General features: G+C 39.5%; 2 protein-coding genes across 2 annotated transcripts; both read left to right on the forward strand.

Annotated features, from left to right (window-relative positions):
* Positions 1–4,894: 4,894 nt before the first annotated feature.
* On the forward strand, positions 4,895–38,092 carry LOC127415816 (acetylcholine receptor subunit beta-like). Its single transcript, XM_051654789.1, has 11 exons — positions 4,895–5,087; positions 17,472–17,605; positions 17,972–18,016; positions 20,500–20,609; positions 29,300–29,408; positions 30,563–30,710; positions 31,034–31,219; positions 32,440–32,663; positions 32,782–32,960; positions 36,868–37,009; positions 37,952–38,092. Exons 1-11 carry the CDS (start codon positions 4,895–4,897, stop codon positions 38,090–38,092), a joined length of 1,611 nt encoding a protein of 536 aa, XP_051510749.1.
* A 5,792-nt stretch (positions 38,093–43,884) lies between these two features.
* LOC127455419 (claudin-7-A-like) lies at positions 43,885–58,666 on the forward strand. Its single transcript, XM_051723298.1, has 4 exons — positions 43,885–44,451; positions 49,486–49,650; positions 56,306–56,390; positions 56,754–58,666. The coding sequence occupies exons 1-4, from the start codon at positions 44,229–44,231 to the stop codon at positions 56,914–56,916; spliced, it is 636 nt and encodes a 211-aa protein (XP_051579258.1). The 5' UTR covers positions 43,885–44,228; the 3' UTR covers positions 56,917–58,666.
* The last annotated feature ends 13,423 nt before the right edge of the window (positions 58,667–72,089 follow it).

The raw sequence follows: 72,089 nt of genomic DNA on the forward strand, positions 1-72,089 counted from the left end.
CTTCACCACACCACTTTACAGTTTACCTTTAAGCACTAAACTAAACACTAACACACACTGCTTTCACAAATAAACTTTCACTACTAAAAAATCCTTGCTCTGGCTCTGCCGTGTCCAGTCTCTCTCCCCAACTAAGTGCTGTGTCGCTCTATTTATGCCACTCTCCCCGTGCTCACTGAAATTAGAGACAGGTGTTAGACATAATTTAGCTCAGGTGTAAGCGCCCTTACCGCTTTCTCTCTCTCCGGAGAGATGCTTGACCACGCCCCCACTGCCACAAGCATGTTTATGGGGTCAGGGGTCTAAATCAGTAAGCAGCTGTTACTTTGATTGTTATTATTATGATTACACTACTTTTACTCATGGTGCACATGTGCATGTTATCGAGGAATTTCAGCTTTTTAGACTGCAAAATATGCAAGGCACAATAAGAAATTTGATCATTGTCAACGGTGCAAATTTCTGTACTAGAATGTTAGATGCTTGGTGTGTGTGTGTGTGTGTTTGAGATCTTGTGTAGACTATCTGATGCAGAGCACTGTTGCCACTAGGCAGCCGCAGTAAATGCCTTTACCACAAGACAGACAAAACAAATTGACCAGAGACAGAGAGATGGGTATGTAAAGAGGATAAAAAAAATGTCATGCCTTCATGTTTTGCACTCTGTTCTACTCTGTGTGTGTGTTTGCGTGCATGCATGTGCATGTGTGTATGTTAGGTTTTGCTATCCTTAAAGGAATAGTCCACCCAAAAATGAAAATTGATCATCGTTTATTCACCCTCATGTTGTTCTAAACCCGTATGACTGTAATTCTTCAATGGAACACAAAAGGAGATCAAGGAAAATGTTATTAGTCACCATTTACTTTCATTGCATTTTTTTTTTCTCCATACAATGAAAGTAAATGGTGACTGAAGCTAACATTCAGCTTAATTTCCTTTTGTGGTCCATGGAAAAATACAAAGTTATATGGATATGGAACAACAGGTAAATAAATGATTACAGAATTTTTGTCAGGGTGTTTTAAAGCAGAGTAAGACTCAAATGCAGAGAGAATGAAAGTTCAGTATTTATTGAAGGAACACAGATAATACAGAAGCAATATAGCAGTAAATTATGGAACCGGCACAGGCTGCAGAATGGAATCTCTGGCATGGAACTGTGAAGAGTGATGGCAACTTGAAAACACCTGGGTGGAAGAGAATGATGAGAGGAACTGCAGATGGTGAGTGAGAAGCTGCAATCCACAGAAGTGAGCTATAGTCCATAAACAGGAATGTTCAATGGGTAATAATCCAAGAAAAATTAGGTGAGAGCACAGACAGAGACTAACAGAGTGGCGAGACTGCATCGACAGAAAAAACACTGAACCATCTGGCGACAAACGTGACACATGAAGGAGGAAACCACGTCCGCCGGGAGGTCATGAACATGGAAGAAGTGATCTACAACAACTGCAGCTGTCTTCCTCGCTGAAGGTAATATGTGGAGGGGAATAAAGTGAGCCGCCCTCGAAAACGGGTCCACTACAGTCAAGATGACTGTATTGCCATTGGATGGGGGTAAAACAGTGACAAAGTCCATGGCAATATGGGACCAGGGCCTCGAAGGGACTGACAGCAGCTGGAGAAGCCCTGCTGGGGGTCAATTGGAATTCTTAATGCTAGTGCAAACCGGACAGGCCGAAACAAACTGATGAGTGTCCTGCGCTATTGACGGCCACCAGAACCATTTCTTAATTAACGCATGGGTACGAGTAGCTCCTGGGTGGCAGGCTAGGTTGGAAGAATGCCCCCACTGCTGGATTTGCATTCGGACTGATTCAGGAACAAACAGCAGACCCCTAGGGCACTTCGTGATGTCACGCAAAGCCGAGCAGACTCTGGACTTGATCTCCCAAGAAACAACCGTCACCCCCCCTGTCAGATGGAATAATGGTATCTGGGGAGGTCGAGCTTCTCTCGGTTTCAAATGAGCAAGATAAAGTGTCTGACTTAACGTCCTTGGAACCGGGGCGATACGAGATAGTAAAATCAAATCTGCCAAAGAAGAGTGCACAGCGAGCCTGCCTGGAATTTGGACGTTTCATAGTGCGGATGTATTCAAGGTTCTTCTGATCAGTCCAAACAACAAAAGGTACCCCGAACCCTCCAACCAATGGCCCATTCCACCTTTGCCAATCTGAACACCAGTAATTCCCTGTTCCCAATGTTGTAATTCCATTCCGCAGGGTAAGGCAATGAGAGAAAAAGGTGCAGGGGTGCATCCTCCCATCAGACAGAGATCTTTGGGACAAAATAGCTCCAACTCCCACCTCCGACGCATCAACCACCACCACGAACTGACGAGATTGATCTGGGTTTATGAGAATGGGGTCTAAAACTAAGCAGCTTTTGAGTTTTTCTAACGCAGACTGTGCTTGCGAAGACCAAAAGAAACATCCGGCCGGGATTTCTAAATTTGCGAAAATGTCCGGGATTCGGCTTTAGTTGCATTATGATGTGCATCTGGTCTAATACTTCATTGTGTATGCACGCATATTTGTATTGCTTTAACCCCTCTTTGTAAGTCCCGCCTTCTCGCACACCAATTGGTCAATTATAAGAGGCTTGCAGCAACTATTGGCCAAATTCCTGCCTATCAATCTCTCCGCGAACGCGCGAAGCATTGTTATGTTCGGCATTAAACAGTTGCTTGACAGTAGCAGCAAATGACAGCTGAGTGGAAACAATGCCCAAACGAAAGTGCAAATTTACAGAAGATTTGCACAAAAATTCCCATGCTTTCGTCCAGGTCGAGATCTGTGGGAAGCAGAATGTATGACATGTAAAGCTGGCACTTATGTGTCAGTTGCTAATAAAGGTGCAAGTGATTTAGAAGCACACATTAGCTCTGCGAAGCATAAAGGGTCAGCAAAAGGTGAAAGTTCATCAGATAAATTAACGAACTACTTTTTGCGACCAGGTAAAATTGTTATCACATTGCTTCATTTTCCATGGCCATTCAAAATAATACTAATAGTAAATGAAGGTACACTCATGGCATCAAATATTTTATTTTAGTACATGGACATTCAAAAGAATGTTGGAAATTTTTATTTATTTATATATATATATATTTATGTTATGCTAATAGAGTGTCTTTTTCACTGTATTAAAGTTTGCATTCATAGTAACACTGTTTTTTGTTGCAGAATAATGCCCTGCAGTGCACATTTTGTTTCTTGTACATTTGTTTGTGTTTAAGAAAAGATGATTTCATAAAATATTGAAATATTAATGAGACAAGTTTTGTATATTTATTTTGGGTTAATTAATTGTTATATTAATCAAGTAATAATTATAAAACATCTTTAGAATAATCGGCAAATTAGTCGTTAGATTAATCGACTAATCGGAAAAATAATCGTTAGATTAATCGATAAAATAATAATCATTAGGTGCAGCCCTAGCTGTGGTGTTAACATGCTTTAAATCGATAGTAGGCTTTATAAAATGTTAATGAAGGCGCTGACCGGTGCTGCGAACGTCACTCAGTTTGGCACAAGTTCTATGATACAAACTAATTTTAACAGCATGGACCTATAATGAAGTGAAAATAATAATCTAATCGTTAAAAAGCACATTTCCATATAAGCACATAAATTCCATTAGGAAAGACTAGAAAGATTAAATGCGTTCTTACCGGATTCAGTGCATCTTGAATTTATATTTTTTGTCTGATCTGACAGCATTGAGTAGGGCCTTCTCATTCATTACGTGTCTGTAGAACTCCTGGCAGGTGTAGCTGTAGTTCACTTTCACCAGGAGTTCACTTTTTATGAGGTCCACAGTTGCTCGGTTCCTTGTCTCTGTCCACGCAGCGGCCATCAGAGAAAACACCTTCTCCACAAATGCATTGGTGACAGGAATGCTCAAAGCCAAAGATTCCAGAGCTGTCATGTTAGGGGCACTGACGTGCTTCAGCAGAGCTGTCCACTTTGATGCAACAGGATTTGTTGTTGTTGCGATTTCCTTTACGCGTGGCAACATAATTCATCATACAGCTGGTTCATGTCCAGTTAGGGTCACCTGTAACTGGTTTTTACCATGTATATTTTTTCTCCCATTCTTTTTTTTTTTTTTTTGGATTTTTCCCCTTTTTCACCCAATTTGGAATGCCCAATTCCAAGTGCGCCTCAATCCGGGTGGTGGAGGATGAATCCCAGTTGCCTCCGCATCTGAGACCATCAACCCGCACATCTTGTGGACATAACGCATGTGGAGGCTTCACGCCACCCACCGCGGCATCCGTGCCCAACTCATCACGCACCCCACCGAGAACAAACCACATTATAGGGACCACGAGGAGGTTACCCTATGTGACTCTACCCTCCCTAGCAACTGGGCCAATTTGGTTGCTTAGGAGACCTGGCTGGAGTCACTCAGCATGCCCTGGGATTCGAACTAGCAAACTAGCGAACTCCAGGGGTGGCATTTTCTCCCATTCTTTATTATACGAACAAAGATGCTTTTTCTTCTCGGGAGCTCCAGATAGATCCATTTTTCTGTTGCAGTCTTTTTTTGTGTGTGTGTGTTTTCCCGCTCTGGCCAGAACCAAAAACAGCTGCGCTGCGCATGTTCACTGTTTTCTTATTAACTTTTTTTTTTATTGTGGAATTGTAATTTAAAGGATGATGAAATAAATGATGCAGAAATAATAATAATAATAAAAAATAATACAGTCAAAATTGAAATGCAGGACACTGCTTATGACATGTGCAGGACAAAGCTTCCAATTTCGGGACTGTCCCAGAAAATGTAGGACAGGTGGTAACCCTACTATACAGGGATGCAAAGAACCATCTTTATTCCCCACGAAGAAGAATCCCGACCCTGCCGGTGAGGAAGAGGGATGGATAATACCGGCTTTCAGAGAATCAGCAATATACGTCTCCAAGGGATAACGATTCTTGACCGTGATGTCATTCAACCCCCAATGGTCAATACAGGGATGCAAAGAACCGTCTTTCTTCCCCACGAAGAAGAATCCCGACTCTGCCGGAAAGGAAGAGGGATGGATAATACCGGCTGCCAGAGAACCACCAGTATACAGTATTCTCCATGGAAATGCCAATCACACTGGCCACGTGGCAAGGAAAACACATGTGGGAAACTAAAACACACAGGCACACAGGAAAAACCAAACATTCCCACCGGGACCATGACAATTTTAATTTTTGTGTGGACTATCCCTGTAGGGGGAGATGGTTACTGACAATGTCCCCAGAAAAATAAAAACCTGATAAAACTGTCCTGAGAATATCCCAGCCAAAATTACTAACTTTAATTTATATTTAAATATTCAACAAATTTAGGGTAAGGGTTAGTCTATAGTAATAATAATTAGGTTATATTAAGAACAAGTGTGAATAGGAAGTCCCCACAGCAGCATGTAATGTGCACACACGTGTGTGTTTGTGTGTGTGTGTGTGTGTGTGTGTGTGTGTGTATGTGTGTGTGTGTGTGTGTTTGCTTATATGTGAGTATGTTCACTCCTGTCCTCTCTCAGCCCCTGGGAAGGAACAGTCATGCCCACCTCTTCCCTTTGTTCTCCCCCAAAATATCCCCACTGCCTGATATCCTCTCTCTGTCTTTATGCACACACACACACACACCATCAGCAGGTGCCTGCCAGGGCTGCCACAAAGTCTAAAAACATTCCTTTATCACTCCCATAATTATCTGGCCTCCCTACCAATCACAGACCTGCATTCTACAAATCAGAACACCCTCCAAATCAGGGAGGAGAAAAATGATGTGCTGACCATGTCAGAGTTTGGTGGGCAGATTGAGACTGCACCAAACACAAGGCTCTGTTACCGGTACTGGAATTTACTGTGCTGTGTGTATGTGTTAGAGAGAGGATAGAGACCTAGTGCTGAAAAATGTGAGTTAGTGTACATGTATGTGAAAGTTTGTAAAGGTGTGTTTTTGTACATGGTTCCTGTGGTGAAAGCTTGTGTTAGGTGAAGGGGCCAAAGTGTGGAAGTAGGGAAGAAGATTGTGGTCAAAATGAAGATTCTGCTTTGGTTTCTATGGAGCTGCCAGCTTCTAATTCACACAGGTAATCCAGATATGTGTGTAATGTGCTAATTGTGTGCCCGAATACTTTTGTTATCACAATATCTGTGGAAAGAGAGTATTTGTGCCGGCATTAATAGAAATAGTAAAAATGATAATAATACATTTTATTTGCAAACATCTTTCAAATTATAGGGTCAGAATTTAAAAACATTTAAAAACAAGGAGAATGATAATTCTTCTCAAGAAAATTCACTGAAGAAACACTTTTGGCTCACATGTCATGCTCTTCAGGACTCATATCTCAGTCCTTTGCATCACAAGTGCAATGCTCTATCAGGTGAGAATTGCACTCTATCAATTTGATAATGCTTGAGCAAGCTTGTAAATGTAGTATGTACAGTACTGCAAATGTTAAAACGTATCGCCTGACAAGTCATTTGCAATAGTAAAAGTGTTTTGATGTTATAAGATAACATTGTGTTAGGAACAGGGTGAAAAGTATTTATGAACTAACAATCTTTTGCCCTTTTACCCAAGATTTGTGTGAAAGTAAATAAAATGCATTGTTGTCGTAACGGCTGTAGAGTTTATTTCACCAGGAAACTGCAGTGATATGTAAAAACGTAAAAATAATTTTGCCAAAATGTAAGTATAGTAACGTGATTCTATGAGACCAGGTTCTGAATTTAACACAATGAAAAAAGAGACTTAAATATATCTGTGTATAAGCAAACTTAAAAAGAAACACTTTCAGATGCTGTTTAAAAATATGAATTGATTATATTTTCATAAAGAAACTGATGTGGTTTGCATTTCATTGAACACTCAGGTTTATCTGAATACATGTGGTCACAGAAAATAACAGGTGTGTGACACAATCACTTGTCAGTTATGTGTTTTCGTGAACTGTGAGGCACTGCAGCTCTTGATGATAAAATGCATACAATGTTCACAACGGCACAGCATAACTGACCTTGTAAAAAGGAGACAAAGAAAGGAGCCTTAAGGCTAATGACTTCGCCACATGATGGTTGAACCTTAATGGTTGACCCATTCTTAAAAAAAACTCAAAGCTTTTATGACTGCAAGTGACAAGAGAGAGAGAGGGGCATATCTCTGATGGAGTTATTTTATTAAGAGAGAAAAGGAGTTAATGACCTGTTAAAAAAAAAAAAAAAAAAAATGTAAATAAAAGCAGTTTGGGGACAAATTTGGTAAGTCTTGGCATCCGCTCATGTTATTGCTTCCTGCATTGCATGCCACTTGTTTACTATAGCTTCTTCCATCAGCAGTGAGGGATTTACATGTGATAAATGTAAGGAATTAGTCAGACATGCATCCGAACACTAGTGGAGGTCAGTGAGAAAGAGAAGCCAGTAGATACTGTTTTGGATGTGGGTAGAACAGCAAGCAACACACACACTTTGGTTCCAGCTGTAGAGCACCCCCCAGCAGGGCATTTTGATGATATCTCAGTGGCATACTCGCTCAGCAAAGCAACACCACTCTCCTGTTCCAGTTAGGGTTTCCAATCGATTCTCCCCACTTAGCGATGCATCCACTGAGAATCATGTTGAAATTGCCCTTGTTATAGGAGATTCTATTGTAAGGAATGTGGAAATAGAAACTCCAGCCACTATTGTTAAATTCATTTCGGGGGCTCGGGCATCTGACATCAGATCAAATGCTGGCTAATCCTAAACAGAGATTTTCTAAAAATTGTATTCATGTTGGCACTAATAAAGTCTGGATTCGCCAGTCGGAGATCACTAGAGATAATGTTAAAGATGTGTGTGAACAATGTCAGACACTGTAATATGCTCTGGCCCCTCCCGGCTCATCATGGTGATGAGGTTTATAGTAGATTAGTGTCACTGAATGGCTGGATGTCTGAGTGGTATCTGGAAAACAGCATAAGATTTACAGAAAAGTGGAAGCATTTTTGGGGTACACCAAATCTGCTAAAGAGAGATGGACTCCATCCCTCCAGGGAAGGTGCTGCTCTCCTCTCTAGTAATTTGGCTCATAGTCTTAACAGTGATAGTATTTGACTAACGGGGCCCAGGTCAGGAAGCAGAAAAATTGGATGATCCAAATGTCTGCTAGCTGCCTTGAGACGTCACACAGGTCACATAAACTACAACACATAGAGACTGTATGACCTAGATATCACATTAAGACTGTGTCTGTTCCCCGAACTACCAAACACAAACCCCTCACTAAATCATTTAGAAACATTTTTTATTAAGGTAAAACTTTAAAAAAAACAAAAAAATAGAAGATAAACATCATATAAAGTTAGGGCTACTAAACATTAGATCCCTTTCAACCAAAGCACTAATTGTAAATGAAATTATTACAGATCTTAGTTTGGATGTGCTCTGTTTGACTAAAACCTGGCTTAAACCAGATGAATATATTAGTTTAAATGAATCTAATCCCCCAGGCTATTGTTATAAACATGACCCTCGTCTGAAGGGTCAAGGAGGAGGTGTTGCTGCAACTTACAGTGAAGTTTTTGGTGTTATTCACAGGACAGGATATAAGTTAATGTCTTCTGAACTAATAATGCTTAATGTGACACCGTCAGATACAAATAAAAAAATCTCTGCTGTCTTTTGCCCTTGCTACAGTATATAGATCACCCAGGCCGTATTCTGATTTCCATGGTGAATTTGCAAATTTTCTATCAGATCTAGTAGTTACTGTGGATAGAGCTTTTATTGTTGGTGACTTCAACATTCACATAGATAATTAAAATTACACATTGGGATTAGCATTTATCGATATTCTAAACTCTCTTGGAGTCAGACAAAACATGACAGGACAACCTCATCGCCATAACATATGCTAGATTTAATTCTGTCATATGGAGTTAATGTTGATACCATAGAAATTCTGCTGCAGAGCGATAATTACCTCATCTCTTGTATGCTGCAATTGGCTAATGTTACGCAATCTACACCACATTATCATACAGGTAAAACTATTCTTTCGACCACTAAGGATAGCTTCACTAATAATCTTTCAAATTTATCTCATACATTTATGATGAGGAGGAAGGTGTGGCCGGGCCGTGAGGATGCATGCCTGGTGCTAAATCGTTCTAATCAGTCAAGAGGGGGATAGGGATGAGCCAGAGATGCCAGTGAGGGAGAGAGAGAGAGAGGGAGAGAGAGACGCACGTGTCTGTGTGTGCGTCTGTTTCGTTGTTCTTTTTATATTATGTTTGAGTTCAGATTATTATTAAAGTTTTACGTTGACTGTTCAGCTGGTTCCCGACTCCTCCTTGCCCAATATAAGAACCTCATTACACTGGTGCCGAAATCCAGGAAGGAGGAGGGATGCACTGTCGTGGAGTCCACACCGCTGCCATCTGCCAGGAGACGGAGGAGTCACTGCCATCTGCCGGGAGCCGGAGGAACCGCTGCCATCCACCAGGAAGTGAAGGAGCTGTTGCTGTCCGCCAGGGGAGGAGCAGCTGTTGTCCGCCAGGGGGCGGAGGAGTGGCTGAGGACCAGGAGACAGCGTGTCCAGGGACCGGCGAGCCACTTTTTCTCTCTCTCTGCTTCTCCTTTCTCTCTCTCTCTCTCTCTCTCTCACTCTCTCTCTCTCTCTCTCTCTCTCTGTCTCTCCCCCTCACTCTTTCCCTCTCCCCTTTCCCTCCCCTCATCTCTCCCATGGTCCAAAAAGGCAGGGAAGACCTGCTGGCAGAAGGGGAGTATGTCAAGCCGGAGGTTTCCCCAGCCTGAATCAGGTGGTGGAGGAGTGTGATGAGAAGGAGGGTGTGGCCGGGCCGTGAGGACGTACGCTCGGCACTGAATCGTCCTAATCAGCCGGGAGGGAGATAGGAATGAGCCAGAGATGCCAGTGAGAGAGAGAGAGAGATGCACGTGTCTGTGTGTGTGCGTCTATGTTTTGTTGTACTGTTTATTTTATGTTTGAGTTCAGTTTGTTATTAAAGTTTTATGTTGACTGTTCAGATGGTTCCCGCCTCCTCCTTGCCCATCTTAAGGACCTCACTACAATAATCAGTAAGCCAAAAATTCATAAATATAAATACAGTCTTCTCTAGCACTCTTGATATTGTTGCCCCCCTTCGATTAAAGAAAATTAAAGAAAAAAGCCCCACACCATGGTACAATGATCACACTCATGCTCTCAAGAGAGCAGCTTGGAAAATGGAGTATAAGTGGAAGAATACAAAATTAGAGGTATTTTGCTGTGCATGGAAGGATAGTGTCTGTAGCTACAGACAGGCACTAAAAGCTGCCAGGTCAGCATATTTTAGCAGAAAATAACCACAACAATCGTACGTGTATTCAGTACTGTGGCTAAATTGGTTAGGAATAAAGCCGCGACTGAAACTTCTGTCGCAGCACAACAGTAATGACTTCATGAATTTCTTTACTGATAAATTTGAAATAATCAGTAATAAAATTGGAATTATGAAGTCGCTTGTCACAATACCTCAGAAAACAGTGTCTCATAATTTTCAATCCTTCACTGTCATAGTTCATGAAGAGCTAACAAAACTTATCAAAACATCAAATGCCACAACATGTATGTTAGATCCAATACCAACTAAGCTCTTAAAAGAGGTATTCTCTGTAATCTCAGAACCTTGTTCTTAATATTATTAACTCCTCTCTATCCTTAGGACATGTCCCAAGAAACTTTAAAATGGCAGTTATCAAACTGCTTATTAAGAAGCCACAGCTTGATCCTGGAGAACTGACTAATTATAGACCGATTTCAAATTTCCTGTTTATGTCGAAAATACTAGAAAAGGTAGTGTCCTCCCAACTGTTCATTTCTACAGAGAAATAGTATATATGAACAATTTCAGTCAGGATTTAGGCCGCATCACAGTACAGAGACTGCACTTATTAGAGTTACATATTACATGCTCTTATCATCTCATCACAGCTGCATTTCTCTTCTAGTGCTTTTAGATCTTAGTGCTGCCTTTGACACCATAGATCATGACATTCTCTTGAATAGGCTTGAGAATTATGTTGGCATTTGTGGACATGCATTAGCACAATTTAGGTCTTATTTAGCAGACTGCTACCACTTTGTCTGTGTAAACTAAGAATTGTCAAATCAAACAAAAGTTATGTATGGAGTGCTTTCAAATCCAGGGTGTGCTGAGTGACTCCAGTCCGGCTTCCTAAGCAACCAGTTGGCCCGGTTGCTAGGGTGGGTAGAGTCACATTGGGTTAAGCTCCTCGTGGTCACTTTAATGTGGTTCTCGCTCTTGGTGGGGCGTGTGGTGAGTTGTGCGAGAATATCATGAGCCTCCACACACGCTAGGTCTCCGCGGTAATGCACTCAACATGCCACGTGATAAGATGTGTGGATTGACTGTCTCAGACGTGGTGGCAACTGAGATTCGTCCTCCACCACCCGGATTGAGGTGAGTCATTACATCAACACGAGGACATAGAGCGCATTGGGAATTGGGCATACCAAATTTGGGAGAAAAGGGGAGAAAATCCAAAAAAGGGATCAGATTTATGGCCTCTGCTTTTCTTCTTATATATGCTTCCCCTGGGAGATATTATCAGGAATCGTGGAATAAGTTTCCACTGTTATGCCGACAATACCCAACATTATATTTCTTTGAAACCCGACAAAATTTCACAATTCTTCAAATTAGCAGAGTGTATCAATGAAATGAAAGATTGGATGGCCAGAAATTTCCTTCTACTCAATTCCAACAAAACAGAGATATTAATTATTGGACCAAAAACCTCTAAAAATAAGCTGCTAAAATAAAATAAAAAGACTCTTGATGGATGTATTGTTACATCGTCTTCTGCAGTGAAGAACGTCCTGGTTACTTTCGTAACCTCCATTCCCTGATGGAGGGAACGAGATGTTATGTTGATGTAGTGACACTAGGGGTCACTCTTGGGAGCCCCAAACACCTCTGCTTTTTGAAAAAAGGCCAATGGGACTTGGCGAGTGGAATTTGTATGCCACTCCCCCGGACATACGGGTATAAAAGGAGCTGGTATGCAACCACTCATTCAGGTTTTGTGCTGAGGAGCTGAGACAAGGTCCCGGCCATTTCAGCGGGTAGTTCAGTGTTGTGGCAACAGGGACACAACGTCTCGTTCCCTCCATCAGGGAACGGAGGTTACGAAAGTAACCAGGACGTTCCCTATCTGTCACTCACTCGACGTTGTGTCGATGTAGTGACACTAGGGGTCCCTATACAAAATGCTACAACTAGCTGAACTGTGTTACGTGGACTGGCGGTGCGAGACGGGCAGACCGCTGCGTGCCTCACAGCCAGCACACCAGGCCGTCATGTAACCTCCCCCAACACTCTTATGAGCATCGAACGGTCCTTCGGGAACAAGTTGACTGCCCAACAAATAAGGACAGGCTAGACCAGTCGTTGCCTCTTTTCCTCTTTTTTCTCCCCAAAAAGAGTGGAATTTGTTAACCGACTGGGGGCCATAAATGTCTACGTCTGGGGGGGCTGTCACTCCTAAGGGGAAGACACCGTGGAGACCACACCCTGCCCAGAGAAGGGGGGGGGGTATTTTTAGTGGAAATACGTCACATGGTCTTACCAAGACTTGTCGGAAGTATGTCATGTGGAGAAGTCACATGGTAGGTCCTACCCGAGGGGGGAGGAGTTTCTACAAACATGGCGACCGGGGGCAGATTGGCCTCTGCCCAAGGAAGACACAGTTTACCGACAGGGAAACGATTTAGCGGAAGATATCACATGGGGTCACCTACGGGGAACCAGCATATGTGGAGCACCTACCCCAGTACAGGGCCTAATTAGCACACGTACTGGGCCAGCAGCGAGTTTCTCCGCAAACTCGTCTGCCACAGGACTAAGGAGGAAAGTCATCCAGGGATCACAGCTTGTGAACATGACTGGGAGTCAAAAGCACATGTCTTCACCTCAAGGGAGGGGAAAGGTGCTATGCGCAAGCGGTACACCCGGCCAGCTGTCCCGGAACTTACCTGCTCGTACCTGACAATACACGGGACGAAACCGGCTCAACCAGGAGATTGTAGAACCTCGCTAAGGTATTGGGTGTTGCCCAGATTGCTGCTCTGAAGATGTCTGCCAAAGAGGCACCACTGGTCAGGGCCCAGTAGGCCGCTACACTCCTAGTAGAGTGGGCTCGTAGCCCCACGTGGGGCAGCACGTCCTGAGCGTGATATGCCATCACGATGGCGTCAACGACCCAGTGGGTGATTCTCTGTTTGGAGACATCGCTTCATTTCCGCTGTCCACCAAAGCAGACAAAGAGCTGCTTGGAGCTTCTAAACTCTGCGTGCGATCCAAATAGATGCGTAAAGCATGCACCGGACACAGAAACAACAAGGCTGGGTCTGCCTCCTCCTGGGGCAGCACTTGCAGGTTCACTACCTGATCCCTAAAAGGGCTCGTGGGAACCTTGGGCACATAACCCGGTTGGGGTCTCAGGATCATGTGAGAGTAACCCGGACCAAACTCCAGGCACGATTTGCTGACAGAGAACACCTGTAGGTCCCCTACCCTCTTGATGGAAGTGAGCGCAGTCAGGAGGGCAGTCTTCAAAGAGAGTGCCTTAAGCTCAACTGACTCCAGGGGCTCAAAGGGAGCTCCCAGTAGACCCCGAAGGACTATGGAGAGGTCCCACGAGGGGATGAGGCACGGTCTGGAGGGATTCAACCTCCTAGTGCCTCTCAGGAACCCGATGATCAAGTTGTGCTTCCCCAAATACTTACCACCCACTGCATCGTAATGTGCCGAAATGGCGGCTACATACACCTTCAAGGTGGAGGGGGACAGCCGCTCCTCCAGCCTTTCCTGCAGGAAGGAAAGCACCAATCTGACTGCGCATCTCTGGAGGTCTTCGCGTCGGGAAGAACACCACTTAGCGAACAGATGCCACTTCAAGGCATACAGGCACCTCGTAGAGGGAGCCCTAAACTGAGTGATCGTGTCTACCACTGTGGGTGGTAGACTGCTTAGGTCTTCCGCGTCCCATCCAAGGGTCAGATGTGGAGATTCCAGAGGTCTGGTCGCAGGTGCCAGATGGTGCTCCGTCCCTGAGAAAGAAGGTCCTTCCTCAGGGGAATTCGCCGGGGGGGGGCTGTTGCAAGGAGCGTGAGGTCCGAGACCACGTCTGGGTGGGCCAGTAGGGTGCTGCTAGGACGACCTGCTCCTCGTCCTCCCTGACCTTGCACAGGGTCTGTGCAAGTAGGCTCACTGGGGGAAACGCGTATTTGCGTAATCCCGGGGGCCAGCTGTGTGCCAGCGCGTCTATACCGAGGGGTGCCTCAGTCAGGGCGTACCAAAGCGGGCAGTGGGAGGATTCCTGGGAAGCAAACAGGTCTACCTGTGCTCGATCGAATCGACTCCAAATCAGCTGGACCACCTGGGGGTGGAGTCTCCACTCTCCCCTGAGCGTAAACTGTTGTGACAGCGCGCCTGCTGCGGTGTTGAGGTCGCCCGGGATGTGAGTGGCTCGTAGCGACTTGAGGTGCTGGTGACTCCAGAGGAGGAGACGGCGGGCGAGTTGTGATGTGCAACGGGAGTGTAGAGAAGCCGCTGTAATGCTCCATAAATCCAACAGCTTTTCGAGGTGAATGGATCGGCAGAGTTATTCAGCTCGCTGAACACAACCGCTCAGCTCCGAAGAGAAAATCTGAATGAGTGGTTGCATACCAGCTCCTTTTATAACCATATGTCCGGGGGATTGGCATGCAAATTCCACTCGCCAATTCCCATTGGCCTTTTTTCAAAAAGCAGAGGTGTTTGGGGCTCCCAAGAGTGACCCCTAGCGTCACTACATCGACACAACGTCGAGTGAGTGACAGATAGGGAACTTGGTGTTATATTTTATACCAAAATGTAACACCTTTGAAAATCTAATTTCCAATATTTGTAGAATGGCATTCTTCCACCTCAGAAATATTCTTAAGTCATGACACATGCTCTCTGTTGCTGATTCTGAAAAACGAATTCATGCATTCATGACCTCAAGACTAGATTATTGTAATGCATTACTGTGAGGATGTCCAGCAAGTTCAATAAATATACTGCAAATGGTTCAAAATACAGCAGACAGAGTGCTGACTAGAACCAAGAAATATGATATATATCATAATAGCCAGATTTTATCATCGTTACATTGGCTACCTGTTAAATTTCGTATTCATTTTAACATTTTGTTAACTACGTACAAAGCTTTGAATGGTCTAGCTCCGCAGTACTTAAGTGACCTTCTTCTATGCTATATTCCATCACGTTTATTATGATTGCAAAATTCTGGCCTGTTAATAGTGTAACAATGTTGTCAACAGGCAGACGAAGATGATGACGATGAAGTAAAGATGAACCCAAGTGCAGTTTATTTACAAACGTGGAATCCCAAAAAACCCTAACTATAAACGTGAACTAAACATGAACAAACTACTTGACTTGACATGAAACTAGACTTGGCTTGACTTAAACAAAACAACAAAGTTACATTTGCAATACCTGACGAGAGATAATGGCAAACATGAGGGCTTAAATACACAGACATGGGTAACAAGACAACCAATGAACAGACAGAATTATAAACAATATAACAAGACTAATAAACTTAAACCAGTGACAAACTAGAACTGATAACAAAGTAATCAAACAATGAACCAATGAAAACAAGACACATGAACAGGGGAAACACATGACAAGATCACATGAGGGAACAGGAAATCACATGACATGACAGGAACAGGAACTAAACTTGAAAATAAAAGACATGAAAAAACATGAACAAAACATAAACGTGACAAGTATTTCCTAGAATATCAAAAATCCACAAAAGGAGGTGGATGCTTTTCCTGTTTCGCTCCTAAACTATGGAATAGTCTCCCCTATCACTGTTCGGGCGCAGAGACACACTCATACACACTCACACAGACTCATCTATTTAGCCAGGCATAAACCTAATTTATCCATCAACTCACAATTAGGCTGCTTTAGTTAGGGTTGTGTAATTTAATGATCTATAACTCTACAGAAAATTGGATTGGGATTCATATACCAAGGTCACCAGAGCCGGCCAGATCCAGCTCCGTTCCTGCTTGGTGTCAGACTCCACTGCTACATGTCTCTGAATGATGATGACTAAATGCAGCCGGTGCCAGCCAGACATCAATTCACCCTATTATGATGGATTTCAGAGGATGAACTGATGCCAACTCCAACCATAAGGCATGGAATACTTCATATGCCACTGCCTGAACCTTGGACTTAGGATAGACCTCAACGAAATGACCTGCCATTTGAACTGCGATGCACCTCACTGATCTCTGCCTGCATCACCTTGGTCTAATGATGGACTACACTGGAATGATGGAATACATAGACTATCAATTAATTGCCAACAAAAGCCTTCATCAGCCAACTAACAAAGGACAATGCATCTATATGAATTACTGCAGTTAATCCAGGATGAACTTCAAAGACATCAGTAATTAATCTTACAGTTCATACAAAATCTTATCTTAAAATACAATTATTATTTAATTATTTAATTATTTATTTTTATACACAATTTACACTCATATTTAATCAAACTACACAATGATGACTCTAAGACTTTATAGATATTACAGTTTCATTTTCTGTTAATGCATGATTTTCTGTTAAGCTGCTTTGAAACATTGTGTGTTGTGAAAAGCGCTATACAAATAAAAATTACTTGACTTGACCATTTCTTGTGACATTACTGATTGCATGTTGTGCGGGCAGCCTCAGACACATGTTCTTGTTTTTCGTGGAAACCAGGAAGTATTAGTGTTCACGTTATCAATGATGAATGCAATTTGGTGGTTGAATTTTTTCCTGTACGATGACATTTATTACTTCACCAATGGTTAGGTTCATGGTTGGGGTTTGGCATATAGCATATGGTTAAAAAAAATATGCATTCCTGCTGACTGTATTGCATCATTTACAACTAAAAATTCACTTTACAACTCACTTTTGGCATAACTCTGTGGACATTTCACCCAGAAACTGGAGCTCACATGTGCCCATTCGTTCAACAACACTTCCAGCTTCGGCCAATGGGAGTAGTGATTCATATTTCAGTAAGCACAGGACAATTTCAGCTTAAGAATTTTCGACTTACTGTCACTGAATTCACATGCAGATCAGTCTGCATATGTACAGCTTTGACTATATTGTGAGGGCCAAATTGCTAAAGATGTCCTAACAAATACAAATATTTCTGCTTAAAACAATGATGCCAGCTGCTTTCTGTGAGACTTAGATTGAGGTGTAGGGGTAGGTTATGGTAAATATGATTATTTTATTAATTGAAAACCATTTAATCTATGAGAGGTCCTTACTAATATAGCTTCAAACGTCAATGTGTTTTTGTATTCAGGTGCATCTGAGGGTGAACGGATGCTCCTGGAGGATTTGTTTCAGGATTACAACTTGAAGGTGCGGCCAGCACGTATCTGGAATGAGAGAGTGATGGTCAGAGTGGGAATGACTTTAGTGCAACTCATCAGCTTGGTATGACATATAAAACACACGCACACCCTCACTATTCTCTCTTTATTCATTCTCTTATTCCAAAGTATTTCTTTCTTTCCCTCTGTCTCATCACTGACACGGTTTATGTTCTGTGATATTCACAGCACTCTGTTGGGGATCAGTCGCACAGCTGCTTTTCTTGCATACAATGGGCCATGCAGCCGACGTTTCAGCAACATTTCCCTAACATTAGAGAAATATAGCACTCAATCCCCTATTTTCCAGCCATGAGGCTTCGAGCCATGCATAGAACATTTGCTTTCTTATGGAAGGACTGACTTTGACAGTATGTCATGCTCGATATAGGTTATTGCTGCGTTAATGTCACTTTCTCCTCTCTCACAGGATGAGAAGAAAGGCGAGATGACAACCAACGTGTTCATGAATATGGTAAGAGGCAGGTCATCTCATACCGCCTAACTGCTGTTTATTGTCACTTTTTATAATTGTGTTATTTCTGTCTTTTCATCTCTTGTGATTTCTTCTGATGTAAAGTGAATTAGTGTGCTGATAGATCTCATTAAAATGATGCTGTGTGTGTGTGTGTGTGTGAGTTGGTTTTTGTGGTTTACAAGGACATTTTTTTACTAGTTACACACTAGTAATTACGAGGGTATTTTGCTATAAATGTGGTTTATAGGGACACCCCTAGTGTCCCTGTAATTTAAACGGCTTTAAAAACATACTAAACAATGTGTTTTTAAAAATGCCAAAAGATATCTATGAGTGTCAGGTTTAGGTGTATGGGTAGGGTTAGGGGATAGAATATTGTAACAATTATCTGGCTTTCTTGTGAAGAAGTAAGCGGGAGCCAGGTAACAGTCCACGTGAGTCTTTTATAAGACACACTTTCAATTTTACTCACAAATAATGCTTTACGCAGTCGGTATACTACCAATAATTTGTACAGTTCGCATAGAGTACACAATATAAACGTAGTGCCCTGATCAGTGAGGATTTCTTTCTGAATCCCCACTCGGGAGATTATTCTGAAGAGTGCTTCCACAACAATTCGTGCTGAGATGTTGCGCAGAGGCACTGCTTCCAGATATCGCGTTGCGTAGTCCACCAGAACCAACAAAAAGTGTTGCCCGCATACCGTCCACTCTAATGGCTTGACGAGGTCCATGCCAATTCTTTCAAAGGGGACCTTGATCAATGGAATGGGGTCCAATGGCGCTTTTGGGGTGGCTGGCTGACATTCACGGCATGCCACACAACACTTGCAAAAATGCCCGGCCAATAGAAACAGGCCATCAGCCGGTTTAGTGTTTTTTCCTGCCCTAAGTGACCCACCATAGGATTATAATGAGCTGTCTGGAATAACATTTCCCGACGGCTCTTCGGTACTAACAATTGGGTTGTATATTCTTTTGTCTGAGTGTCCTGCATAACTTGATACAACCGATCCTTAATAATCTAAAAATACGGGTATGATGCATTGTCTGGCCGGAGGTGTTGACCATCAATCACTTTTACTTGGTCAAAGGTGTGCCTAAGGGTTTCGTCTCACATCACATCTGCTCCAGAGGGAAGCAGACCGCGGCTTCCCCATCCCTATTGTCATCCTGAAGTGGAGCTGACGTAGACGTGCCCAGCACCGTCACCCCAGCCATCGAATTGCCTACCACACACCGATACACTTTGTTGTGGATGGGAGAGGCGGGGACTAACCGCAGCCTCTACACTATGCTTTTGTCTTTGAATCCACCAAGGCTTGGTATGTACTCCCCTTAATACTCACAAGTATCCGGTACATTCCTGCTCAATCGGGGCGTCCTGTGTCGTGTCGGGGATCTGGACCAGTGTCTCCACCTCCTTTGCGGGGTATCGGTCCTGGAAATGCCCAAGTTCCCTGCAGCTCCAGCAGACCGGCCCAGACTTCACGCCCGCACACGTGGCAGCAGAATCACCAGCCTGTGGGGGACAGCGGAGAGGGTTAGGGAAAACCGGCAGGTTGAACAGCCCACAGGCACTGGGGAACCAGTTTTGGGATAAGAATTCCTGGTTCTGGGGAACAGGAACAGAATGAGGGGAATGAGAGGGGCTTTCTTCAGATCTTCGTACACCAGGAGGTTGGATGCAGGTAGTTGGTGGGCCATGAGTTGGGCTTCCCCGGACAACAGCGGCACAAGGTGGGCCACCCACTGAGTACTGGGCTAGTTCCATGCTCCTGCCGTCCACTCAAAGAGCTCAAGGAACACCTCCGTGTCATCTTGAGGTCCCATCTTCATCAGCGTGACATGCAGTACGGCCATGGGTGGATCTGGGGTTGCTGCTGAAGACCCTTCCTGGTGTACCAAGCTGCCGGTCCTCTGCTTGAGCCTGGAAGAGTTCCTGGAACCGCTGCTCCTGTTCCATACACTTCGGCCAGCGGTGAGGATTCCATGACAGCATTTTCTTCCTCCAAATCCCCGGTTTTAGCACCACTGTAACAATTCTCTGGCTTTCTTATTAAGGAGGAAGCGAGAGCTGGGTAACAATCCATGTGAGTCTTTTATTAGACACACTTTCAATTTTACACACAAAAAAATAATGCTTTTCAGCATTCGGTAACACACACAGGAACACACAATGCTTTGTGAGTCTCTCTTTCTCCCCTCTGGTGGTCTGGACTGCTCTTTTATCCCTCTCATATCCTCGTATCCCAACATATTCTACCTCTTCTTCAATACATTACATCACCTGCACATAACTGTATATCTGTATATAAAATAATTGAACAACATTATTGCTTTATTGTATATTTCTCTTTTTTCATATGTTATATCTTATTTTTTATTTATTTTTATTTTTTTGATGTCACTATATATATGTGTGTATGTGTTTTCTCTCTCTCTCTCTCTCTCTCTCTCTCTCTCTCTCTCTACAAGGCATGGACTGACTACAGGTTATCTTGGAATCCTGTGGACTATGACAACATTAATGTTGTGCGAATTCCTCTCACAAAAGTGTGGCGTCCAGACATCTACCTAATCAACAAGTAAGAACCTCACTTTTAAAATAAAAACATACCCCTGCCAGAAAGACCAGCATAACCATGCTGGATAGTGCTTGTTAGGTGCCATGCTTTTCATCAGCAGAATCTAGCTGGTGAAGCTGGTTGACTAGCATGGTCTTCTGGATATAGCTGGTAAAGCTAGTTTAGAAAGCCTGGTGGTGACATCAGTATATCAGCATCCCATTCTGGGGACTAGCACCAAAAACACAACATAAGCTGGTGACCAGCAATGCTGGTCTTTTCAGCAGGTACCTTAGGTAGCATTTGGGGTTCTTCAGATGCCACACAAGCGGAACCCTCTGGAGATCCTCCAGACACCATTTCAGTTCTATTGATTGAAATAATTACAAATGTAGAGATGTTAAGATCATTTGTCGTAAGCTTCGTCCTATGGTTCAGCGCTCAAATACTTGCTCAAATCATCAGCTCCTGCCAGAAGGCGATGACGGCAAGGGAGTGGAGCTTAACCCTATGGCAGGACAGGACCTAAACTGGTGCTGATGGGGTGGTGGAGGGTGAAAACAACAAGGCGTTACAAACAATGAAATATAGCTGTGTGAGTTTATAAAGCAGAGGCTGGATTATGACTGGATGAGATGCTTGACTGAATGAAAGCATAAAGATCCCAAGTCTTCCGGTTAGAACTACCGCTTATATTTCCATTTCTATGAAAACATACTTTCAGTTCCTGTAAGAACTCAAAAGAACTCTAAGGATTATCAACAGTTCCTTCAGTAACCCCATTATAAGATAAAGGCTTTGAGGCACTTAAAATATATTTTAAAGTTTCTTGAGTACATAAATAGGATTTTTGAGGTTCCTTTAACCCTCCTATTGTCTTAAGGAAATGCACCCTCCTTTTGTCCTTTGTTCCTTTGAAAACCATTCAAAATGCATAAATTATTGTTTAGTGTACAGTACAACAGCACTTAAGACCCCCCTTGCTGAAAATCTGTTTTAATGTGTTCCCAAAATGTATAATGATAGAGAAACAATTAAATATATTGAATATTAACATAATTTTAAAGGATTTTATTATTATTATTATTATTATTATTATTATTAAAAAAGTTTTTAAACTTGGTATACATTGGCATAGGATGTCTCATGTTATGTTTATTTCAATCACTTTTGGCATTTTTTAATATCTTAACCATATTACAACAATTTCTGATTTATTCTGCTTGTAAAAATGAACAGAGTACATTTTAGAGTAAACATTTTTTTACATGTCTATTTCACAAATGAATCTCTTATCGCTTTTTCCAGCAGTCAAAACGGGCCTACTTTGCACGTCCATTGCAACAAATCTATTCCTTCCCATTAATGTCAATTTTTTTTGCAATGTTACAGGGGTTTAGAAAGGTACTCTAAGGTTGTTTCTGGAATCTAGTTTTTTAGGAGAAATAACATCTAATAGGTATTTTGCCATTTGGGGGCCTTAAGTCACAATGTACACTATAGGCAGGGTTGGGAGGGTTACTTTTGAAATGTATTCCACTACAGATTACAGAATACATGCTGTAAAATGTAATTTGTAACGTATTCCATTAGATTACTCAAGGTCAGTAACGTATTCTAAATACTTTGGATTACTTCTTCAGCACTGGTAGATTTTTTTCACTTGTTTTGACTATAAAAACACTGCCAGTACAGTATGACAAAATACACATTAAAAATGCATTCTCTGAAAAACCTAAATATCTTATGCAGTGTTGTTTCTAAAACATCCTGGTTACTTGCATAACCTCCATTCCCTGATGGAGGGAATGAGACGTTGTGTACCGAGACTGTAGGTGGGAAAGGTCCTTATCATCTAAAATCACGCTGATAAACATCTCGGTTATGTGAAGTGTAACCCTGGTTCCATGAGTGGGAACAAGACGATGCGTAATCACATTGGGACACACCCTGATTGTCACGTGGTCTGAAGCCCTCATCCAATTACAGCAATTTATTGGCTAACGGCATTTAAGCAATGCCCCTAGGGAGCTACGTAATGGGCTCCATAAAGGTGCTCGCTTCGCACCATCGAGTCAGATTTACTGCATGAAGGCATGAGCCTATGCAGCTTCTAGAGTGTATGACCAGCTTACGCAGCATCTCGTTCCCACTCAGGGAACCAGGGTTACACTTCACGTAACTAAGACGTTCCCTTTTATAGGAACTCGAGCTGCATAATCGCATTGGGAACAATACACATTCACGGCATGTGAACAGTAGCTGCCAACTGTCTACGCCCCTGTGGCAAGCATATAGCAGTGCACAAGCAAGCTAAAGCGTCTGAATAAAACAGAGGGAATTATGACTTTATTCCTGTTCCAACAGAGAGAACCTGAGAAGTAGGCATCAAACCCTCGTCCAAATTATAAAATCGAACAAATGTATGCAAAGAGGACCATCCTGCTGCCATACAAATGTCTTCCAGGGACGCACCTCTAGCCAAAGCCAATAAGGATGCCATGCTCCTCACAGAATGAGCTTGAATACCAGAAGGCGAAGGTAAACACTTTCAAGTGCTTCGTAAGCACTTGAAATTGCATCAAATAGCCAATGAGACAGTCTTTGCTTGGACACCGAAACAACCCTGTTGCGGCTACCAAAGCACACAAACAACTGATCTGACTTACGCCACTGCCTAGTATGATCAGCATAAACTCACAGCACCCGAACTGGGCAAAGCATATGCAATCTTGCATGCTCCTCCGACTCAAGTGTGGGAGGTTAGAAAGAATGACAATTAATAGAATGCAAGCAAAATTATGTAGAATGACCTTGGTCAAATAGCCCAAGTGAGGTCTTAACACCACCCTTGAACACCCTGGCGCAAAATCCATACATAAAGGATTAATCGACAGGGCATGAAAATCACCAACCCTTTTAAATGACGCCAATACCACCAGCAAGGCCTTCTTAAGAGACAGAAACTTATCAGCGACTGTTGCCTAGGGCTCAAATGGAGCACCCGAGAGCACTTCTAAAACAACAGATAAATCCCATTAAGGAATGTGGACGGTATGAAAAAGTCTAAACATGTGTACCCCGCACATAAAACAAGTGACAAGAGAATGTCACCACAGAGACTCCATTGATAAGTGCAGGCTCAGCCGCTATAGCGGAAACATAGACTTTAACCATTGCCGGGGCAACCCCGGCCCCAAAACACTCTTGCAAAAAATCCAGCACTGTACCGATAGGGCAGTGAACTGGATCTTTACCTTGTGCTGTACACCAAGAAGCAAAAATATGCCACTTGAACTTATAAAGCTTCCTAGTTGATGGAGCTCTAGCATTCAGAATGGTATCAACCACAGCGGGGATAACCCATCATTCAAAAGTGCACTCCATTGAGCCATACCCACAACTTCAACAAGTCTGGCCAGGGTGCCAAATGCTGCCCCGAGCCTGAGACAACATGTCTGTTCTAAAAAGGAATCTCCCAAGGCATTTTCTCCAGGAGAGAGTACAGAGTCGAAAACCATACTTGAGATGGCCAAAACGGCACCACTAACAGAAGCTGAACCCAATCCTCCTGAACTCTCTTCAGAACTGTGTGCAGCAGACTTATCGGTGGAAACGCTTAAAGACGCATTGTCGGCCACTGATGTGCCAACGCATTGATGCCCAGTGGTGCTGGGGGCAAGAGGGAAAACCAGAGGGGACAATGTGATGTCTCACTCGAAGCGAACAGATCCACTTCCGCTCTGCCGAACCTTCTCCAGATTTGTTCCATAATCTGAGGATGTAATGTCCACTCACCTGGCATCAAGCCCTGTCTGGACAGGAGATCCGCCCCCAACTTCAATTGGCTCGGGGCATGCATGGCTCGTAGAGACAGCACATTGTCCCATGCCCACAGAAGAATGCGACATGCCAGCCTCAGCATGGCGTGAGAACACACTTCTCCCTTGCAATTGATGTAAAACACCACCATCCTGTTGTCCAACCAGCTAAGGACATGACTGCCCTGAATCTCTGGGAGGAAAATTTTAACACCAGCAACACCGTGAAAATCTCCAGACAGTTTATGTGTCAATATTGCAGCTGGCCCTTCCAAACCCCACAGTCTGGATGACCCTCGTTCACAGCGCCCCAACCCATGGAGGAGGCGTCTGTCGTTATAACTTTGCAGCGACACACCTGTCCCAATGGAATGCCTGACATCAGAAGGTGGGTCAGTTTCCATGGAGACAGAGTTCAGTAGCACCCACGCGTCACTTTAAAGATACGGAACGCATGCGTCAGTGGTTGAAGTCCCTTTGTGGCATTCATCCAGCACTGAAAAAGTCTTGCATGCCCAGGGGAATGTCAGTGGAAGGTGCAATCATGAGCCCCAAAAGCCTGTGAAATGTTCTCGCAGGGAGAACGCATCCTACTCTGAACATCACTAGACATGGGCGAAATGACAGAACACGAACTGGAGACAGACGTGCCTGCATCGTCCGAGATCTAGCTCCACCCCTAGAAACAGAGTGTGTTGCCTTGGCACAGAAGACTCTTGTCTAGGTTTACACACAGCCCTAGATTGCTCAAATGGCTGAGAATGACATCTCGATGTTGGGCAGCCAAAGTCTCCGAATGGGCTAGCACCAACTAATCATCGAGATAATTCAAAACGCAGATGTCCTGAAGCCTCAAGGGCATCAAAGCCGCATCCATGCATTTTGTGAAAGTGTGTGGTGCCAGCACAAGTCCGAGCGGAAGGACGCAAAATTGATATGCTTTCCCCCGAAAGCGAATCTGAGAAAGCACCTGTACTTTGGCTCAATCTGAATATGGAAATAAGCGTCCCTCAAATCTATTTTCACAAAACAGTCCCCCCAGCTGCACTTGTGACATTATTTGCTTCTGTCAGCATTCCGAATTTACATTTCATTAGTTTGGAATTAAAACATCTCAAATCCAGAATGGGACGCAAGCCGCCATCTTTTTTTATTTTTTCGGGACTAGAAAATAGTGGCTGTAAAATCTGCACTCTGCACTCTCTCTGAGAAGGGGGAATCTCTGTTGCCCCATTTTCTCCAAGAGAGAATTAATTTCCTGAAAACTGGGTTTCCTGAACTGAAACGTCTTTCGAACAACCCCACTGAACACCAGCGGAGTTCGCCTGAATTAAATTACATAACCATGTTTTATTGTTCGAAGTACCCAGTTCAAAATGCCCTTCAGCTGCTGCCAAGCCGGCAGACAGGTAAACAGAGGGTTTAATGCATGGCTCTTACCTGCAGTGCAACCTGTTAACACTAGATGGCGCACTTGGCTTACTTTTGGCGACTGTCCCCAAACCAGTGGCACAGCGGAGGGAAGCCTTCGCTCCTCTAATACTGTGGCTGGTTGAAGGGAATTTGATAATGTTTTTGCCTTTATTGTATTTAGGCATAAATTATGAGTGCCCTAAATGTATCTACAGCAGGGACGCTGACAGAAGTAACCTTTTCCCTGGTATTTGAAAGTGGAAAAGTGTAATAAAAAGTGTTTTTATTCATTTGTTTGCCACAACGCCCCAGGCATTCTTTATGGAGGGACAACATATGATGCTTATGTTCACTGTATGTTTTGTGCACTTTTGTGCTCGATGAACATTGAATTCTGTTATGCATGTCCCGAAACCCGTGGTCATGGAGACAGAGGCTGAATTAGATCAGGCAGTTATAAAAAGCAGTCACTCTGAATGTATTTACAGCAGAGGATGCCAGATAAACCATCTTCCCTAGCTTAGAACGGGGAAGAATGTGTGAAAATAATTTACATTTGCCAGCGTAAATTACTCGGGAGACTGAGCTAAATTGGTGTACTGAAAAAACAGGTTAGAACTAAACCGGTCCCAGCATATAATGGGGGAACAACGTGTAGTACCCAGATAGCCCGAAACACCCTCACGAACAAAAGCATCGCCTTGACTAACTCTTTCCCCAGCGCGAGCCGCATGGGAAAAATGAGGGAATTCCAAACGGAGCCGATATTAGCTCAAAATCATTCCTTAATGTGATGCGCTTGGTTGAACTGAAAAAAACATCATATGTAGATCCAACAGCTGACTGAAAAGAGTGACATCCATGCTGCCACCGAAAAGTCAAGCAGAGATAGAAGTGCACATCTCTTGTCTCGAGCTCGGGCGTTCACGATCGGGCGAAAGACAAAAAAAGCACGTTAAAATACCTCGCATCTCTTGATAGCATCCAGAAAGATTAATGGCACAGATGAAGCACTCACGCGTTGGTTCGCCATCACTCTTTTGGGGAATATTCTCTTATTCCAGCCCCCTCATTGTGCAGCCGGGCTCATGCATGATCCCCTCCGCCACGAGCAGTTCGCTTCGAACGGGAAAGAGAGAGAGAGAGAGAAAGGCCAATGCCACACCTCCATTGCCTTATTCATGTGCATTCTCCTAGAATGACACAGAAAAAGACAATAGGGACAAAGGGGCCAATTTGTTTCCTTACCTTCAAACAACAAATTCTCTCATGCAGCGTTTTTAATAGCGATGGCTCTAGACGCGCATGGTAACTCTTTTGCATGCTTGTTCATCAGAAAATGGCCACCAAGCTAGGCCTCAAAGCATGTCCGATGAGACTCTCGCTTTTACTCAAGGGGAGGGAGACAAACACGAGGATGAATCCAATGTCCATTCGCAATCCAATCTTCTCAGACACAAAGCCGAAATCCCAAACTGCCCCCACACACGGAGCTCCAATCGGGAGGCCATGGAACTGGAACAAGTGGGGATAACGCCTCGTGGTGAGAAATTGCAAGCCTCAAACAGCACTGCTGTCCCCGTTGGACCCTTGTAATGTTTTGGAAAAAACTCTGAAATTACGCTGTATAAAACGACATGAGTCGCTTCTTAAATTCCATCCAGTGTTGCCACTCAAAAGGGAGAACAATAATGATCCTCACTTTGACATGAGTCATTGGTATAACACGGGCAAGACGAGATCGTGCACTGAAGAACAGAAAATCTGACTCGATGGCGTGAATCAAGCGCCTTTACTGAGCCCATGACTTAGCTCCCTAGGGCCATCACTTAAGCGCCATCAGTCAATAAATGGGCTTGATTGAATAAGGGCTTCAGACCACGTGACACTCAGGGTGTGTCCCAATGTGATTTCGCAGCTCGAGTTCCTACGAAAGGAACTCATATTACCTTTTCAAAACTGTAGAAAAAAAAAAGACTGTGTGTGTGTGTGTGTGTGTGTGTGTGTGTGTGGGCAAAACCCCTTTTGAGAGGAAAGTCTGCATTTTGTGGGAAAGATGTGCATAAATGTGCAAAAAATGATTTAAAGTTGCATAAAATCCAAAAAGTCAGAAGGTGAAAGGCCATAGCTGGTTCTTCCTATACGGGTCAAAATTGTATTAAAAATATATTTATTATTTTTTTATTTTTTTACTGTTTGAAGGTCTTGACAAAGTCATAACATTTGGTTCCAGTACCAAAAACTATGTAGTATTTCTAACGCATCCAATAGTAGGGTTAAAGGGTATCTGGAGGATCTCCAGATGGTTCCACACATGTGGAATCTGAGGAACACCAAAGGGGGCTTGAGTATTTTAAAAATTGGTAACACTTTACAATAAGGTTCCATTGGTTAACAGTAGTTAAAGTATTAAGTATCGTGAACTAACAATGAACAATACATTTTTCACAGCATTTATTATCCTAATATTTTTAATGTGAGTTAATAAAAAAACATTTGTAACACTGTTCAGTGGAAAGGATAACAGGGAAGCGAGGTTTCCAGGTTCAGGTAAGCGTTTAATTTGGCCACCTTGATGCTTACAGTTTCATAAACTCAACAGTCTCTTAGGCACGGAGTTATTTAAACACATCAGCTTCACAGACAAATAGTTACTTAAACACTTTATCTTCATAACACAATAATCATAACAACTTCTGTAGCACCGTGGCCTTCCTTGTGCCAGTCTCTCTCTCTCTGTTTGCTGGTGGTGTGGCTCTTTTATGCCGCTCTCCCTGTGCTCACTGAAATTAGAGACAGCTGAGTCCCCCCCCCCCCCCACTTGGGAAATCATTTAAAATAGTTTGTTCTATGAAGTCTGGACATTCAGCACTGAGCACACATTACTTCATAACATCGGTCAAAGTTTCTTTCTTAAACTACAGTAAATGCAGGTGCCATTTGTCTTAGTGCAAGCAAAGTTATATACCTTCAGTGAGCATACAATCCCTGAAAAGAACATATTTACAGAAAGTGTCATGTCTCATATCTGGTTTTGATGAACCCTTTTAGATTTTCTTAAGAAAATGTAAGGGGAGTCGGTGCAATGGTGGTAAGGTGTTAGCTGGTTATTAGGGTGTTCTAGGTGGTTGTTAGGTGGTTGCTAACTAGCCCAAGTCAAAAGAGCACAACCCCAAGTCTGTATAATATACTGGTCCCAGATATGTCTCAAGCCCCTCCTTCAGAAGAAAGTCTTTGGGATTTTTATGCCCATTTAATCATCTATCAGGTGAAAGGTCAGATTAGTATATTTGTTTAGTTATTACAAACTCATTTTAATTTGTAGGAACTTTCTAAATCTTATCAGGAAAAAAAATATATATTATTATTATTTATTTTTATTTTTTTGGTTGTTATGTTAGGGTCCTAAAATACATAAAGTGCAAAGAACACATAGTTCAAGACATGACTATGACATGTTCTTCTTCTGTTACCCAGTAATGATGGTCAGTTTGATGTTGCCCTGTATGTGAACGTACTAGTGAACAGTGATGGTACAGTCTCTTGGTATCCACCGGCTATCTACCGCAGCAGCTGTTCCTTAGAGGTACATATATGAACTTGTTAGCATGCACACATTAAAGGAATGTACCAGGTTCAATACAAATAGGCTTCCATTTTTAGTGCATTAATATAAACACAGTTGTTGTTTGTTTTTACAAACTTATGGACAAATATTAATTATTCTTTGTGTTAATCCATACAGCATGTCACAGATGCTATCGTAGAGCAACTTTTATCGAAGCCAGAACATTCCTTGAACACAAGTCACTATTAGTATTTTACTGATTTAAATTAAACTATACTGCAGGACTTTCACATTTAGGGTCACAGTGGCTTCAAAATATGATCTGCTAATTCTTTTCAATTCTGTTCAAAGCTGAAAACCCATATTACAATTTAAATTTAACTATATTATATTATATACACTAATTGAGCACTTTTTTTGATACACTGTGGTATTTTCTGCTATTGTAGCCCATTCACCTCAAGGTGTTATGCGATGTGTTATGCATTCTAAGATGCTATTCTGCTCACTACAATTGTACAGAGTGGTTATTACTGAGATCATAGCCCTTCTGTCAGCTCAAACCAGTCTGGCCATTCTGTGTTGACCTCTCTCATTAACAAGGTGTTTCTGTCCACAGAACTCCACGCTCACTGGATGTTTTTTGTTTTTGGCACCATTCTGAGTAAACTCTGCAGATTATTGTGTGTGAAAATCCCAACAGATCAGCAGTAACAGAAATACTCAAACCAGCTTGTCTGGCACCAGCCATCATGCCACAGTGGAATCCACAGAGATCACATAATGTGAACATTAACTGAAGCTCCTGATCTGTGTCTGCATGATGTTATGCACTGCACTGCTGCCAAACGATTGGCTGATAAGATAAGTGCATGAATAAGTAGGTGTACAGGTGTTCCTAATAAAGTATTCAGTGAGTGTATGTAGTCAGTGCCAACATATACTTTATCTGCGTCCGAAATTACGTACTATTCGAGTATGTGCTGCATTTGATGAAGAACGTACTTCTCAGCCAATAAAAAAGGTATGCTGGTTAGTATCATGAATACATTCCAGCATTATAGGATAGTGCAGGATTCTAACACCCTACTCCATTGGCATACTGTTTTTTGCATACAATATAGAAGGGAAGCATGCATATTCGAATGCAGCTTTTCTCTACTCTCTTATAGGTGGCATACTTCCCATTCGACTGGCAGAACTGCACAATGGTGTTTCGCTCTTACACGTATGATTCCTCAGAAGTGGACCTTCAATACGGTCTAGATGAAGATGGCAACGAGCTTCATGAGATTGTAATCGATGAGAATGCTTTCACTGGTTAGTGTACTTCATCTTAAAAAAGTCATCATTTGCTGCCAACTGTTATTCAGTTTCAATAAAAACTTTAACACAAACCATTTTCGATGTGGTCAGTATACTTTATAAACAATGTAGCTGATCGCCTGTTTTTTTTTTTGTTTTTGTTTTTTTGGCTACATTATGCAATTACATCAGTATGGTCAACAAACAAGCTGTATTCAACTATATGCATCTAAATCAAAGCAATCACATGAAACACACACACACACAGACACATACACACACACTATCTCTTTCCTTCTCTCTTTTTCTCTCACTAGTCCTCTCTCTTCTTCTCTAAGAGAATGGTGAGTGGCAAATTTGTCACAAACCCTCCAGAAAGAACATCCAGGATAACCTGTATGAGGACATCACCTTCTATCTGATCATAGAGAGGAAGCCTCTATTCTACATAATAAACATCATCATCCCATGCATCCTCACCAGTGTGCTGGCCATATTCGTCTTTTATCTGCCACCTGGTGCAGGTGAGCATCTTCATTTAGAGTCCAGTCCAACAGAATTGAAGAATATCCATGTGATCTTGCAGAGCTTGCAGTGTCTGGTTATCAGACTTTTTCATCAAATTGTTTATTATGCTTCCAGGAGTGTTGGTTATTCATATTTTTGAGACATTACAGACATTACAGCTGATTTTCTGTAAAGCTGAATAAATAATTCTTATTCAAAGTAATGTCCAGCATCATCCAATCACTGCCAACCATATTAAAATAAAATGTAGCATTATAAAATTATGAATCTATGTACAGATTACCATTGTCCCATGTCTGCCAAACATGTTGAGTGGTCCAAACATAATCTGCAGCCTGAAACTGAACTTTTGGGATTTTAGGATTGAATGCACTTAGCTGCATAGAAAGCTATAGGATGCTCCCTTGCTCACTATTTAGTGAATGACTTAACGTCCAGTGTGCTTTCTGTCTGCACTGGTATTTGAACAGTTCAAAATGCACCTTATTTTTATCCTAACTCCATATAAAGCCTCTGAAAGCTAAATTTTTCAGCTTTTGGATGAACTCATTTATTCTCATTGTAAAAATGCACAGTAAATACAGTATATAGAATGCATTTACTAATGTTAATGAATAGAATTGTATTGCACAGAGATATCAAAATTAAACGTAACAAATTATATTAAAATGAAGCTAAATGACCCGCAGATGTGTTCGAGTTGAAAGTTATTAAAAATAACTAACATGTTTTTTTTTCTACTTTTTGATAAAATGCAGTGCCAGTGTCCACATATGTAGACATCAAGTTTATCAGCATGCTGACGCATGAAAAATGAACTGATTTTTTAAAGCAGCATATCAAACGAAACTAGAGATGCTACTCTTTACAACAAAACAGGTTTCAATGAAAAAACATAAAGATTTTTCTTACCAGTGGCACTTTTGTTGCCGCTGCATCCGTAGGAGTGGTTCAAGGAAATCGACGGCATGCTGTTGTGTCACGTGACTTGGTCCGGCAGAAGCTAACCCTTTAAATGACAGTCTAGAGTCTTGTTAACGGTATTCAGTCAGTTTTTATTAATTTAAATGATGTGTTGCATAATGCGAAACCAAAATACAACTTCCATGCAGGTGGACGTGGGGGTCGCACGAGGTTAATAATATCCAGAAACTGCTGACTGTCATCATCTGTCTTGTCATTATAGTTCGTCAGAGCCTGTTTTCTTCTCTCCCAGGTGAGAAGATGACTCTGTCCATCTCAGTCCTCATCGCTCTCACAGTTTTCATGCTGTTGTTGGCTGACAAAGTTCCAGAAACATCTCTCGGCATTCCTATTATCGTTAACTACGTAATGTTCACCATGATCTTGGTGACGTTCTCAGTCATCCTTAGTGTGGTGGTCCTGAACTTCCACCACAGGACTCAAAGCACACACCACATGCCCCTATGGGTGCGAAAGGTGAGCCTCTACCAGATTCATGAAGATCTTGATTCAAAGGGCACCTGTATACTCACAATATCATTCCTATTTATCACTCTTTTGAAATAGTAAATGTGAGCATATCAAAACTCTGCAGGTTTTCATTAACTTCCTCCCTCGGTACTTGGGTGTGCTAAGGCCTCAGTCTGAGGAACCAGTGGAGGAAGAGCCAAAGGAAAATGTTCCTCTAGGTTGTTTGGACAAAAGCCTCAGACCTGGAGGTGAATATTTCATCCGAAAGATCAACCCAGAACTGGTTATGCCATGGAGAGGAATGTAAGTGCAAAAAAATTGCTTATTACAGTAGTCATATCTAGACACAAAATAAACCAGGTCTTGTGTATAACAACTGTTCTCTTAACATTTAAAGATTAATCATGATCTGAAAAAAACATGCTAACAAGCTGTTTATGCTGATTAGCTCCAGTTTGGTGCTAGTCAAGCTGGTGGACCATCATAGCCATGTTGCTCACCAGCTAAAAAAATATTGGTAAACCAGCATGCCCTGTCAGATGAACTCATTGTCCATTGGAGGATTGCTGGTTAAGCTAACTAGAATCCCAGCATCCCATACTGGGGACAAGCATCCAAAACAGTGCAGTATATGCTGGTCTTTTAAACAGGGAATGGCACATTGTGATTTTAAAGTGTACTTGTGGTTTGTACAATTTGTTATGTAAGATTACGTCTCAAATTTGTTGTGTTTAGAGTGAATGGTCATCTTGCTTGAAGTATGTACATTTGCATTTGCTAAGGAAAAGAGGAAGTCGAGGATCTATAGTAAAGACCAGATCACATTTGTTGAGTCATGGAGAAAAAGGCTTGTCAGTTCCTCAGCGCTAAATGGAGGACTAAAAGTTCACCTTTTACACCTATGCATCTTACTTCTGCTTAGATTTAACTGATAACTGCCAAGGCTGCGAGAGCCTGCCTACCAAAAGATACAGAGAAATTACAAAGTATTTGTTGTTCCTAGAGGCCCTGAACAGAGTTAGTAGGGCCATTTGCAGAGAGTTGAATTGGTGATGCTGTTTGTTTTTGTTTTTGGAAGGGAGGCTAATAGCTTCCTTCAGTTAATGGTCAACAATATTTACTGAGATACTAATCCTGGCCTGTCATCCTGAAGACACAGTAGTTTATGTAGTTTATGTACTATTTTAAGACTTCTTGTTTGAATGTAAATATTCCGTACAATTCCATTCAAGATGTCCTGTTAGCACAGCTGTTCTAATTGATCCCTCTCCCACTCAAACTCAAACACACGTAGGTGCCAAATCAATATGTAGTAGTTTAATGTGCCTGTACCATGATCTGCTGGGGTTGGCAATATTGTTCATCTTTAAACAACTATCATAAACATGGATCAGAGCTGTGGGATCGTGAAAATATCTGTGCTGGCTGCTCCTCCTCTCAATCCAAGGGCATTTTATTTCAGCCCAGTTAAGCCCAGTCACCCTCCAAAGTCGCCAGGGACTAAGCCCTTGTTGAGTTTGGGCATTAGAGTGTAATGCACACAAGAACAGCAGGGAGGGCCAGGGGTAGATGGGATACATGGATGGATGGAAGGATGGACACATGGATGGATGGAAGAAGGGGTTTTCTCTGAGAACATCTGTGACAGTGTGCATTCCACTCTGCTTGAGTGTACATTATGTGTGTAGCAGAGACAAAGTAATTAAAGGAATATTTCACCCAAATTCTGACAGAATTTTCCCTCATGTCGTTCCAACCCTTATATGACTTTCTCTCTTTAATGCAATTTTATTAAATCATGCATCCTATTCCACGTCTTCTGAAGACATACCATTTTGTTGAGAAGCAACCCGAAATGTAAGTCATTTTTTAATATAAATCTTGACATTCGTTGCATGAGAGAAGGTCGTTAACAATGGCAGGCATGCAAGTCTCATCATGCAAGTCTTTTTCAGAGCCAAAAATAATGCAAGTTCTCACATGATAACACAAGCCACTTTGAATCTTCTCTCATAGCGTTCATGAATGCGCAACAGACGTCACAAAATTTCCACTGAGAAATGGCTTACATTTCAGGTGTTCTTCAGAATGTTCATGAATGGGTCTACCTAGAAAATCATGAAAGGGTGTGTGTTTATATATCAGGTGTGTGTATATACCATATGCATATGAGTGCATACACCATGTGTGTGTGGAAAAAATATGTGTGTGTGTTTATTCATTTTGAGTCCCTGTCTATATCTGTATGCATCTCATTGACCATGTGTGTCATGTGCCGAATGGTCAGTGGTCTCTGTATAATCCCTGTTGGAAAAAACTCACCCTTGAGAGAATGGGAATGTGAGAGAGGACAGGTCAGTCCCAGACAGAGCACAGCTCTCATTCACTCTGCACTGTATGACAGACTCATTCCCACTATAGCACACAGCAACACAATACTGACCTCTACAATGCTCAACCACTACTGTAATATACAGCATACAACACTTAATTACCACACAATGCTAAATATTGTTCAAAGATGTGTTATACTACAGTCAGTGTTAACAGTAAGTTACTCAAAAAGGTAATCCACTATAAATGACTAATTACTTCTATAAAATTGTAATCAGATTAATTTGTTGATTACTTAATCGGAAAAGTAATCACATTACTAATACTTTTTTACTCAACAGATTTTAAATGTCTATACTGTATTTCCTCCTTATTCATTGTTCACACAGCACCACACATTTCTCCTTTAAAAAGACTCATTAAAGTGCACACACCCTTCAGCTGTCACAGAAATGCAAACAGACATACATATGAACATGATTTCAATTCTTTAAATTCTACATAAATTCTACTGTTTTCAGAAATGTGTAACTCAAGTAATGTACTTAAAAGTAATTAACTTAACTGAAAGTCAATAACTGTAATCTGATTTCTAGAAATGGAGTTTCATTAACAAGGCCTGGGAGGAGCAAGTTAATTTAATCTGACCAATCACACTGCCAGAGTAAGCATATATAAACAGCTGCTTACCTCTACATGGCATCGAGTCTTTTCGGCATCCCTCCACCTGCCCATCTCCACATATCTATTTCATCAATAAGTAATCTAAGTCCGGGGGGGCATTAGAGCTCGGTTCAAGTCTCAAACCTCGAGCCCTTCGCCCAGGATAGTGAGCCAAACACGTTTGCACTATCCTAAATGCAGGATTACATTAACTTGCGAACTACTGAATTTAAATATAATGTGTAAAGCTACATTTTGACTAACATAAATTGCTTAAAATAAAAAAATAATAGGGATTAGAGCTGGGAAAAATATAGATTTTCAGATTAATGCAATCTTGATTTGTCTTGATATCAATACTTAAAATCCCAAAATCGATCTTTTAATATGCAAAATTAAGCACTGAGATCCTTTCACTGAATGTCGAGAGTAAAAGTTTGGTTTGACTCGTTCTGCGTAATGTGTGTCCAAAGACGAGAACCATACAATTAACAGAATTAGTCTGTTCAAATTGTGTCTCATGATCTTAAAATATTTTGATCTCAAGTTTCATGCTTTAATAAATTATAGGTTTGTTAACAAATATTAATGGATACCTTTGTGTGAATTTCTTTACAAAACTAAAATTTTAATAAAAAAATTTTTTTTTAAACCAGATAGTGAAGGACAAGCAGTAAACAAGTGCCCAGCATACAGATCACGGGAACTCCTTCAGTACTATTTAAAAAGCATCCCAGGTTGACATCTCATGAAGTTGGTTGAGTGAATGCCCAGAGATGCAGAGCTCAAATCTAGGCAAAGAATGGCTACTTTAAAGAAGAATTGTTTGGTCATTATATAATTCCCATACTGCCATTTCCAATGTTATTTCATAGTTTTGATGACTTTACTATTAAATGTGGAAAATAGTAATAGTAAAGATTAAACAGCTGTGTCCAAACATTTGACTGGTAGTGTAGGTATGTTGTTATATGTTGCAACAGTGGAGTAAGCGGCAGTGATATCCTGCTCAGAAGAACAACTGCAGCAGGTCATTTTAAGTGAGGAGTGGAGTTCATCTTGAAGACAAGGACATACAGCTCTTTAACCCCATATACAGTATGCAGAGTCCTGCACAAACAATGTGCTTGTGAATGAAAAGTATGTTAGTACATGTATGAACCTTTGTTTGGGGTTAATCATTCTTTTATTTGTGAATATGTGTGTGTTTCAGTCACAATGAGAGCACTGTGAAGTTGCAGAGATTTTCAAACAGTGACAACTATTGTTTAATTCTGCCTCCGAATCTCAAATCTGCCATTGTCGCCATTACTTACATAGCTGAACAACTGAAGAAACAGGATGTGGATGATACTGTAAGTCCTTGGACATACACGCATGTTTTTCTGTCATGGTGGACACTGTCTACTAACATCTATTGTTTGTTTGTTTTTTTTATACTGATTTAATGGTGCAATATGTAATGTATTTACTGTACTAAAGCATAATTATCATAATATGTTATCAGAGATTTAGGAAACATGCTAAGTTGAAATACTGGCTTCTCCGAAAACAATGCTACAGCCAGAATTTTCTACATTGAAATGTCTGTTCCGGGCCGGAATTTCTGTTTTTGTTTTGGCCTGTGTGATCCCGCACACTGCCCATTTCCCACAAGTATTTCGACACCCCGGGTTGCCAGATTTGAAACAAGTTGGTGGGCAAACACAGCGCGCTGCAGCCATGAAAGCCAGCAATACATCTTGCTAACATTGACAGAGTTATAAAAAATCCACATGAGCTGGTTTATAATTTGCAAACAATAAAAACATTGCAAACATATACATTAGCTGATCAACTTACAGTGTACGACTTGTCACTTGCCATTGTCAGTTTGCTCATTCCTGTTGCGTGTCCTCAACCTGGCAACCCGCATGAGCTTCGAGTCTGGGGAGGAGGGGGCGGGGGAGACAACTCTCTCCAATATTTTGAATTTGGACTGCAGTAACCATTATAAACGCTTGATGTCAATGTTACATATTGCTCCTTTAATTATATATTCTATTCCCTACCCCACCCTTAAACCAAACCCTCACACAAACCTTATTGCATTTTTATTCAGACAATATGTATTATATTAAGCACACAAACACACATGTTCTCCTATCTCCTATCTCACACTTCTGTCTCTCCGCTATCCTCATGATTATTCATAAACTGACAATTCACATCCTCCAGTGAAACAAACATGTCCTATTGTGTGTGTGTGTGTGTGTGTGTGTGTGTGTGTGTGTGTGTGTGTGTGTGTGTGTGTGTAGATAACAGATGACTGGCAGTACATTGCAGTGGTTTTGGACCGGCTTTTCCTCTGGCTCTTTGTTATCATCACTACACTGGGCACACTGGCCATGTTTCTGGATGCCAGTTTCAACTACACTCCTGACCAGCCTTTCCCCTAAACAGAACCTCAAAACAATAACCACACAGCAACTGTACATGCAACCCACACTAGGGTGGTTTTCCACCTGAACACAATAAACTTTGGGGCTGTAGTTTGTGTGGATTGACTCAAGAGGGCAGCAGAGAATAATACATTTATTTTTACAGTATGTTTTCTTTCTTCTTTCTTTCTTTCATTCTTATAATTTTAAACTAATATTTCCATGATAATGTGTTATTCTCAATATTTTTTCAGGTTTAAGATATGTCTAGTTATTCTACTTGTCATATAAAATAAGATTATTTTAACTGGGTTTTATATATATATATATATATATATATATATATATATATATATATATATATATATATATATATATATATATATACACACTTGTCCCTTATTACCTATTAACTCACTATATTATATATTATACATACTTTGTAAGGGATAATCCATGGCTAGGTTCTTTACACAGTAAAGCTTTTTTCCTCCATCAAGCCAGTGGTACTAAAACAAAGAGAGCATGTAATTATTGCCTTTTCTTCTAAATCTCTTTGATTTGTCATTTATTAATTGTATGACAACTTTTTTTTAAATATTTTAGTTCTCTATTTTCCTGTAGAATTCCAAAATATAATCACTTGCATTGAATATAAACTTGAACAAGACTTGATCTTTCATTCACTTTTCTCAGCAAAACTTAACAACATTCTGAACAACAGATGATCATCTTACAGCTGTTCTTTTATCAATACTAGGGTATCTTTCAAAAATATTTGAAGTAGTCCACAGCAAGTACATGCACTGATGTTTTGTTACTAGATGTGAGAATTTACATCCAATCACAAATCCTTATTTTCAAGTCTATAGTAATGCACAGTTACTGTATGCAATACTGTATGCAATAGTTAATTCCCTGCATGCTATGATTTAAGTCAGGTCCAATCACAGTATGAAACTGGGGTTTAATTAGTTGAGTATTTTTCAGAGAAACTATGCTCATTATGAATTCTTAATGTCTGGGATGAAATTTATAGTTGCTACTGTGTACATTAATTCTGTAATTAAACTAGTAATCATTATTGCTCTCCTTGTGAGCAACATGTGTCTGTCTGCCAGCAGTCGTTTGCTAGATCCTTCCTAGATCTGACTTGTCATTAAGTTAATAGTATTTGAAGTCTGACAAGTATGTTATAACTCTATGCTTAGCTAGCCTGTAGCTATTCTAAACTGATGTCCAAGCATCACATTACCCATATAGATTTTGGCACACCTCTATATTTAGCAAAAAAAAAAAATATATATATATATATATATATATATATATATATATATATATATATATATATATATATATATGTTGACTAAAATTATGTTGTCAGTAGAGCTGTCAAAATTAACGTGTTAACGTGTGCTATTCCTTTAAAATGTTTAACGTGGAATTTTTCTTAATCGTGATTAATGCATTTACCAATTTCCACATTAGATTCTGACATTTTATTCAGCTCCATGTGAGTGCTGAACACTGGCTGCAGTAAGGCGGAACCTTTGTGCTGTGTCTGGGGACATTACACTGATGCACACACCACAAACACACACACACACACACACACACACACACACACACACATTTGTTGCAACGCACTCTGATGTAGGCATACGCTGAAGCATGAGAATCTCGTAAAGACAGGATTAGCTGCGCTGTGAAATCGAAAAAGAAAAAAAAACATGGAGGACAAACTCATACATGCGGAGTATTCATTCCCCGTTCTTTATTATGATTCTCTGCCAGGCTACAAAGGCTTATTGTAGAGGGAGAGCGTGGAGAAGTGTTTCAGTGTTGACTGGTACATTGTAAAAAATAAAGTTAGATTTTAGATAGCCATCTCTATCTTAGCCACTGGATTGCTGCTTGTTTTCAAACTGACCCGCCTGTTTCCTCTGGTACATGCCTTCCAAACAGACCTTTCACATTCCCATTAATTAAACATTTCATCTAAGCTTTCCCTTGTGTGTATGCGCCCTTAACCGTAATTTTTTTTGTACAAAACAAACCAAGATGGGACTTGCAATAAGTGGCATTCACACGACCCGCTGCAGTGAAGCATCAGCATTTCCCTGGTGTCATGCTTCCCTCTAATACTGGACAATTTGGATGAAGTATCATTACATAGACAGTGCCAGCGCAAAAAGCAAAACAAGACAATCTCTGCAAGCGCTTTTCATGTGAAGTTCAAAGTGGCAAATCATGTAAATGCGGCTTCACAATTGCTGTAGCAAAGTGGATAGCCACTACTAATATTTTGGGGGATGAGGTTTAAGAGATATAATGCCCAATGATAACACAAACTACAAGGACTTGATCTTTTTATTAGTTAACCTACCACTTAGACATTGGGAAACATTTAATGTTATTTGAATCAGTGCTATTTTAGTGCTATTCTACCTTTATACTGTGGAATCCTTTGTTTGGAAAATGTTAATAAAACTTTATTGTTACATATTGTTTTCTTTTCTATGAAGAAACTAAATGCATTTTGACAGGAAAAGTAGTATATATAGAGAGTCAAATCTATATACTGCATACATATATATATATATATACAGAGAATGCGGCATATGTGGTTATGTAAATGCATCAGTGGCGTTCTTACAGGTTTTTGAGAAGTGCACGTGCATGAATAGACTTTATAACAAACGTCATAGGATGGAGCCTAACAACGCCAACACAGCAGAAATAATTCAACGTTTCAGGGAGTATAGTGGTAAAAGCACATAAACTAAAAACTATACACGTTTATACACAGCAATGTAAAATATCAACTGTCCTTCATGTTTGCATAAATGTGCTTGCCTCATACATTGGGGCAACCCCAACATTTTTTATGTAAGATGGAAACCCTACTATTGCAGCACAATTCCACTGCAGGTTGCGATAGGAAGTTAAGGAAACAAACACAGCAACAGCTCTGCAATATCTGGGAAAAAAGCAAAGCATTGGAGAATAAAACTGTGAAGTCTTCTTCTGATGCCATGTTTTGTACACAAGTGTCGCGAGGAAATTACATTGCTGTGGAGAAAGCTGCTTACTGACAGAGCTGCATGTATACATGAGTAAAGAGTACGCCACTTATACGGTGTATGTAAACAGGACCGCCGCTTTCGATAAATAAGCCTCTTTCTGGTGTCCATGTAAACATAGTCATGTACAGAACAAAGAGAGGGAGAACACAAGGGCTTTAAATAAGCAAGAACTAGGTAACAAGACATATCTGGAATAAGGGTGATGCCAGGAACAAAGACTCAACTAGAACAATACATAAGAACTTAAAAATAAGTACTTAGCTACCCACTGAAGTAAACATTGACCTCAAGGATAGGAGTTTTCTCAAACTGTAAGTGATACATTTTCCCATGAAAATACAGTCTCTTTCAACAGATGTATGTAAACGCATTAATCAGCCAATTCAATCAGATATTGTAATTTGTTTCTTTGGCTTTGTTAGGCTAAATTAATTTGTTTGTTCTTTTCAGTTGCATGTATTTAAACATGGAGGAATTACTAATAGTTTAGCCTAGCTGTCTACCTACCTTACTGTGAAGGTGCCTACAGTAGAAGCATAAGAAGAGAAAGAAATAATGAAATAAGAAAACCTCATTAGCCGAGTCACCGCTTTTGAGAGGAAACCAGAGGCCTGTGTGTTTTATTGCTAACAGTTCAGTGGGTTTCTAAAGATGCTCACACCAGTTTAATCACTGTTTTTTCACACTGTCTGTAAACTTCAAAAAGCACTGGAGCCATCCAGAAGAAAAGCCATGAAGGGGATTTCTGTTCCTCTTTGGGCTGATTTAGCACTCTCTGCCCCCCTCTACTGAGTGTTGTCTGTTTACTGGAACTAGGTGGGGACAGAAGCTTCGAAAAAACATCAGAGTTTCTTTTGTGTATCAAAGCTATTTGGGCCAGTGCTTGGGAACTGGCCAATAGGGTGACAGATAAATCACGTTACCAGGGGTGATCAGGACAGTGTGTGCTAATTTCAAGATTTTCCTGATGCAAAGACAAGTCTCCTCTTCTCAAACTGTTATGTCCCCTTACCTACACATCTTCTCTTTGCCTCTACTGCCACAATACACAGAAAATTAGAAGCTCTTATGAGGAATGCTCTGCTCAGTGACACTGGAAATGTTAGCCCTAACATCCAAGCAAAGTCAGTGCATTCTGCAGTGAAAGACCAAAAAAAAAGACAGAGAAAATTAAGTGGGAAAATTTGCATCTTAAATGTTTTTAATTACCTTTAAAAACATTCACCAACCAACCTCAGCACTCCATTCATCAGGGTGTAAAATATAAACATCTTTCTGGAGTGAAAATCATTTCCTCTCTGATTAGTAGTATTGCTTCCGCTTTCTTTCTCCCAGGTTATGGATAATTTCTCCTTCCATGGTGAGATCATTGTAACATTGGTGACAATTCTGCATTGCAGACAATAGTTGACAGTGTTCCAAGGTTTCCCACCCTCACTGGAGCATGTAAGAAGTGCAGAGGTCAGCTGATGGAATGGTTAGACGTGACATGTGTTCTTACACGAAAAATGTATAGATGTTAGTGCCTAGGTTCCCAGACTGGATGGGCAATGCCAATGGTTATTTTAACACTAAATGATCACATGAAGTCACCCTGTTAGTAGTGTTAGTTTGTTAGTAGTACATGTACCACAACACATGGAAAAAAGTCATTACTGTTCTTCAGTGTCAACAAAAACAAGCAATGCTTTCAAGGAAATTAAATGACTGATAATGACAAAAGTCGCTGTCTCTCTTCATTGTGTCAAGAAGAGTCATAAGAAAACGAATGAGCTTCAAAAACAAAAGTTCACGTGGAGTTGCTCAGATTGCAGAGAGTATTTTTAACGTTGTTTGCTCATCTGCAATATGTCTATTAGACGTATATCAATAAGTGTGTCTTGGATGTCAATAAGACATTCTGCAGATGTCTTTGAGATGTTTATGATTTACAGTGTTTGTAAATCTGATCTTTTTAAGATGTTAAGCAGATGTTAATTAGATTGTGATGCTTTCCAGATGAAAAGATCTAAAACAGACATCTCTGAAATGTACGTGTGCTATCTGGGCAGTGTTTTATTTTGTCCCTCTTTATCACACGGCCCTGCATTCCAAAGACTATATTAAAATTATATTTTAAACTTTTTCTCTTGGCAAGCATAAATAAATAAATAAGGATTCTGTAATTGATAGTCAATGTAATTTACAATACAACTAAAATGTATTATTATTGTTATTATGCCTATTATTATCATGCACACCTTTTGTTTTTAATGGTTTTAATTCAGTAAATTTAAGTGTTTATAAAGTATTGTATACTTCGTTACATGTAGTCTTCCATATATGTGACTAGTCAAATGACACAAGTAAACATAAAATGCATTGGCTGATGATCTACAGTACATTTATGCAGAAGCTAATCATTTTCCTATAGTCATTTAGAAAATGTTGGTTTGTGGAAGCATTCATTCGGAAATGCCAGTGATATGGATGCATGCTCTGATTGAAGTACAGTATCAAAGGGTTTCAAGAAAATAAACAAATTTAGTCCAAACTATTTAAAATATGTTACTACCTTGTCAAGACACTTCCTAAGAAGGTATTTATGTTTCTTAGCAAACATAAACTTTATATAGTGTGTTCCCAGCTGTTTTATTGTTATAAGAGTGTTTAAAACTTCAGTCCAGATGATGCGAGTGATTCTATTTGGTATGACGTCACGATCCCACAGCCATGGCACAACGAGCATCGCGCGCAAACTGTGATGCCTCCTTTCCCTTCGAGACTACACATCAGTGTCTGTGTTTTACGCAACATTTCGACTGTTATTGGTATCTGTACCGAATTAGGAATACCGCTAGCTCACAAATATCTCGTGTCTTGGAGAGTTAAGACTTATTTTCTCAACTTCATCGCAGTGTTTTAAGAGCCGATTCATAGAAAGTAACAGGTGCGTGTGGGGATTGGAGTCGGGAATAGGAGCGCGGCGGTCACCAAGATTCCTCTTGTCTGTTGCCCAACAACAATAAATAGCTACCTTTTGAGTAGATTATTCTCAATTACAGCTCAGCCTGACAGACATCTCAGAAATGGCTAACTCGGGCGTTCAGTTGCTTGGATTTGGTCTCTCACTGATTGGCATCATTGGACTCATCGTGGGCACCATCCTCCCGCAGTGGAAGATGTCCGCGTACGTGGGGGACAGCATTATCACAGCAGTCGCCACTTACCAGGGACTGTGGATGACCTGCGCTTTTCAGAGCACAGGGCAGCTTCAGTGCAAAATCTACGACTCCATTCTGCAATTAGACAGTGAGTAGTCTCTGTCTCTCTGTCCGTCCGTCCATCCGTCTGTCTATCTATCTATCTCGTGATGTTTCTGGTATTGTCTCGTGGCTGTCTTGGTTCCTCAACGCGTTTTATAACATTGATTGTCTGCATATCCAATAAACTGAAGATCCACGTGTAAGTCAAATTCACATAAATCCAGGTTATCAAAGTTAAATGTTGTGATTTCCAGATAAGCTGAATACAATACCAAGCCAAATATTGTGTTGATTTTAGTACAGGGTGAATTACAGTAGCCTAATGTGGAAAATTAGGTAACATGAAAGCCCTAAGATCTGAAAAAATATGAATTTCAGCATTTTCTATGCCCCCTTTAATGTTAGCATGCTCTCCAGTTGGCATGGATTCCACACAAGTGTGTGCAAAACCTGATGATCCATGTTATCCCTGCATGATTTGAAAAATTTCCTGTGAGCATCTTGTGTGCTTCACTGAAAATCCCAAAAAGTTGATTCTACTCATTTGATTGAGTGAACTCATTCCTTCAGTTGAACTGAGTAATGGCATCTCCAAAACGAATGTAACTAAGTTTGTTACTTTGTGTTCATATATAATGAACTTAACTATTTAAATTATTTAAGTTAACTAGATGCAAGTAGGCTTAACTCAGATTTGCTATTTAAATATTGTCGTTGATTCAATTTAGATCAAACAATAGCATGGCTTAAACCCAAAAGATCATAATTGATTCTACATCATTCATTAAATAATCTTAATTCTCCAAAAGAATGCATATACTGTATATCTGCAATTTATCTGCACATGCAGAGAATTAAGAGTGAACATGTCCAAACTGACCAAATGGGACACTGATCACCCTTATGGTGACATCACAGGAAACAAATATTTGCAACAAAACAACATATATAACACTTCAAACGAGCTAAAACCTCTATAAATTCCTAATTACAACTATGTATATGCCCCCATAACTTCCCTTTGACCAAGGAAACATAATTAAATAATTCTAGTGCAAAGCATTATGGGTTTTCTCCACAATTGTATGCTCAAAAGTTTGAGTTATTAAGATAAATGAACTTAGATATTTGAGTTATGGGCTCAAAACCTGACATTTCAAGTGATACTTAATTAAGACAACTTGATATTTCCAGGAATGACAACTTAAGGGTTTACAGTGTTCAGTGGCAGCATGAAAATATGACCTTTTGTACAAAGGAAAATAGTAGTTTGATTAGTGACTTAGAAATAATGCAGAATCTTAAATATTTTGTATTCATTTTATATAGTTATGTTTCTTTGTTTAATTGTATTTACATTTTTCAAAATCCTTAAGTTTTCTTTGTATTTCCAGGTTTAAATTATATTTTGAACCCCAGATTTTTCCTGTGGACTCAAACTTTTGAACCCACAGTATAAATTGATTTCCCAGTAGATAAGGGCTTGCACTGTGTACACTACTGCATATATTTAGGTGTTTATTGGTTAAGAATTCCTTGGCAACTGAAGCTGAAGTTTCCCACCCTCTACCCTTCGCACACACACACTCAAATAAACACTGGTGCCATTTCTTACCACTGCTTGATTAATGGATGTTGGCCTCGCCAATGCGAGTTTGAACCTACTGTATGTCTGTAATGTAATGAGGCAGGACAGGTAGCCATGGTGACAGCAGCCTGTGCTTCTCTGGGAAGAACATAACCCATTGTTCTCAGGTACCTGGCAGAGTATTTTTGTTAACACACCCAACCACCACAGTCAAAAATCAGGAGTTGATTAATTGAATCAAGTGTTTCAGTTTATGGTTGTTACAGAAACATTCCATCCACGGTTCCCCAAGGACTGGGCTGGGAAACCACAACTCTCTTTACAGTGTGATGCAGATTCTTGATCAAATGTGATGGTTCATTTCTTCTTCAGTTGTATTTACTGAGGCTCTGTGCAGAACCTCAGAGTTCTTTTAGGGGAAAATGGTGGGAAACTTCCAGTTTAAACCAGCTGGAACTGCACCTGACAGCAGGTTGAATTAGGAGGGAAGGAGGAGCAAGACAAGAAAGAAAAAATGGAAGGGTGTCCCTCTAAATTCCACAGCTGACTGTTTTCCTCGCCTGGCAAGATATGCCTTTTTGTGTTTTATTGAATAAAGGAGAGGAATAACTCTTCCACTTCACTACAGCTTGCACCCCACCCCCCGCACTTTCTTTCCCCTACTTTCCCTCTCTTGGTGGGTTTTGTGTGCACGTGTTCAGGATGGTACTGGCACAGACTGGTTCTTGTTATGGTCTCTCACTCTCTCTTTCTCAGCTTTATTGCTATAAGTGATAAGTGATAGATTTTATTTCGAACTGGACATTATTTTCTCACAGAGGTCAGTGGATTATTAGTCAGTGGTTATCACTAAGGATTGGGTATTTGAAGAAAACACTAAACCTAAATATTAAACAACTTGGAGTATAGAAACCTGGGTGTGGGCTCTTTTAACTTGTAAGCAACCACCAGGCAAAACTCCCCAGCAACCACCTAGCATTTGTCTTATACTGATATGCTGAAAACTGCTCTGTTGATGTTTTCACGTTCACAATTATGAATAACATTATGAATCACATACTGTACATGACATTTTATCACATAGGAACAGAGCGCAACCATGCCTGCCCACATTTTTAGCCCTCTTGGTTCCGAAAGTATTTTTCCCATTCATTTTTTTCCACAGGGATTTCATATAATCCTTCTTAAAAAGAGTTATTATCTGTGAACCAGACTAACCTGCTCCAAGGTAAATCACAACATTACAAGAACTTTGCTCTAAAGAAAAAGAATATTTGAAAATCTAATACATAATGTCTTTAATGAGAGAATGAACTACAATTCCATGAAGCATTGCGAATGACGAAATCAAAATAAAAATGATGGAAAATTACAAACTATTTATTTAAAGTTGTTCATTATAAGTATAGAATCAATATATTTCATTTATATTGTAAAATATTCATATATATACTCATATATAAGTAGTTTTAGAGTGTGGTAAGACTCAAGTAAGACTGGATTGCTCAATTTAAAGTGTGTCATGGGAGTGGGTGGTCGCTGATGGGCTCTTTTGCCATGATTCTCTGATTGGTGGATTTTCTCCCTCAGGATCATGGGTACTGTAGTTCTTCACCAGTCATTCCAAAATTAAACAACATTTTTATAAAACAAAGTTGAAATAACATGGACTGATTGCTTCAGCAGAAGCATACTGTACCATTGATTAACAGCCTCTGAGCTCATTGTAGGTCTGTCTTTCAAAGTATATATGTTATCATTAATAATTCATTCCACTATGGAAAAAATGAACTGGCTTTTTATTTCCGGATCCAGACTGTGGCACTCTGTTTTAAAAACAAAATCTCTAAAAATACTCAGAACACCTTAGCAACCACATAGCAATACCCTGGTGGCATTCAGCCACAACATCCTAGCACTGTGGCAGTGACTTTTGCACAGGCGTGCAAAAACCTGAAATTGTCTGAAAAAACCCTTGTCTCCTTAATCTAATGCATCACTTCTATGACATTTACAGTTATTTATGTTGTTTTTTTTGTTTTGTTTTTTTGTTTTGTTTTTTTGTACTCAATTTGTTTTCTCACGTCAAGCATTAGTGCAGGACTTAAAAAGTTTGCAAAAATGCAAAACATAATAAGTAATTAATAGTTTTAATAATTTAAAAAGAATGTTTTTTTATTTTAAGTTTACATTTACATTTTAACTGTAGTTTTTTCACATGATTTATTTAAATATGTCATTGGTGTTACATTGTTTAATATTCATTTGAAAGATTTTCATTGAAAATTACCAGTGGTATGACTGATTGATTTTAGTCTGATCAGAGGTATTTGTTTTGTGATTCTACTGACACAATCTTTGAAACCTCATCTTTTAAGAGAGCTTGTTCACTGGTGTTATAACCTTTCCTTCATTCATGAAACAAACTAAAGAAAATTTTTTTTAAAAAAGAACAACAGTCAAGTTGTCCTTTATAAATAAAAATAAGCAGATGATATTTGCACCCTGGTGCAAATAAAAGTAGATACTTCTTCCACCCCAGTGCAAATAGTGCCAAATATTATTTGCACCTCAACCCTGGTGCAAATAATGGTAGATGCTATTTGCACCCTGGTGTAAACAGTGGCAAATACTATTTGCACCCCTTATAAAATACTAACATACTGTTTAGGGGTATCACTGCAGTGTGTTTATTGTGTTTAATTAGAGTCCCAGCACTACACCAACCCCTAAACCTAACTTTTCCTTACAAAAATGTATCATGGTTTTACTACAGTAACCATAGTATCACCACTGTATTTTGTAGTAAAATAGTTATTAATGATTACCATATGAACTATATTACTATATAAACAACATATTACTGTAGTAACACTATTGTTAATGGCATCAAATCTTTGGTTTCCATCAGCATGGTTATTATAATATTACTGTTGTAAAACTACCTTTATATTAATTTTTATGTATTATTATAAGTAGTATTAAAGAAAATATTAAGAGTGGAGACAGGAAACAAAATAGGAAAAAGAGTGCACCATATGTGGAATCGAACCTCGCATTGGTGTTACGCCCCACAATACTGCAGTGACACTTACAAAGCAGTTTGTCGTACATTTCTATTCGGGTGCAGATAGACACATTATGTGGCAGGTGCTATTTACACCTACATGCAACTAGTCAATTCGATAAAGATCATGTCAAGATGTTAAAAAAATTATACCCTAAGCTTTTATGGGCAAAAACAGAATTGAAAATTTCAATATTTTTTTAAGGCAGAAAGTCAACCTTTTTTGAGAATAACCCATAAACAAATAATAGCAAAACAGCTGGGCTATTTCCAGGGGGATTGTTCATTTGCATTCCGGAATGTAGAGATTTGCAAAGATCTCACCATCAGTTTTATAGTGTAGAAACTTTCAGTAGGAGCACACTAGGGGTATCATGAGAGAACAGGAAGAATCTTCTCTATATTTCTCTACCCTTCTGTTGCAGGTGATCTTCAGGCGACCCGTGCATTGATGATTGTGGGTATAATTATGTCCATTGCCGGTCTGGGTGTGGCCTGCATGGGGATGAAGTGCACAACTTGTGGAGCCGATGACAAAGTTCGCAAGTCTCGCACGGCTATGACAGGAGGCATCATACTGCTAGTGGGAGGTGAGTGTATGTATGCAAAAGAGAGAAAAATATAGAGACAGACTGTGTCTGTGTGTGAAACTTTACACCAGCTTAAAGGGATAGTTCACCCAAAAATGAAAATTCTCTCATAATTTATTCAACCTCATGCTGTCCCAGTTGTGTATGATTTTCTTTCTTCTGCTGAACACAAACAATGATTTTTAGAAGAATATTTCAGCTCTGTAGCTCCATTCAGTGCAAGTGAATGGTGGCCAGGACTTTGAAGCTCCAAAAAGCACAGTGGTTAAATCCATGTCTTCAGAAGCAATATGATAGGTGTAATTGAGAAACAGATAAATATTTAAGTCCTTTTTTACTATAAATCTCCACTTTCATCTTCCACATTCCTCTTCTTTTGTTTTTTGGCGATTCGCATTCTTCGTGCATATCGCCACCTACTGGTTGGGGCTGGTCAAAGGTAGAGAATTATAGTAAAACATAACTTTGTTTCTCACCCACACCTAGTGTCTGAAGATATGGATTTCACCATTGGAGTCGCATGGATTACGTTTATGATGCCTTTATGTGCTTATTGGATATTTAAAGTTCTGGCCATGATTCACTTGCATTGTATGGACCTGCAGAGCTGAAATATTCTTCAAACAATCTTCGTGTTCAGCAGAAAAAAGAAAGTCATACACATGGTTGGGAGTGTTACTTTTAAAATGTATTCCACTACAGATTACAGAATACATGCTGTAAAATGTCATTTGTAACAAATTCCATTAGATTACTCAAGGTCAGTAACATAATCTAAATTCTTTGGATTACTTCTTCAGCACTGGCAGATTTTATTTTTTATTTGTATTTTTTGTATTTTTTGTATTTTTTTTACTTGTTTTGACTATAAAAAAAAAGTTAATAAGTGTAACTTGTTAACTGTACAGTAAAAAAAGCAAGTATAGTTAGACAACATATATTTAAAATAGTTAACAGCAAATGTGTCTTGTTTTTAAGGATTTTTTTAGAGAGTTTACAGGAAAACAATAAAAACAATTCTCATCAAAACTAAGATTTTTGCTGTACATCTTTGCCCTAATTCTAATGATCTTACTAGAGAAAAAAATATAATCTAATGTGGATTTTCTTGATAGAATTTTTTTTATCTTGCCTGATAACATGTGCATGTAAAAGGACTAGAAATAGCATTTTAGCTTAGCATAAAGTCAAGTAATATTTATTTGTATAGCGCCTTTCACAACACACATCGTTTCAAAGCAGCTTTACAGAAAATCATGCATTAACAGAAAATGAAACTGTAATATCAATAATGTCTTAGAGTCATCATTGTGTAGTTTAATAAAATATGATTGTGAATTGTATTTAAAAATAAGTAATTAAATAATAATTGTATTTAGAAACCCAGTGAGCAAGCCGAAGGTGACTGTGGCAAGGAACACAAAACTCCATAAGATGTTGGTTAATGGCAAAAAATAACCTTGGGAGAAACCAGGCTCACTGTGGGGGCCAGTTCACTTCTGGCTAACATAATGAATATAATGCCAATATTACTTAATTATGTATAGTGCAAGTCATGGTTTAAAATTATTAAACTAAGTGTTAAGGGTCAGTGTATAAACAAAGATTTTGTAAGAACTGTAATATTAATGACTGATGTCTTTGAAGTTCATCCTGGATTAACTGTTCACATAGATGCATTGTCCTTTGTTAGTTGGCTGATGAAGGCTTTTGTTGGCAATTAATTGATAATCTATGTATTCCATTATAAGAGTGTAGTCCATCATTAGACCGAGGTGATGCAGGCAGAGAGAGATCAGTGAGTAGCATCGCAGTTCAACCAGCCGGTAATTTCGGTGAGGTCTATACTATCCTAAATCCAAGGTTCAGGCAATGGCATATGATGTATTCCATGTCTTATGGTTGGAGTTGGCATCAGTTCATCCTCTGAAGTCCATCATAATAAATAGACTGAAGTGATGTTTGGCTGGCACAAGCTGCATTTAGTCGTCATCACTCAGAGACACATAGCAGTAGAGTCCAACACGAAGCAGGAACAGAGGTGGATCCAGCCGGTTCTGGTGACCTCAGGATAGGAGTCCCGAGGTTGAGACAGGGATACAAATAGAATAATATTAGCATAGATGCCATTCAATTTATTGCAGAGTTATAGATCATGATCAATGATTCTGGTTTCTGGTTCCGGCAGACCTAACTAAAGCAGCCTAATTGTGAGTTGAAGGATAAAGTAGGTGTATGCCTGGCTAATAGATGAGTCTTTAGTCTAGACTTAAACTGAGTGAGTGTGTCTGCATCTCGAACAGTGTTAGGGAGACTATTCCATAGTTTAGGAGCTAAATAGGAAAAGGATCTACCTCCTTTTGTGGATTTTGATATTCTAGGAACTATTAACAGGCCAGACTTTAGTGATCTTAATGAACGTGATGGAATATAGCATGGAGAAGGTCACTGAAGTACTGTGGAGCTAGACCATTCAAAGCTTTGTATGTAGTTAACAGAATTTTAAAATTTAACAGGTAGCCAATGTAACGATGATAAAATGGGGCTAATATGATCATATTTCTTGGTTCTAGTCAGCACTCTGGCAGCTGCATTTTGAACCAATTGAAGTTTATTTATTGATCTTGCTAGACATCCTCCCAGTAATGCTTTACAATAAACTAGTCTTGAGGTCATGAACGCATGAATTAGTTTTTCGGCATCAGCAAAGAGAGCATGTGTCATAATTTAGCAATATTTCTTAGGTGGAAGAATGTTGTTCTGCAAACATTGGTAATTTGATTTTCAAAGGGCAGATTGGTATCAAATATAACACCCAAGTTCTTCGCTGTTGAAGACGATGTAACAGTACATCCATTGAGAGACAAATTATATTTTAGCGGCTTGTTTTTAGAGGTTTTTGGTCCAATAATTAGTACCTCTGTTTTGTCAGAATTGAGCAGAAGGAAATTTCTGGCCATCCAATCTTTCATTTCATTTATACACTCTGCTAATTTGGAGAGTTGTGAAATTTCATCAGGTTTTGAAGAAATATAAAGTTGGGTATCCTCGGCATAACAGTAGAAACCAGTAGCGAATTCTCAGGGCCAGCAAAGCCTTCTCTGCTGGCCAAACATGCCAAATATATAAATAAATATTTTTCATCCTTTTTGTCACGTTTATGTGTTTTGTTCTTGTTTTCATGTCTTTTTTTAAAAAAGTTTAGTTCCTGTTCAGGTCATGTGGTTCCATGTCAAGTTATTTCCTGTTTCCCTGCCATGTCATGTGATTCCCTGTTTCCATGTCAAGTCATGTGATCATCCTGTTTCCCTCCATGTTCATGTGTCTTGTTTTCATTGGTTTATTGTCTTGTTAAATCGTTATCAGTTCTAGTTAGTCATTGGTTTAAATTTATTAGTCTTGTTATCTTGTTTATAGTTCTGTCTGTTCATTGGTTGTCTTGTTACCCTTGTCCATGTATTTATACCCTCATGTTCACCATGGTCCTTTGTGAGGTATTGTGTTTTTGTAATGTTGGTTCTATGGTCAAGTCAAGTCAAGTCTAGTTGTATATGTCTGTTTTGTTTCACGTTTGATTTACGGTTTTTGGATTCCACGTTTGTAATAAACTGCACTTGGGTTCTTCACATCATCTCGTCTTCGTCTGCCTGTCATTGCCTTGCCAGCCATCATTACAGAATACCTCACCAAACCATGAACCCAGCAGTTCAACTCCTATGCCTATGTCAGGGGAATCGTCCCCTGGAGGAATATATAGAGGACTTCTGCGCTCTGGCCTGCAAGGTCGACTTTAATGAGATTGCCCTCAAGGACTGTTTCCGTTTTGGGCTGAATGAGCCGATCTCCTCTCTGATGCCTGACGGTTGGAGTACCTACAGCCTAACTCAGTATACTGACCTTGCCCTACTGATAAGTGGTTCACCGTTCACTGTGGGGGAGGCGGATAACAAGCTGAAGTCCCACATCATGGCCGCCGAGCCAGCGTCCCACGTCATGGCCGCCAAGCCAGCGTCCCACGTCATGGTCGACGAGCCAGTGTCCTACGTCATGGTCGCCGAGCCAGTGTCCCACGTCATGGTCGCCGAGCCAGGGTCCCACGTCATAGTCGCCAAGCTTGTGCCACCTTCAGCCACGCCTGAGTCTGCTCCATGCCATGTCACAGCCACGCCTCAGCCTGCTCCATGCCATGTCACAGCCAAGCCTGAGCCTGCTCCATGCCATGCCACAGCCATGCCTGTATCTGCTCCATGCCATGTCACAGCCACGCCTGAGTCTGCTATTATAATATAATATAGGTATTATAGACCTCCTTGGTAGATTCATATGAAAAATTATGATTTTTGAATGTCTGTTGGGGAGACGTTCATTTCACAAAACAGTCCTTTCGTGCGTGGATGTGTTTTTAAAATTTCAATTGGTAGTACTAGTTAGCTGCGACATAATGTATGATGCCCAAAGGCATAGGGTGTCTTATTCATTGTGAAACTGTGTTTTCTTAATGGCATGAATCACACTGAAGGCCTAGACTTTGAATGCATGGCCTGCCACTGGTGGAAACTTATTCCAAGATTCCTGATAATATCTCCCAGGGGAAGCATATACAAGGAGAAAATCAGAGGCCCTAAAACTGATCCCTGTGGCACTCCATATTTAACTTCTGTTTGGTCTGACAATTCCTCATTTACATAGACAAAGCAGTAGCGTTCTGCTAAATAGGACCTAAACCATGCTAATGCAAGTCCACAAATCCCAACATAATTCTCTAGCCTATTCAAGAGAATGTTGTGATCATTTCAAGAGTGGTGCACGGAGATGGGGAGGGTGGTGGCTTTTGAGGAAGTGTCACGTAGAAGGCTGGGGAACTGGGATATATATATATTGTTTGTGTGTGTGTGTGTGTGTGTGTGTGTGTGTGTGTGTGTGTGTGTATGCTCATGTGTGAACACAGGGATGTTTGTTGAGGGTCAGGGTGGGGTTGAGGATTGGAAGGGGTAATAGTAGGGGTTAAATGTTGATTCTGTGAATATATGTTTTGCTTTTCTTTGTTAACTGTATGAATCAATAAAAAATGTTAATCAGAAAAAAGAGAATGTCGTGATCTATCGTGTTGAAGGCAGCACTAAGATCTAAAAGCACTAGAAGTGAAATGCAGCCATGATCAGATGATAAGAGCAAGTCATTTGCAACTCTGATAAGTGCAGTCTCTTTACTGTGATAGGGCCTAAATCCTGACTGAAATTGTTCATATATATATACTATTTCTCTGTAGAAATGAACATAGTTGGGAGGATACTACCTTTTCTAGTATTTTCGACATAGCAGGAGATTTGAAATCGGTCTATAATTAGCCAGTTCTCCAGGATCAAGTTGTGGCTTCTTAATAAGTGGTTTGGTAACGGCCATTTTAAAGTGTCTTGGGACATGTCCTAAGGATAGCGAGGTTCTGAGATTACAGGGAATACCTCTTTTAAGAGCTTAGTTGGTATTGGATCTAACATACTTGTGGTTTTTGAAGTTTCAATAATTTTTGTTAGCTCTTCAAGACCTATGACAGCAAAGGATTGAAGTTGCACGTGAGGAAAATTATGAGACACTGTTTTCTGAGGTACTGTGACAGATGATTGCATAATTCCAATTTTATTTCTGGTTATTTCAATTTTATCAGTAAAGAAATTCATGAAGTCATTACTGCTCATCAAGATGGCGCCGCAGATGGCCGCCTCGGTGTGTAGCTCTTCAGTTCTTTTGTTGTTTTTGTTTGTTTGTCCTGTGTTTAGTAATATTTTTCCAGTCAGTTTTACCAGGGATGAACTGCTGAACATTCAGCAGCATATACCAGACAACCTTTTCCCGGTTTTTGAATATTCAGGCTGGACATTTTGGTTGGAGGCGCAGCTGTGTTGTTCAGGAGACGCAGGCGAGGTTAACTATCTCTGCTGCTCCAAACTTACTTCCAAACCCCACCGAGTATACACAACGACATCATCTTCTGATCTTATAGCATCATATCCATCCATTTAATGAAACAAATGACAGAAAATGTAAAGTAATCTCTTCAGTAATCAAAATACTTTTTGAATGTAACTGTATTCTAATACTGTTCTAATTAGTAACTGTCACTAATATTTTGTATTTTAAATACGTAATCCCGTTTCATGTTTTCCATTACTTCCCAACCCTGGTCATACACATCTGGGATGGCATGAGGGTGAATAAATGATGAGAGAGTTTTCATTTTTGGGTGAACTATTCCTTTAAACAGCTTTACAATACAAACATCTTTGAACTTTTCTTATAGGTATAACTCAAAGAACATCAGTGCTTTTGTCAAGCTTCTCCACTCAGTTTTGGGGTCATTGAACATCAAAGCAAACAGGGTTGTGAAAACACAAGATTATGTGTAATCATCTGCCAAAAAAAAAAAAAAAAAGTTTGTTTGTGTAGGAAGAGTTATGATCATGTATTCGAAAGACCACCCTGATACATGATGCATGAGTAGTTCACAAGAGTCCCAGAAAGTTAAAGTTGTTTCCAAAAGAATTATTAGGCTCTTGCTTTGAAGAAACTAGCTAATGTTTTGAACTACTGGCAAAGAAAGTAAGTCCTCTTTTGTCCTCTTTTTTTAAAAAACAATCTTCATGTTTTCTTCATGCAGCCCTTTGTGCAATTGTTGCCTGCTCATGGTTTGCTCACAATGTGATCCGAGCCTTCTACAACCCCTTCACCCCAGTGAACACCAAGTGAGTGCCACACTTGCACGTACTTTGCACAATTTCGGGATCACTGTTTCCAAACCCTGTTCTTGGAGGCCCCCCAACACAACACATTTTGTATGTGTCCCCGACCCTTAAATCTGACACACCCATTTCAGTTCTTGGAGCATTCTACTTGTGTGCTGATGTGTTGAATTGGGTGTGGTACCTTAGGGAGACATTCAAAAATGTGCAGTGTTGGCGGGGGCATCCAGGACCAAGGTTAGGAAACACTGTTCTAGAACTTTGGCCAATTACAGTTTATAAAATGCAAAAAATAAATAAATACAATTCAAACAAGTTATCTTTTCATAACTCCTCATATATTTTCCTCTCTTTCTTTACCATTAGGTTTGAGTTTGGAGCAGCCATTTTCATTGCATGGGGTGGTTCATTTCTTGATGTTCTTGGAGGAGCCATGCTGGCGGCCTCGTGTCCTCGAAGTAAACAAGTGTCAAAATATCCTAAAAGTAACCCTCCTAGGTCTGCCAACAGCAACAAAGAGTATGTCTGATCAAGACTGCCTCTCACTGGACAGAGATAGGAACTTCATAAGGTGAAGAATTATTTCAACAGAATAATGGACTGAGCATGTTGTGAGGTTTTAAATTGGTTATACAGGATATGAGCTTACACAACTGTCACTGAGGAGGAAAACAGATCAAACTGCCTATCACCCCATAATAAAATGGGCAAATAAGTTCAAATAAATATATTTACAAAGCCCTCTGAGAGTTCTTGGGATTCTAGGAATTTAATGTCAGTATAAATGTTCACAGCATGCTTCAGCCTTCATTGTTTCACTGAAGAAAGCAACTAGGTTGATTTGTTTATGCAAAAGAAGCGAAACTTGGATAGAGAGTCAGAAATGCTGATGTTTTCAAGGTGTCCAATAGGGAGCACTATAACCAACACTCTAAACAGGTGTTGTCCAAAATGGTGGTAGTTTTTTAAGATTTGTTTTTGTTTTTTTCAATATTTATCGAATGGCAACATAAAAGCTAACACTATTAATAATGCATATATGATGATACATATTCGAGTCACTATTATGTGGTTAATGCAATTATAGTGTTTTACAGATGGCTGAAGGATGAGGAATATCCTGTTATTATGAATAAAACATATTTTCATTCGCTTAACACATTTCAGCATTAATCCATCACTTGTTCCACCTCATGTTTATGTTGTTATCATTCATGAACTCCCTTGAATACCTTTTACAATTAAAAAAATTAATTAAAGTTTGTTGCATCTTGATAATGGCAACAGTGTTAGTTAGATATTGTTTGAGCATTTATTTTACCTGCTTATTTTCAATAAATGTTGTTTTCATCAAAATAGACTGGTTATTATTATTTTGGTTTTAAAGGACTCACATTCCAAATGTGAATCTGAAATACACATACATATAGTTTTCATAAATTAAAACAAATATCCCACCCTAGTGCCTCAAGTGTTAACACTCACACTTTAACACAAAGTTAATCATGCTTTATTTCTCCCCCATAGCACTCCCTCAAAACAATTTACAAAAATCCGTAAATGTCCATGCAAACCTCCTAAAGTGAAGACAAATGCACAATTTGACCAGTATCACAGATCTTTAGATTGTTCATCTCAATCAGTATGCATTTTTATGATTGTACTTATTTAATTTCAAATTGAAGACAAAAGGCCCATACAAAGAGTGACCAATTAAAAACATCACCTTACTATAACCAATTAACTGATGTCATTCACAGTGCATCTGAGACGAAGTCAAGCAGACCCCAGTTACCAAGGTAACCACAGGTCTTACCAAATGGCATGTTACACATTAACAGAGTTTAACAGGAAAATGTCTTCTTTGGGAGATGATTAATCTAACTTGCTTTGGTTAGCATTGTTTTTCTTTTTCTGCAGTAAAATGCAGTTTTAATATAATATAGCCCTGTCACATCAGAGATCATCAAGATCTTCACTTGGAGAAAGAAATGTCAGAACCGTAACAAGACTGGTGCATTCAGTGCCACAGAAGCATGAAATCTGCCAACTGATGGGCAAGCCTAAAGAGGACATGAAAGTCACTAGTTTTGTTTTTTGTTTGTTTGTTTGTTTGTTTGTTTTTTGTATGACCTTGAAGCAGTTAAAGGTTTGAAAGCTTTAAAGTGGAGGTAAGTGAGAACATGAAAGAGGGAGAGTGTAGTCCATTTAAAATCTGTAGGCCTGTAAGTTTGTTTTGGCACAGTTACATCATGCATCAGGCAACAGGTGATACTCTCTAAGACACTGGGAAGCTTCTGTTATTGTTTATGATATCGTCCAAGTCCTCATCATCAATGACCACTGTAAAATCAAAGAAAAAATGGAGAAACATATTTTTGCAATGTAATTGCTGAATGCCACAAAATAGAGATAAAAATAAAAAATCTTTATATATATATATATATATAATCCATCATATATTTTATAATAGACATTATAATTTAATTAATAAATTCATAAAATAACACGTAGGCGACTGAACACCCACCTCTCTTAGACCGCCCGATCTGTCCAAGTTTTGGGGCTCGCTGCATTCTCCGTGGGGCGGATCTGTTTGTCTCTGCTTGCCCGTGATCGTATGGGATTACGGGACTGGGTTGTAGCGCACCGGTCGGCGGTATGAGATCGGGCATTTCTGCCGTGCCGTACATGTTCTCCTGCTGTACTTCGGCAGATGTATTCATAAAAAAAACGACTGCAAGTCGTTGGTTGTACACTTCAGCGACGGCGTCAAATATTTGTTAATCCACACCGAATTGACAAAAAAAATGAGTGTTTACAATACCTGGGGAAAGCAAAATACCACAATGTGAAGCGATTAACCTGAAAAAATAAACCCTAGTTATAAACATTATCAAGAAACTGCAAGGAATGGACTTTTATGGCACCACTCAGATATATCTGACATTATTAAATATCCGCTTAGTATCATGATACTTCATATACTGGATTACATGTACACCTTGCATACCCACAACACAAGTGACGAACAAATTCATCACGCGCACCGGATGGGCTTGTGTGCCTGTCAACAAGCCTTCGCTTTACCCCAATGTTCTTTTAGCCCAAATATATCATTACCACCTCGTTTACATCTATACAAAAACGAGACGTACCTACCTTGTGTTTGACCTAAAAGTGGACACAGCGAATGCTTATTTGGTTTATCGATAGATACGCGGTGTTTAGCGCGTTGGGTTTCACTCCTCGCGAGTCGGAAGTTGCCTACTATAAAGCGAGTCTGTCGTAACTCTCACTTGGGGATTTCCTTGGTCGTTTCTGTATGCGTCACTGCGAGGGAGGGCCCGTTCACTGCAATGCTTGTGTGGTGTGAGCCCGTGGGCAGTTACAGTCATTTAGTTATTTGTTATTGACGGTTCACCCACCTCTGTGTGGGCTCGCCAACTGTATCATACATGAGTGAGAAACCATGCTGGACGTTAGAAAATATTTTACCCGTGCGTGGACTGTTTGTTTAGCTTAAAGGGAAAGATCTCCAGATGCTGTGCATGGCTTTAACCATTAATTTACCGAGTTCTTCAAGAAACAGGCCAAAAAATACTATTTTATAGTTCCAGTTATGGTATTATAATAATACAGAGTATTGTGTAGCCTAAGGCAAATGTGGAGAAAGCATAAGGAATATACACAAGAAAAGCATAGGCTATTACACTCACCAGCCACTTTATTAGGTACACCTGTACATCTACTTATTCATGCCATTATCTAATCAGCCAATCCTGTGGCAGCAGTGTAATGTATAACATCATGCATATATGGGTCAGGAGCTTCAGTTAATGTTCACATCAGCCATCAGAATGGGGAAAAAAACATGATCTCAATGATTTAGACTGTGGCATGATTATTGGTGCCAGACGGGCTGGTTTGTGTATTTCTGTAACTGCTGATCTCCTGGGATTTTCATGCACAGCAGTCTCGAGTGTATAGAGAATGGTGTGAAAAACAAAAAACAATCAGTGAGCAGCAGTTCTTTGGACGGAAACACCTGGTTGATGAAAGAGGTCAACGGAGAATGGCCAGAATGATTTGAGCTGACAGAAAGGCTTCGGTAACTGAGATAACCACTGTACAATTGTAGTGAGCAGCATAGCAGCTCAGAATGCTCAACACATCAAACCTTGAGGCAGATGGGCTACAATAGCAGATGACCACGCTGGGTTCCACTTCTGTCAGCCAAGAACAGAAAACTGAGGTTGCATTGGGCCTACCATTTGTGTACCTCAGCAGAAATCCAGATTTATCAGACCAGGCAATGTTTTTCCAATCGTCTACTGTCCAGTTTTGGTGAGCCTGTGCCCATTGCAGCCTCAGTTTCCTGTTCTAAGTTGACAGCAGTGGTACCTGGAGGGTAGCCCATCCGCCTCAGTGTTTGACGTGTCGTATGTTCAGAAATGCTTTTCTGCATAGCACTGTTGTAACGTGTGTTTATTTGGGTTACTGTCACCTTCCTGTCAGCTTGGACCAGTCTTGCCATTCTCCTCTAACATCTGTCATTAACAAGCCGTTTTCGCCCACAGAACTGCCACTCACTGGATGTTTTTTGGTTTTCGCACCATTCTCTATACAATCTAGATACTGTTTTGTGTGAAAATCCCTGGAGATCAGCAGTTACAGAAATACTCAAACCAGCCCGTCTGGCGCCAACAATCATTCCACGGTCGAAATCACTGAGATCACATTTTTCCCCATTCTGACGGTTGATGTGAACATTAACTGAAGCTCCTGAACCATATCTGCATGATTTTATACATTATAATGCTGCCACACGATTGGCTGATTAGATAATGACATGAATAAGTGGTGTACAGGTCTTCCTTATAAAGTGGCAGGTGAGTTTATACAAAACAATATTTATATACTTGTGAAAAATGTTAGAGGTCACGTATAAGTGACCGTACAACGTACAATGACAATACAGCAAAGCATCATTAAAGGGATAGTTCACCCAAAAATAAAAATTCTCTCATCATTTACTCACCCTCATTCCATCCCAGATGTGTATGATTTTCTTTCCTCTGCAGAACACATATGTAGATTTTTAGAAGAATGGACCCTTTTCACATATCCGGGTTGGAGAGTGGAAGTAGAAGCATAGCAGGGTAAACGTGAATGGGAGACCACAACAAATTTAATTTTTGCTTACCTGTTTGCTCCAACAGCAAAAGAAAAAATCAACGATTACGTCTTTACAGCTTTGCAAAAGAAGATAAAAATATAGGGCACTGGGTAACATCAGTAAGAAGAGAGAAATAGGCCAGATTTTCTGTCACTCCCTCAGCAGCAGTGTTAGAAGCCTCATCGCAGCCGTGGTTACTGATTTTTTCAAATTGATTCCAGGGTAATATAATACAAAGTTACATTTACACTAAATATTTTTAAAATTGGAAATATAAAAAAGTTTTCTACAATTACCACTGCGGAGGAAATGTGTCATAACAGGTCTGTGAAAAGGGTCCATATCTCCGCTCTGTTGGTCTTCACAATGCAAGTGAATGGTTACCAAAATTTTGAAGCTCCAAAAGCACATAAAGGCATCATAAAAGTAATCCATATGACTCCAGTGGTTAAATCCATATCTTCAGAAACTATATGATAAGCGTGGGTGAGAAACAGATCAAAATGTAAGTCCTTTTTTACTATCAATCTCCACTTTCACTTTCCCTTCCACATTCTTGTTCTTTTGTTTTTGGCAATTTGCATTCTTTGTGCTTATCGCAATCTACTGGGCAGGGAGGAGAATGTAAAGTAAAAATGGACTTAATTATTGATCCGTTTCTCACCCACACTTATCATATCACTTCTGAAAATATGGATTTTACCACTGGATTCTGATGGATTACTTTTACACTGCCTTTATGTGCTTTTTGGAGCTTCAAAATTTTGGTACCCGTTCACTTGCATTGTGAGGACCTACAAAGCTGAGATATCCTTCTAAAAAAAAAATTTGTTAAGCAGAAGAAAGAAAGTAATACACATCTGGGAGGGCATTAGTGTGAGTAAATGATGAAAGAATTTTAATTTATGGGTGTACTATCCCTTTAACTTGATTTGGCAACATTTAGTTTTTCCAAATCAGCTGTTATCCACTTTTGTAAATACTTTGAACACACTTTCTAACTGACCAATTCTTGTTCTATACATCTTCTGTTTTGCAGATGAGTACTTATGATAAATTGGGCTCTTTTCATGCAGAGTTTTATTGGTATTTTCAAGCTTTTAGATGATAGGCCTATATACTGTATAAGGTTGTTAAGCCCAGTGGAGGTAGGGTCCAAAATTAACAATCGTAAAGTGTCAACAAGCAGCAAGTTGCAAATACAAATAAAAAATGGGCTTTGGCGACTAATAGGATGAAGTTATAGGATGGATTAAGGATGGACTAAACTCTCTTTAAATGGAATAAATATACAATAAATGAATGACAACTACAGCCTTCATCAGCTAAATAAAAGAGGACACTGCATCTATGTGCAAACTGCTGTAAATCTACGGCCAAATTCCTACAGCAATTTACTGTGATTCTTAAATACAGTAGTTTGCTGTTAAAAATGTTGCATTCTGGGAGTTCAAGAGCAGGCTCACTGTGAAGTGACTAGTTTTACGGTAAATAGCTGCTCTGTGCAAGGCATTAGGGGAAAATGAACATTTAAAATCATGATATCATCTTGGTGAAAGCTATAGTGACATTTTGAAATGTATATTTTAACGATGTTTGTTGTGAAAAGCGCTATACAAATAAAAATGACTTAACTTGATTTGAGTTACTGGCCAGTTGGTGGTAACTTTTTTATTGTACAAATTGTGTGAATCTGATTATGAGAATGATGTGTTACCTTTCACCAAAGTTTTTCTTTTATTGTCGATAAAAAAAAAGAAAAAAAGCTCTAAGCGCCTCCATTCATGTCGTTCCAAACCTGTATGATTTTCTTTGTTCCTGTACTGTACACTTAATGGTTGCTAAAAGCATCACACAATTAGCCAAACTATTTCACAAACAACATGCAAGTGATGTGGAATTTGTAGAACATTTAAGAAATGAGAAATGTTGCAAATCTGCTAGAGGTCTGCAACCCCACCCAGGCCTGATGGGACCCGAGAACCCGATGGGTTTCAGGTCGGGTTCGGGTCAGTTTTTCAAGTAGGACATCGGGTTCGGGTCGGGTTCGGGTTTGTAATTAATGAAAAAATAAAGAGGCTTACCGAACTTGTTTCACGCACGTGCTCTCACTCACAGACACGCGTGAACGGACGAGATAGGGTCCGTTCACCCCTAATGTGTTTTTGCACACGTCTGTTCTGTTTTCCCATTGTTTAAACACAAATGTCTTTGACATTTGCAACGCGTCTCGCTTTTTCTTCAGCGTCTCATGCAGGACCGGCACATTTTAAACACCATATCAATTTAAAAAGAACTTCAGATTTTCAAAAACGCATGTTGAGACACATGTTGAGATTTTTTTGCACTGCATCTAGATTTTTTAAGCACATAGTTGTCACAAAGATTCAACATTCTAAACAAGTTCAGGCTGCATAGAGGGGACTGTTGCATTGTTTCATATTACAGGTGAAGTTTCAGCGCATAAACGGTAAGGCAGTGTTTTTCCCCTTCTGCTCTAGTGTACTGTGGGGCTGCTGTGTCTTGTTAAAACTGTGTATGTTTACTGTTTCAATACTGTTACAAATGTTGCCTATATGCTTACATAAAATACAGCCTATTGCATCAGTACTTGCTATGAGAAGAAATGATATAGTAAGCGATTTTGGATTCGGGTCGCGTTCGGGCTTAAAATCTGATGGTATCATTCAGGCTGGGTAGAGTCGGGCCACATGTTCTCGGGTACATGTCGGGTTTCATTTTAAGGCCTGTGCAGACCTCTAAATTCTGCTGAGTTTTCTGCAAGCACAGATTCTGTCTGGGCTTATATCATAAACATACTCTAACATAACATGTGAATACAACTTTTCAGTACACTCACCATTAAAGGGATAGTTCACCCAAAAATGAAAATTCTCTCATCATTTACTCACTCTCAGGCCATCCCAGATATGTATGATTTTATTTCTTCTGCAGAACACAAACAAAGATTTTTATAAAAATATCTCAGCTCTGTAGGTTAATTCAATGCAAGTGAATGGGGACCAAAACCTAAGCTCCAAAAAGCACATAAAGGCAACATAAAAGGTAATCCATACAACTCCGGTAGTTAAATCTATATCTTTTGAAGTGATCCAGTTGGTTTATTGTAGGTGAGAATATATCAAAATACAATGAATTTTTCACTAGGAAGCTCCTTGGCGAACATGATTTCCTATAGCGCCATCTAGCGCTGTACAAATGCATTAAGCACCAGGAAGTGTAATTGAGCTTGAAATCGTGATTGTGCTTAGAGATTGCAATGGCAAGATGTACAGTGAAAAGGGGTTTTATTTTGGTCTGTTCTCACCCAAAACCAACTGGATCACATCAGAAGACATTGATTAAACAAGTCGAGTGAATGGATTACTTTTATCTACTATCATTCACTTAAATTGAATGGACCAACAGAGCTGAAAAACATTTGTGTTCTGCAGCAGAAAGAAAGTCATACACATCTGGGATGGCATGAGGGTGAGTAAATGATGAGGTGAACCATTTTTGGGTGAACTAATCTATACGACTTCATTGGTTAAATATATATCTTCTGCAGTGATAGTTAAAAAAAGGACTTAAATATTGATCTGTTTCTCACCCACACCCATCATATCGCTTTTGAAGACATGGATTTAACCACTGGAGTCTTATGGATTATTTTTATGCTGCCTTTATGTGCTTTTTTGAGTTTAAAAATGTTGGTATCCTCTCACTTGCATCTTTAAAAAGACACGAACACGTAAGTGACTCTTTTAGATATATAAATATATAAATGTATATATATTTATATTTATATCACACAATATACAATACCCAATATGCAATTGCTTTGTAGGGATATGCAAACCCTGCCGAAACGCTGCGGGGAATCAGGACGCTGAGGCCCATTCACCAGCAAAGCGTCAGTCGGCGAGGCAGTGTGATGTTCACCGGAGCACTGCAGGGGAGTGAAAAGTCTTCCCGCAAAGATTCCACTTGCTGACTCATGTATAACAATGGCGAAGGTAGAGGGCTTCTAGACAAGAGATGATCGCTGTCTTGAAGGAAGGAATTCTGAGGAAATGGTGTTTGTGTACCTGTTTTTATAGCGAACAATTTCGCGCCAAAACAGGCGGTGCTCAAACACCATAGCCAATATTAGAATATTGGCATTATTGTAGAGAGGTTTCAACTAGGTCGTGTAAGAAGGCACTCCCCATATGTGTTACTACGCAATGTCGAGTGTACTGAGTCATAAGGGAACAATAAAATACATCCACCTTGTTCAAACTAGGGTGGGAAACTAGTCCAAACAAGTCCTATAAGCTCTCAATATTCTTTAAAATGGGAAGAAAAACGAATAGCATATAAGTCTATCAGTTATATTACACAACAGTAACCTTAAATTTAAAAAAAAAAAACTGAATTTAATCGAAAGAATCACAGGCTAACTCCACTAAACAAGCATTCCTCAATGTTAAAATGCTTGTAAAATGTAGAAATTGAACCTCTGTCAATCCACCGAGGAGCTGCTTAAGTTAAGCATGCGCTGCATCATTTAAAATAAAATCCTGTAGACCTGACCTGGGCTGCTTACAGCCCATTTATCCTTTTTATTTATTTATTTATTTATTTTTATTGGATATTTCAGTTATCTTGCATTGGAACCTAAGGAGCCTCCACAAGCGTTTAACATGCTCAGGGTTGCCAGATAAGAGATGCAACAACACCAATTTGAGATACTTAAGCAAATTGGAAATATTCTTCTAATGTTATACTTATTTTGTGCAATCTGGCAACCATGCATGCCAGTGTGTTCTTTCTAGCTCTTGCTTTCCACTTTGAACAAACTTAGTGATCTCTAGTGCAATATTCGGCTCAAGAAAAAGTGTTATACGGCCACTCTGTGTCCATTCTTGAGGCTGCTTGTGATGGTTGGTGCTACTAATTTTGCAGGTAAACCTTCTCAATGATGAAATTAAACATAAAAGTAGTATATATATATATATATATATATATATATATATTTCCTGGGTAGTAAGTATTACTACCTAATTGCTTATGCCTCAAAAGTATAGAAAATGGCTATTATTCCCCACAAACTTTGCTTTTGTGACCAGGACAGTGATATTTTGAAATGTACCTATTTTCCAGAACATTCCAGATAGATTCATTGCTGAGTAAACTTGGAGTAACTTCTAGAACTTTCTAGAACTTTCCAGTAATATAAATAGTAGTATAAATACAGGGGCCTTAAGCCCACCAGTTCAGTTTAGTTCCAGCTGCCTGGAAGTGGATACATATCTGCATTTTTTTGAGATGGCATCAAGCATCCGGCAGACGCATTTTGCTATGACTGCGGCCAATTTATCAAGATAAGAGCGAAAAAGTACTCCATGCAAGCATCTGCTAAGATGTGTGAGGCCTACAAGGCATATTTCGGCATGCCTGTTGGGGATCAAGACAAACCCTGGGCACCTCATTTCACCTGCGAGCACTGCAGAAGAACTCTGTGAGGTAAGATGGACAATTGTTGCTTGGAATTTTATCTTATATAATTTGTTAATTTTTAAAATTGTAAACGTTTTTAATTTTAAAATGTTTTACAATTTTCAATGTTATTGAAAAAATATATCATATATGAAAAATGTTGCGAGAATCTCTTACACATTAGTCATCAGTGAAATAAATGTATTTTTGTAGGATGGTACAGAGGGGAAAAGAGAGCCATGAAGTTCGCTATCCCAAGAATTTTACAGGAACCCACTGACCACTCATGCAACTGCTACTTCTGCATGGTGGACCCTTCCAAACGTCAGACTGGCAAGAATGCACCTGCTATCACGTATCCGGGCCTTCCTTCATCCATCGCCCTGGTGCAACACTGCCATGAGCTCCCCATTCCCACTCCTCCGGAGAGAGTGCAGCCGTCTTTAGAAGAGAGCAGCAAGTCAGAGAGCGAGGACGACGTTGTAGATCCAGATGACAATTTCAGAGGTGGAGCTGAGGAGAGAAACCCATACTACCCCAACCAAAAAGACCTCAACAACTTAGAATAGAGATCTTGGTCTCACCAAGTCTAATGCCGAGCTTTTGACGTCTAGGTTCAAGTAGTGGAACTTGTTGGATGAAAGTGTGCAAGTTGCAGATCAGAGGAAGCGTCACCAACCTTTTTCCAGCTTCTTCACCCGTCAAGAGGGGCTCTGCTTCTGCCACAATGTGACCAGTCTGTTCGAGGCAATCGGAATCGCCTGTAACCAGAATGAGTGGCACCTCTTCACTGAGAGCTCATCCAGGAGCCTCAAATCGGTGCTGCTCCATAATGGTAGCAAGTACCCGTCTCTTCCCCTGGCCCACTCAGTGCACCTCAAAGAGGATTACAACAGCATCAAGACCTTGCTGGACGCCTTGAAGTATGATGAGTACATCTGGGGGCTGATTCGTGAAAGTGATTTACAGTATAATCATAAATCTCGAAAAACTACTCACTTCTAAATCTTTTGTAGTCATTTTTGTATACTTTAGTATAAATACATGTTAATTTGGATTCATATGTTGTTTTTTTCTGACTTCATGTGAAAGAAAAGACACAAATTCTCCCATTTTCTCATTGGAAATAGGTACATTTCAAAATATCACTGTCCTGGTCACAAAAGCAAAGTTTGTGGGGAATAATAGCCATTTTCTATACTTTTGAGGCATAAGCAATTACTAAATAACACTTACTACCCAGGAGCAAAAATTGTTACATAGTGTAGTGATAGGGGAATATAGTGATGGGTACTTTATGCTTGATTTACATATAATATAAATGTAAGGAAGCATAAAACACAGTTATTCACTTTTTTAATTTAACTCTATGGTGTTACACAGGTTTTTATAACATGAAATGCACTTATTTAACAATAAAATATTTAGATTAATACAAATGTAGTGATAAAGTGAGTCAAAATCTGATCAAATTTAGTTTTTAACTGTTTCATAGGATAGTAAATACCTGTGTTTTTTCAGTTTATGTATGTAAAGTAGTGGTTAAGTTATGCAAAATGATAAAATATGTCTTTATTTAGTCATATATTTTCTTGCAATTATACATATTTAAATGTGTTATTAAATGTTTTTAATATTTTTTATGTATTTGACAGTGGTATAATGCCATAACATGTTAAATTAGAGAAATTATGCTACTTTTGTCAATAAAGAATATTTTATTTTTATGGTTAGTTTTATTAAAATTGTCATTTAAAAGCTTCTAAAAAACAGATATTTATTGTATTCCATTTATACAGAATTATTTTGTTAAATCACGTGACACATTTCGATAAACAGTTTATTCTTTTAAATTTAATACAATTTTCCATTTTGAAATACAGGGAAAAATTTAAAAATGTATTGGTAAAAAAAGAAAAAAAAAAGAAAAAAAATGTACAGTGCAGTTATTCACTCCAAAAGATTGTGAACTGACCCACAAGATCAGCTTTATCAGATTTTACATGTTTTTTCTTGAGTGTTGTTGTTTGATTACAGGTAAACAAGCAATATCTCATTTCGCCATATTCGAGGTATGCAGGGGAACATGTTGAGGCTTATTTATGCTGCTAAACTTGAAAACCCAATGCCACCCCTCGTGAAAAGTTCAGCGTATAAAAGGGGTACAGTGCGAAGGGGGTGCAAGTGTGATCATCATTACCCAGGAACATAAAAGGAGGGCAGAACTCTCACTCCTTTAAGAAGCTGAAGCAAGACTAATGTGAGGATGTCGAACACAATCTTTCTGGTTTTACTCCTGGTGATTCTAACCACAATTATTTGCAACAACCCAGGTAATTTCTAGTTTACTAGTACAATGCAGTACATTGTTTTCATTGTATTATTAATCTGAAGGGGAACTTTTTTAATGTTACTTCGTGTCAGAGATCTCTAATGCTCTGAATGAATGGTAAAACAGATGATGGAGTTGATTTGAGGTTTGTGATGTGTTATTCCATCAATGTCTATATGTTAGACTAATATCACCTCTTATCTCCTTGCAGTGTGTACACATAGAGGATCCTTGAATGGACAATTCGCTCTTTGTGGCTGCAGAAGTAAGAAATGATTCTATTTGCTGATGCGTTGTGTTTTAAGTAATACAGTGCTCCACAAAATCGATTTATTTTATTGAATCACCAATATTCAAATCATTGCTAATTACATACTGCTCAGTTTACCAAAATATTAAATCTGTCTCTTTTTCTAGTTCATCCTAATAAACATCTACAGTGTATGAGAGGACGCAATCCAAAAACCAAGGATGAGTACAAGAAAATTGTGCTGTGTATTTGCAAGAACCTGAAAAATAGTAAGTTAAGGTATTATGTATACTCAAAAAATAATTTTACATTTACGCATTTTAATTTCATAACAAAGTTCCATTGAATTGAATTGTTTCATTTTTAACTAAATTAAATTATTAAAATGTAAAATATATTTTTTAAAATATTTCTCAATTCAATTTGATGAAATTTTGTTATGAAATTGAAATACGTAAATAGGACAACATTTTTTAAGTAGGGATATGCAGTTATGGGGAAAATGTTATTACAAAAAATAACTGTTTTACTTTTTACACAGACTCAAATGATGTCACCAAGAGACAATTTCAGAAGATATGCAACCCAATCATTTCTATACCTTTGTGATCTGATGGAAGTTTGCAGATTTATATATAGATCCTGTCCTGTATGATTAGCATCTACACACCCTAAATGTGTTTTTGAAACTCTGCAAATAACATACTTCTGTTCAGTAACAAAAACTTCAGTTGTGATTTCAACATTGTCATAAGTGTGACTTTTCAGATCTTCAGATCATTTCGATAGCATTTTATATCAGCAAAATAAAAGTATGTAAAACATAAACTTTTGAAACATGTTTTGATGTTGACTATGTGTTTGTTATGATAACAAAGAGAGATATCATGTCTTGTATCTTTGATGACCCTCTTCCTTGTTAACCTTGCAGCCATTATACCATTAGCATTTTCTCTGACCAGATTTATAACTTTTTTGAAGAATTACACATGTTCCAACAAGTCATTTGACAAAATCAACTCCATTTTTGGATCCAAGAGTGCATTTTTGGCATTTTTTTTTATAATCACAGTACACCCTGATAACAGTATCTGCAAAGCCAATCTTCAACATCTCTCCCATGTGAGATTAAAATTTGGTGATCAGCATGTTTGGCTGTAGTTACTGAATCTGATAACACAATATCAGTTTTCATTCTACAACGGGGATTTCTTGGAATTACTTAAATCCAAGATTAAAAGAAAACATGATACTCTTATGAGTGTATTTTAATTGTGCTCCTTTCATACTTTAGTACAACAGAGTTAGTCTCATTATAATGCAATAGCTGCACTAGGTTGGAAAATGCTGTATGAAGAAAATAACATGACATAAAGCAATGTGGGGATGTGAAAGGTCCTTTAGCAGCCATCACTGCTTTTGAGGGTAAGGATTTGCCAGGTAACACCAGTCTGAACTTATTAACTGTTACTATCACATTTATACAATAATATCTTGATCTTTTGTACCTGCTGCTGGATTAGAAGTCATTTCAATTAGTCAAATTAGACTAATACTGTAAAAAGCTTAAATACTCACATTATTGACTGTTATGTGCTTTCATATTTGAGCGACTAAAACAAGTTGATCAATTACGTTGTTGTGCCATTTTGTTCACTAGTCATCAGCCTTTAGTCATATTCCTTACAGTCAGAGAACTACAAGCATAAGTGAGTAGCCTGTTAACACTCAACATCTTCTGTTTAGAGGGTGATACACCCATACTGTAGTTAACTGCACGGACACAAGGTGGTGGAACAAAAATAAATAATTGTAATATATTGCGTGATATAGAAGTAATACTTCTATTTTTGTAAGTACATAATTGTTCACATTTAGAGTGATATCAGAGACTGATGTCTATGTATGTATATTTTATTTAGGGACTATAAAAGCATTTGAGAATATGGCGAGAAAATAAATTCACAAGTACATATATACAGAAATTTCATTTAGAGTTTTTATTTATTTATTTTTTTATTGTTCAGCTTTTTAGTGTGTTAAACAATATATAAAAAAAAAAAAGTTAAATCCTGCAATACATTATCACATATTAATATTCAAATGCCACTGTGTTAAGGTTGCGATGGACAAAGTCAGCATTCCCCTGCACCTTATAGAGTGGTCCAGTCCCAGCCTGGCCCAGTAGAACAGGATGGCCAGTGGAGCACTGGACTGTGTGAATATTGGGGGGACATGGATGACTGTGAGTCTATCCACTGTACTTGTGCTCGTTATTTTAATTATGTTAATATAAAGCATCATTTTACAATGAGGTTTCATTTGTTAACATTAGTTAACAGGTAAGATTTCATGAACAATGTATTAACAATACATTGTTTACATTTTGTATTAATCTTTGTTAATGTTAGTTAATAAAAATACAGTTGTTCATTGTTAGTTCATGTTAGTTCATAG

Source organism: Myxocyprinus asiaticus, chromosome 2 (genome assembly GCF_019703515.2).
Source record: "Myxocyprinus asiaticus isolate MX2 ecotype Aquarium Trade chromosome 2, UBuf_Myxa_2, whole genome shotgun sequence".
NCBI classification, from domain to species: Eukaryota; Metazoa; Chordata; class Actinopteri; order Cypriniformes; family Catostomidae; genus Myxocyprinus; species Myxocyprinus asiaticus.

What these genes read in the sequence shown, in the direction of transcription:
- LOC127415816 (XM_051654789.1), top strand. Translation starts at nt 4,895, where the DNA reads ATGGATAATACCGGCTTTCAGAGAATCAGCAATATACGTCTCCAAGGG. An exon ending in CGGCTGCCAGAGAACCACCA is followed by an intron (nt 5,088 to 17,471) that starts GTATACAGTATT and finishes TTTTGTATTCAG; the next exon opens with GTGCATCTGAGGGTGAACGG. An exon ending in AACAGGATGTGGATGATACT is followed by an intron (nt 37,010 to 37,951) that starts GTAAGTCCTTGG and finishes GTGTGTGTGTAG; the next exon opens with ATAACAGATGACTGGCAGTA.
- LOC127455419 (XM_051723298.1), top strand. Translation starts at nt 44,229, where the DNA reads ATGGCTAACTCGGGCGTTCAGTTGCTTGGATTTGGTCTCTCACTGATT. An exon ending in CTCCATTCTGCAATTAGACA is followed by an intron (nt 44,452 to 49,485) that starts GTGAGTAGTCTC and finishes CTTCTGTTGCAG; the next exon opens with GTGATCTTCAGGCGACCCGT. An exon ending in CATCATACTGCTAGTGGGAG is followed by an intron (nt 49,651 to 56,305) that starts GTGAGTGTATGT and finishes TTCTTCATGCAG; the next exon opens with CCCTTTGTGCAATTGTTGCC.